Source organism: Bidens hawaiensis, unplaced genomic scaffold (assembly GCF_021521415.1).
Source record: "Bidens hawaiensis isolate Kalapana, Puna unplaced genomic scaffold, B.hawaiensis_p1.1 tig00049269_1, whole genome shotgun sequence".
Taxonomy (NCBI): domain Eukaryota; kingdom Viridiplantae; phylum Streptophyta; class Magnoliopsida; order Asterales; family Asteraceae; genus Bidens; species Bidens hawaiensis.
The window spans coordinates 38,029-110,117 of NW_027498831.1; the positions used below are offsets into that span (position 1 = coordinate 38,029).

A 72,089-nucleotide genomic window follows, 5' to 3' on the forward strand; every position below is an offset into this window, starting at 1 on the left:
CTTATTTTTTTACATTTCTAATCTTATAATTAAAAGAAACGAAAAAAAAATTTGACTGTTTTTTTCCATCCAAACTTCAGTTGTTTTTGGTTTGGTTGGTTAGGTGTATTGGAAGCCGACTTTGTTGAACCAGCTCATGACAAGCAAGGGTTTGAGCGGACCACAGTTCTTCAAAGACTTGAAGGACGCCTTATTCAAATGCAGAAGACATACAAGTATATGAGTTGTTGATTATAATAACAGTATCATTTTTATAAGTTAAAAAACATCAATATTTCTTGCTTCAGGTATGCAAACCGTCACAAAGTAGGCTACTATTCAAGATACCATGGGAAAAGTGTCGAGGACACAGGTATTTGCTATATTATTTTTAATAGTTTCTAGATAATGCATCAAAATCGGTTCTTTTAGGTGATATGCCTAGTAAAATCAAGGTAGTGTTTTAAGAAAGTAGGATACATTTTTTTTCAACTTGGCTAAACTGCTAAATTAGATTTATTAGAAAAGATTGAAAGATTAAATTCTGCGTAAATGGAGAGCCGATAGACGTCTCCAAGGCCAGTCAATCTCATTTTGTCTCATTATCGTCTTTTTTTCTTTGGTCAACAAACATAGTTAGACATTGTGAGTAAGAAGTATTATCTATGTATATTCGGTAACATAATCTCTTTAAAATATACCTTATGGTTATAATCTTAGGGGGTGTTTGGGATTCCTTATATTCATCAACTTATAACTTATAAAGTTTTTGAAAAGTTAATAAGGTATATAAGGTGTTTGGCAAACCATAAGGCCTTATGAGTTTTAACTTATGGGCAAGACAAAATAAAGGGGTTTTGAAAAGTTAGGAATCTCTAACTTATTAACTTATTGGGTTTGATTTACCTATTACACCCTTTTAACCCTCAAAACCCATTACACTTCTTTTAAAAAAGAGTGTCATTTTTAGTCATTTTGGTTTTCTCCAACACATAAGCTAATCCAAACATTTTTTTTAAAACTTCTTCTAAAAAATTCATAAGTTAATAAGGTCTTTTAACAAGAAGTCTTTTTTCACTTAAATAAGAAATACCAAACACACCCTTAATTTAGGTCTAGTTATTTTCCAAGAATAACTAGAAAATATTTCTTCTAATTATAATCATAATTTTGGTCTAGTGAGATTTTATCATTTTTACTTTGTATTAATAGTTTATAAAAGAGTCATGTAACTTTTATTAAATAATGTATAAGGTAGAGATAAAATTATACACCTTAATTTTATACACATGGTAGTGATCATTATAGAACACTATATTACTGTGAGAACATTTTATAATTAGTGGTTCGTATTTTTTAGAATTGTACTTACATACACAAATGTAATGTACATAAGAAACCGTCCAAAAGTTAATTCACATATTTCTTAATTTTATGTGTTTATCTTCACATGTGTAGTTAATATAATCGACACATGTACACCTTGAAGTCCAATACGATATTGAAGTTGGTTGTTAAAATATCGCGTTAAGTGTTACAACTTTATTTGTGTGACCTCGGTTAAGCGTGCCTCGGTGGAGTAGTAGCAAGATGAATGACCTCGTGGAAAGTCTCCACTGGGGTAACCAAAAACAAATCCGTGAGTTCCTTGCGGGCAAAACATACAATATTGATGGTACGATAGGCCAAATATTACATAGCTATTCCTACTCTTTTCTTGGCGCTTATCAGGAACTGCAATTTGTGTCTTTCGTATATGTTCTTTCTGGAGGTCTTAGTGGGAGCAACCTCTCTATACCTTGGTATAGAGGAAAATATGATCAATTTCATTACATTAGTTATTGTTGAAGTTTAAAGCAGAAACAATTAAACAACTCCGAAGATTTAAACCAACAAGATTGAGAAGAAAGAATATAACTAACAATTTAATTAGTCACTAGTTAACGGCTAATTAACAAACTTATTAGCCCCATTTTTTCATCATTAAATTTCTTTCAGTTCCAGCCAACCAAACATGCCCAAATGCCAAAGGCATTCGATTTAATTATATAAGAGATGAATATATAATATATGTAACCTTTTTCTGGTTGCTGTAGAACCTTCTCCTGATAACACAGCTGAAGCTTCTATAAGGAGAAGTTCCAGGACGAGAGCCGCTCCTAAACGACACAATATTTATTCTCGTAAACCGCAGAACAAGGCAGTTATAACTAAACCAAACAGGAGTCCTGCTGCAGCCACCAATGGTAATACTAATAATATTAATGTAGGAGAAAAAAGGGGTAAATCAAATAGGCTTTCTGGTGTAACTGCAAGCTCTTCGGAGTCAACATCACCTTTGACCGAAAACAACCAAACTACGATGAATATAGGACATGCAAATGGTAGGAGAACCCGTCTACTTTCAGATTTAGATCCTGATTATTCTCCAACTGTAAAAGCCGTACAAGCTGTCGGACCACCTCACTTAGGGGTAACTTTCAACCTAATTTTAACTGATTTTACTCATTTTAACTTACAGTTAATTACCAGTTTTACCACCACATTACTAATGTGGCAGTTTAAGTATTTAATCCCTGCAAGTAAGGCTACACTGACTTTGAAAACTTGTATTTATGATAACTGATAAGGGTAACATGGGACATAATATTTGTATTTTAAAATAGTTACTAAATATAACATTATTGGGCACTTAGCATATGCCATGTCACCAGTTCTTGCAAAATCACCAAAAATATGACGCTGCGGTTGAACATGCCATATGTCACCACAAGGTGTAATTTAAATGTAACTTAGTTCTAAATCTGGTGAAATTTGAAGTTGGTTGTTAAAATATCGCGTTAAGTGTTACAACTTTATTTGTGTGCTCAATTTATTTATTTTTGCTTTAAACTGTTAAGTCTCCTGATGTTGATGGGAACGAGACGGATCCTTTAAATTCTAGTCCTCCCAGTTTAGAGTTGTTGATGGAAGAGAACCATGACTTGAAGGAAAGGTGCGCCTTATTTTTCTTCTTATTATTGTTGTTATAAATTCGGTTTCACATAATAATGACTTGTTTTATTACTCAGATTAAAAAGGAGAGAAGAAGATATATTAGGTGATCTGATGCAGGATCTAGAACATGAGAAAATACGCCGCAAAGAGCTTGAAGGTCAGGTAAATATTACATTTTCACTAGTGGTGAGAATTTCAATGGGTTAAATGGGTAAAGGCGTTAAGCTAGAGGATGCAACTAAAAATGGAACCTGGTATAAACGGGTTCAGTTCGAACTCGTGAAGACGTATAGCTATACAGGTCACGCTCCCATTTAACCAGTTTATGTAAAAATGTCTTATGTAACAAACTATTTAGATTGAGTATTTTATGTCAAAATTTAAAATTTTGCTTTTTTGGTTAAAAGTTGTAATATTGAAGTATTAATATGAAAAACTAAAAAAAATACAGGTTAAACCAGTTGTGTTTGTGTCAACTTGAGAATATTCGAGCTGTGTCCGATTTCATATGTATAAAAATTTCCATTATTTTGGTTCAAGTTCTTTTTCAGCCCACAAATTTCAAGCCAAATGGAAAAACCTAAAGATTCAAAACCCAACCGAATTTAAACAACTGATTTTCAAAAACTCAAAAGCTGAAGTTTTGGTTTTTGGTTTGGTTTGAGCACAAAACCAACCAACCATTTCATTAGCACCTCTAGTTAAACTGATTACAAAAATGTTATGGCGGCGTGCACAAAATGACATGTTGACCCGTTGCGGACACTAATAAATGGTACTTAAGATATCAATACTTTGTATGATCAGCTAGAGGAGGCGAAACATGAATATGAGGTTTTAAAAAAGGTGCATGAAAAATTTCAAGAGCAAAAAGACGCCGAGGAGCAAACTTTAAGAAAAAAGTTGAAGGTTTGTTTTGTTTAACATATTTATTTGTTGCTGTTTTTATAAAACAAATAATTGAATATATGGTTGTTTATTTGATCAATTATGTGCCGGAAGCAGAAACTACATCCAAAGACTTGATGGAAAAGGTAACACAGTTGCAGCTGAATAAAATGAAAAGGATGGGGCGCAAATGAGGTCACTAGGAGCAATTTATTAGTATGTGTTTGGAAAAATTATAAGAAATAGGTATATATATGTGGAAATGAATAAATCTAACTTTTATTATGTTACTTAGGTTTGATTGTTAATTAAATTAAAGACAGGAATGAAAAGTGTCACTCATGTGATTGAAGTTAGTTTCAGTTTGCTACTTTGTTTTTACCTTCTGTGGTTTTAAAAAAAGTTAGTATTTTAGGCTCACAGTTTATAAAGTAATAAGTTAAAATTTATTTTATGATTAAGTTATTCACATGCCAACTTGTGGGGTCTCCCCACTAGTATAAACGATGGTCTTATGGAGTGTAGGACGGGATAGTGTGCTATGGGGTGACTTTGTATAGTCTTTTCAATGATTACTCGAAAAATAATAATATCTATACTCAAAAATGTTAGGATGAGGGGTGTGGGGGCTCTAACGGGGGCGCGAGTGGGGCTCCAGCCAATAATATTGTGACGTGTGGCAGAGAGAGAAACTGGATAAGATGGGTGTTGGAGCCCCCGCTGGAGCCCCTGGCCCTGGTGTGGAGAGGCTCCAGCAGGGGCTCCAGCGGATTTTTTTTTATTTTTTTTTAAATATATTCAAAAAACGTATTATTAAAAAAACTCATAAATTATTAAAAAAAACACACTTTAAAAAAAAACACATTAATATCTAAAAATAAAAAAAAATTAAAGTACTAAAAAAACATTATTCTTATTCTTCGGCTTGGTCTTCTTCGATCAACCTCTTTCGGATACGTTCCTTTTGCTTTTCCATCAGCATTTGATCTACCGGATTTAGGTTACTGAAGTCTCTTGTAAGGAAGTCCAAATCTCTCATTCGACTTTTTTCCTTTTTGTCATTAGAGACCACCTCCATGGTTTTGTTGAATTTATTGAGGGATTCAACAAGATCGACGATGTTTACGGCTCCCCCCTCAGCCGGTTTTTTCCCCTTGGCGTCCCGTCCCAATGGCCGCCTCCTCGGCGGTGAAGACGTTTCCTCCCCCGCAATGTTTAGGTCGAATCCAACGCGGCAATCCGACCCGGCAGAAGTGCTATACGCTCCAGACGAACTAGTTTTAGTCCGTTTCGGCCCTACTTCCGCATCATGGTCCGGCGCCACCAGCTCAACCCACTTGGAACACTTTTTCAACCTCTCCCACAACTTTACATCGTCCCACGTCTTCACCGTCCCATACCTCCGCAAACACTCCTGCTTCCACTCTTCGACAGTGAAATTGTAAACCGCCAAATCATCACTGCCACTTGGTCTCATACGACCGGCGTTCCTGTTGAAAAGATTAGTAAACAAGCCGACAAATTTTCTGATTTCGGACCACCGACCCGAAATCATATCGGCGTTTCGCTCTGTACTCCCAACGAGCGTATAGAACGTCTCCCTAACCTTTGTCCAAAAAACCTTGTTTTTTTGGTAGTCGGCTGCAAAATGAATAATTAAATTAGATTTCCAGCTAACTTTTTTATTTAACTTTTTTATTAAAAATCATTTTTAAAAACGTTAAAACAATTACCGCAACGCCGATCCTCAGAAATGACTATCCAAGCCCGACACAAGGCTTCCTTCTCATCCGATGACCACGGAGTGGTTTTCCGTTTCATCCTCGGAGTCGAAACCGGTCCCGGCCCTTCCGTTGCAAGTTGTTTTTTTCCGGTCGACGCGTCTTCTTGCTCCCGTAGCATCACCGTGTGATTCTTGTGTCTCCGGAACAACAAAGTTAGGAGACGGTTGTATGTTGGATGGTTGAAAGCCGGATGTTTCTTGCGACCCCGAAAAAAACATCGATTGGTCTGGTGACGACCATAAATCGTCGTAACTATAACCTGAATCTAGGTTTGGGTACCAATTTCCAGACATGTTTTTAAAAAAAAGTTTGGAAGATGGGTTGATTTTGGGTTTTTTTTTTGAAGTTGTGGTAATTGTTTTATGTGATTTTGGGTGTGGTAATTGTTTTATGTGATCTTGGGTTTATATATAGGAAGAACACTTTTTTTTTTATTAAATTAAAGAGCCCAACGGCTCATTTCTCATGTCCCAACGGCTCTTTCACGTCTCCCAATGTCCCTTTACGCCTACAGGTCCCGCGAACCACCTTGCGCCTGCTTTGAATTCCGTGCTCGCGCCCCTCTCGCGCCCCTCTCGCGCCCCGGTGGTGTGGTGCTCGCGCCTGGGGGCGCGAGCGGAGGGGCTCTCGCGCCCCCGCTGAAGCCCCACACCCCTCAGCCTTATGGGTAGCATCTATTATGTTAAATGAATTGAACTAATCAACAGTTCATGATAATAGCAATACCAGGACTCGGGAATGAGATCATAGATGGAAATGAGAAAGAAAAGGTGATGAATGAAGGGTTTATACATGAAAGAATAGGTGATAGTACGTTGAAGGGTTTATAGAATTGGAAAAACTAAATACCGCAACTAAAAATTATACCCCAAGAATTTGAGGACGAATTTATTTTTAAGTGGAAAAACAAAACAAAACAATACAGCTAAAATTCTTCAGGACGGGCATGGGCGGACCCAAAGCCTAACAAAAGGGGACTGTCGGCCACCTTAAATTTTTTTAAGTATTATACATACGTGAAAAATTTGAGCTCCTCATAATATTTTGCAATCCTAACACCCCCCCCCCCCTCTCAAAAATAAATAAATATATAAATAAAATTTTAAAGCCATTGAAAAAAAGAAAAGACTAGTTCATTGAAAGGAAAAAGAAGATGTTGCAACTTGAACTTCGTGCATCTAGTTCTATGAAAGAGATGAAGAAAAAAAAAGAAACATATGTTTACACGGTCTTTTTTTTTGTTTAATACAAAAAATAGACAATATTTTATTACTACTTTGTTTGCTTCCCTAAGTTAGTCTAAAAAGTAGCCTTTATTTGCATTTGTCAATCATCATACCTTCATTAATTAAATTATCAAATAGATAAATATGAAAAAATCTAGAGTAAATTTAAGTTCATTTAACTATTTTTATTTTTCATTAGTTGATTTCTCGAGTTTAGAGGGGGTGAGGTGGTGCGTGAGGAGACCGGCATCACGCGTGAGGGCTCATTGCACACCGTCGCCGGTCCCCCATCATGCGTGATGGGGGTGGTGTGCGTGATGGGTGAGGGGTGGAAATTATCACGCAAGTGAGGGGTGGAAATTGAGGAAAATGGAACGTTGGAGGGGAGGGTGTGGTGGTTGGTTGGTTGGTGTTTGGCAGGAAAAAGGTGCGTTTCGGTGATTTTTTGCCGGAGCTCCGGTGATGAACGGATTTGGTGCGTGATGAACGGATCTGGTGGTTGGTAGTGTCGTCGGGTACGGATCTGGTGGTTGGTTGGTTGGTGTTTGGCCGGAAAAAGGTCCGGTGATATGGGGTGAAGGTGGATTTGGGGTTTTGAGGGTGTTTAGGAAGTGCGTTTTGGTTGGATTTGAGTGAAACCCAGTATTGATGAAGTTGTTCTTCAGGATGAGTGAGTTATTTTGGCCGGAAAAAGATACGGTGAAGATGGGATGAAGGTGGCCAAAAAATTGAAAATCCATAACACCACACCATCACCCCTACCAAATTCTATCAAAATGTGATGGGTTTAGGGTTGGTGATGTGGCACATCACCATTGGGTGTGGTGTGTGAGGAGATTTGCACCACCCCTTCCCCCTTAGAAATGTGTTTTTACAAGTATAATAATAATATTATCACTTTTAGTTAGTATGGCCCGACTCAAATCCGACCAAAAACTAATATTACATATTGATAACCTTACAAGCCATAAAAAAAATTCCTGTGTAGCCACTTTAAAATAATAAAATCAAATGGTATGTAGCTTTAAACTTGTATTTTTGCCCTTTTGTAATTACACAACAACGTGGAGTTGATGCGTATATTTAATTAACGCACCGTTCCATTGATTGACCACGTAGGGGATGTCCAGGCTAATACACACCGTTTTCCCATCCATCCACTGGATTTATAATCCATCTCTAAAACATATACTCCCATGGATCATGAAATTGTTGAAATGAACATGCAACTACTCAACAACACTAAAACAACAACACCAACAAAGGATGCTGCTTCAGATATTCCGTTGATCGATCTCGATAGTACGTACTTCAGACGATGATGATCATAATAATGTTAATGAAGGTCATAATAATAACAAGAGGAAGAAACTTTCTGAAGGAGTCATTCTTCCGGATGGTTTTCTGGATCCTTTGCCGCCAAAGACATTGCCACGTGTCACGAGTTGTAAACAGTTTTGGAAATCCGGTGATTTCGAAGGACGTCGTTCCGTCGGTGATTGGACTGCAGCTTCAGCTTCAGCTTCAGGTATATATGTATGTGGAAAGGCATTCAACTATTTAATATTAATATTTATTGTTTGTTTTTCAGAGGGTTAGTTAATTAAATTTGAAGTGTTTGGGTTTAACTGTTTAAGTATATATGAAACTGCGATTAATTATTATACTTTTAGGCCTAGTGACGTCCAAGGAGTTAATTAGCTAAAACTGATTTGATAAAGACTAACGAATGGACACCCGCTCCCTTTATGGGCTAAGGGCATTAAAGGCAAGCTGGGTTAAGCTGTTAACGGACTTTAACATTCTTTACATCACACGCAATAACTTAATTTAAGAATTGTTTTTAAATTAAACTGAGGGGTTAAGCAGGTTGTAGAAAGGGGTTAAAGTGAGTGATGTGGCCCCTACTTAGGGTTAAGAGCCATGGATATCCATGGATGCCATAGGGTGGTGGGGTGGAGCTCGGGTATCCAGGTATTCAGTTAACACCACCGCCACCCTCCCAAAAGTCGCCGGTGGGTATTGTTCATGGGTAGTATTTCACCGTTGAAGAGAAGAGGAAAGGGTGGTGTTGTGTGTCCAATGAATAGTCTCTTCTATTCCGTTAACACTATTCAGTTAACACCACGATCGTACAGAGCGCCAAGGGTGTTTGAAATGACAAAATATGGTGAGACAAATTGTGACATTCGTGACAAAACGAGGTATATTATATTCACTATGTAGCAAGTAAACGATAAATCGGTTAATTCGTAGTGCTTAAACGAGTAACCGAGCGATACTAATTATGACCCGTATACATACTGAGGGGTCATATACGAGTTATAGATATATTATAGAGGCTAACATATTGATATTTATGCCCCACTACGTTTAAAACTCTTTAAACGAAAAAGGTTTCGTTTATCGATACGCTATAAACTTAAACGCAATCGTTAATATCAAAACGAGCATTGTAGCATCCGTTAAGCCGAAAAAGATTTATAAAACACTTATATGACATGTTCTAAGCAATCCGTGAAAATATTTTGGAATTTTACAACGAGTCAGTACGTTTTTCTTATTTTACAAAAAGAAGCTGAAAAACACTCGTTTTCGCGCTGGTTTCGCACTCGAACTAGTTTTCTTATGAAAAACCGGACCCGAATTAAAATTTGAAACGACGTTTACGCGTGGCACGAAAACCGAGGCACCATTGGGCTAAAAGGAGGCCCAATGGGCCCTTATTAATTGCGGCCGCAAGTTGGGGGGATGGACTCCCTTTTTATAGCTTGTTAAATAAGCTATGCCTTAAACATATTAGTTATTCCAAATACATCCTAGAAACATCTCAGTTGTGTTCTTCAAGTTTTCAGCCAAGTTTTTGAGGTAAACCCCTTAATTTTCATTGATTTCATACTTAATTAACATAGTTTAAACATGAAAAATTAGTTATTGATTAGTTTTAAACATGTTTAACCATTCAAAAACCATAAAAATCAAGTAAAATTATGTTTTGATGTTAAACATGTTTACAAACCAGGAACATATACTATTTTGATCAAAAACTCGGATTAGAACATGCATACAACATTTTTACGGTTTGAAAGTTCGGTTTGAACCCAAAACCGAAACCCTAATTATTAAGGCTGTCACATGGATGATTTATGCTTGGTTTGATGTTATATGATATGTACATACACTGAGTTTGCAACCCGAGACCCGGAAAGTCGTTTAAGCTAGCAAAACTCATCGAAAACCGACAAGGTAAACCCGTAACACTCGTTTAAGGGCTGTTTAGTATTAGGTTGTGACGTGCTTGTTTTTTGTTTTTGAAAATTTTCAGGGACATTAGGGATCATTTAAATGAGTCCCTGTTCAAATTTGGTAATTTTTTGATAAACGGAGAATATTTGGTGAATTTATTTCCTTTTATGAGCGTTTATTTGGGAAAAATAGCTAAACATATTGAAAAATTATGAAATTTGGTTTTGGAGATTAATATGTGATGGTAAGATCACTGGTAAAGTTTGGGGATCATTGGAAATGCCTAAGTATGGTTTGTGCAATTATGATTTAACCGAATTTTAACAGCCGAAAAACGCACAAAAAGGCATTTTCTCAAAAGAGTTAGGTTCTGGAGATTTTGCAGAGGCTATTTAATAATATTGAGGCCATTTTTAAAAATTATTGGATTTTTCGGAGGTCGTTTGTTATAAACGAGCCATTTATTACACGATTATAACCTATTAAATGAATTTTTATAAATAAATAAATAATCATAAAATTTCTGAAAGTATTTTTATAAAATTTTCCATATTTTAATTTATTTTTAAAAATTTTTACATAATTTATATATAAGTACGTATTTAGTTATGATTAATCAAAGATTTAAATTATAATTGTTTTAACGAAACCGACAGTTTTGTGTTTAAAGGACTGACTGGTATGTCAAAATGTCAAAAGTCGTCAAATATCATATTTTTGAATGAAATTGATAAAAACGAACTTTTTACGAGAATTCCGGACAATTCGGGTGGATTGTACGCGTTTTGTATAATCAAACCCGTGTGAAAACGGAAACGAACCCTGCGATCAATCCAAATACCGAAACCTTAAAATTCTTTTATAAATTAAATCATTTTATCAATCAACATGTTTACTTAAGTTTTTGTGATCTTACCTAATCCCAAAACGCATAAACGATCAACTTGGCTAGGCTAGGGAAACGGTGAAACTGAGCCAAATCCAGTTGTTATCATTTCATAGTATACAACGTCACAATCTAAGACTATGGTCATGTTCTGGGCCTAACAGCTATACCCAGATTAGTTATACAGCCCGATTTAGCCTAAACACTGTACTAGTATTAATGATACGATACCGTTTATAGGAATCAGGCTATAAGCGAGGCACCTGACCTATTAATACATAATTTATGTGCGAACTACGATAAGGTGAGTTTCACGACCTCCACCTTCTAAACTGTGTTACGAACTTTTGGGGTGGAAAGTATGTTTACATATACTTATATACTTGAAAACGTGTGATGATGTGAATTATCTAAGTACTAACACTTGAAAGTCCCCACAAACACAAGTGATTAACTTCGTGCCGGTGACGTGTGGATAGTACTATCGGTTTGACAAACCCAACTGACAGGTCCGGTGGGGTATGCCGGGACATGTATGTAAGGCCCCGTTACCGGTAGCCCTACTTTCGTGTTGGATTTACTCATAAACGCAGTTCTAAATATCAGAGTTAATTAAAACATTCGCGTAATATAAAAGCTTTCATAAAACATTTCATAACAAAACACGTCTTGTCTTAAAACATCATTTTGTCTTTCAAAATAAACGAAACATTAAACTTAAACGTCTTGAGTCTTCCGATGCCAGCCTCTTATTCAGTGCCACGTGTCTCCTCAAGCGAGCTGCCTCATCCTACTCACCTGCGTGCATACTAAAAGTCAGCTACGCTGAGTGAGTTCTAGTTAATCATACATCATACAATACAAATAAACTTATATTCTTTCATTCATAATTTCATACTTTCTTACTTTCCTTTTTTGTATTAACTTGCTTTCATATCTTACGTTATAAAGAGCATTACGCCCTACATTCCTCGAGTATTATTAGGGCTCGGTACCCTCCTTCCTCGAGTATTATTAGGGCTCGGTACCCTCCTTCCTCGAGTATTATTAGGGCTCGGTACCCTCTTTCCTCGAATATTAGTAGGGTTCGGTTCCCTAGTTCTCGAATTTTAGTAGGGTTCGATTCCCTCTTCGTTACCATACAACCATACATCATACCTCGAGTATTATTAGGGCTCGGTACCCTCTTTCCTCGAATATTAGTAGGGTACGGTTCCCTAGTTCTCGAATATTAGTAGGGTTCGATTCCCTCTTCGTTACCATACAACCATACATCATACCTCGAGTATTATTAGGGCTCGGTACCCTCTTCGTAACCATACAACCATCCTTTCCTTCTGTTATTAACTTTATCACATTCATACACATAAGCATACATATCATACTTACCTTATACTTAGCGTTCCAACCTGACAGTACGTGCAATATCCGAAGATCGTTCACGTACCGTCAAGCCATCATTCATACATATCACATTATTCACATAAGGCATACACTTATCTCTTAGGATAAGCGTATTAACAAACATATCGAGTATGCACACAGCCCCGAAAACATAACACATAAATGGGGCTAGAAACTCACCTGAATCCTGTTACGCTCTCCGTTAATAGTTATTCCCTTATTCAGTTGTGCACGGCTGACTGTATAACAAGTATACGTATCAATTAACTACTACTACTCATGTTGTATTTCTATCTTTATATGACCCACAACGAACGGGGATCCGGGGGCAGCGCCCCTGGCAGCGGGGTCTAAGGGGCGGCAGCCCCTAGCAGGGTCCAAGGGGCAGAGCCCCTGGCTGGGGTCGAGCTGCCAGGTCAGCTTGGAAAAATTTTATTTCCATTAACTGTCTTAACACATTTTTCATTAGGTTTTTAATTTATTTTCTAAGCGAACTTAACTTTAGGCGAAGTTAAACCTTAAGCTAACTTAGCTTTAGGCGAAGTTATCAGTTAGGCGAACGTGGCCTTAGGTGAAGTTACCAGTTAGGCGAACCTGGCCTTAGGCGAAGTTACCAGTTAGCCGAACTTGGCCTTAAGCGAAGTTACCAGTTAGGCGAAGTTACCAGTTAGGCGAACTTGGCCGTAGGAGCTTTGAAGGCGAAGTTAAGCTTTGAAGGCGAAGTTGGCCAGTTCGCAGGCGAAGTTGCCCAGTTCAGCTACGGGTTTGGTTTTTATCAAGCATTTTGGCGATTTTAATACTCTTGTTTTGGTTCGACATCACCCACTAACGTTCCCTAACCATTTTCGGTCGTATATATATCCCGTATATACTATAAAGCTTGGATCTTTAAGCTTAAGGACATTCAAAAGGCTAAACGTTCAATAAAACGTAAACTTTAAAGGTCAAGAACATACCTTTAGCGCTCGTTCGATATTGGTTAGCTTGTTTATGCACTCTAGATCTCGTGTAATAAGATCTAATACCAACTAACGTTTACTCTCTCTCGGGTCTTGCTCGTTTATGGTGTGTGTGTGTGTTTGGAGTGTGTTAGAGAATAAGATGGAAATGAAATGAGGGTTTAGGGTTTTAGCTTGGTTTAGGGGATATTTATATCCCTTAAAGCCCATGGACCTAAGGCCCATTCTCATTTAATCCATCTCAATTAATCTAAGTCCATGATTCGTTCTTTACTCGATATTAATTAATTAATAACGCGAAATCACTAAACGTAACTTTCTTTATTCAACATTATAAATTTTAGGATGTTACAATGTAAACCCAGTTGCACATTGTCATTTATACTTATTACATTCTGCTATGTGGTGTTAGACATAGTACATACTTGGGGCAAAGTGGCTGTTAAATGCCAACGGGAATGCATGGGCAGGGGTGGCCATGTGTTTTAGCTCGTTTCGGTTTCGCTTGTGGCTTAGTATAATACATCATACACATACTTATATGTAACAATTTGGGGATTTCATGGCCACCAAACCAGTCACCCAAAAGAATCAACAACAAACTCATAAAAGTCTAGGCATCTCAACAAACAAATGTTGTACTGTGCAGCGAACACAACTCACCGACTCAGATACATATCATCATCGTCTTACCTCCGCCACCACCGCTGCCTAGGGTTCCGAAATGGAACCCGACAACAGTGGTAAGGTAATCGGAGCACGGCAGTGGACAACATCAACACTTACTTTTAACACAATCATAGACAACCAAAAGTCACCGGTCTCCGCCATCGCCGGGTTTACAAAATTAAACCCGACAACATGTTGAAGAATTGGAGCCATAATAAACGAAATCGGAGTAACAAAAGATGAATCAGAGCCATAACAGACAAAATCTGAACTGGCACAACATCACCCTCAGACTTCCGCCATCCGACACACCACCGGTGGCCGATGATCTCTAAAGCAATAGAGAGAAAGCAACCGATGATGGTGGTTCGTGGCTAACGGAGACCTGTTGCTTTGGTTCCATTCACATGGAATGAAGATAAGAGGCGGCAGTTACACGATGGTTTGTGCCTGAGGAGAGAGAGACACCAACCACAGCCACATCTGTTGGTAGCTGTATGGAAAGCATCAAGAAAATAAATAGAAAGGTGTGTGAGAGAGACGTGGAGCATTTTATGCATAACCCAAGAACACGTGTCCAAACCCAACCCAAAAGGCACAACAATAAGACCACGAAGTACAATTGATGATGCGCGAATAGCAATGAACAATCAGAAGTTCAAATTTAATATATATAACAATTAGTTATACTTCAATAAAAAATTAAATCTTTAGTGTAGTTCAAGGTTGCGCCGTTAGGCGTCATCCCTTATGATAGTTCTGGGTAGTTCAAAATAAAAATGGGATGACAATGCATAATTGGTTGGGTCGTAGTAAAGGTACCCTTACCTCTCACTAAAAAAAAAGGGGTTTTTTTTTTTTTTTGAATGTTCAAGCTTTCCTCCTACTATTTACATTATACCGCCAAAGCCAGGAATCGAACCCTGGACCTCTCACCCAAAGACCAAAGCCTTTACCATCCCACCAAAGTTGTAACCCTACCAGTGTTAATTAGTTAAATTTAGTATTTATGTTTCTTTTAAATTATTATTTTAGTTGATTTTGGGGTTGTTTTTAGAAAGCAAGTAGACAAACGCTAGAAAGTGAACAACATTAAAGAAGTTTGAGATGAAGGCACTATAATTGAGAAAATTATCAGGAGAAAAATGATAATATTATTGAATGGTCAAACCATTACATGATTAAACACCATTTTATAAGTAAATTGGGGTTTGGAATTTGGACTAGGGTTTAAACGAGCCTAGTCGAGCCTCTAAGCCTCTCGTTAGCTACTTGATACCAGCTCATTAGATAATCGAATCGAGCCGAACTTAAACGAGCTCAAGCCGGGCTTAACATATCCAGCCTAAACGAGCTGTTCATTTATATGATTTTTTTAATTTAATGTTTATTAATTGATATATTAGTTACTAGTCTATATACCCGTGTGACACACGGGTTGAACGATTATTTATTTATTTATAAATATAATCTATGAAATATTTTAAAAATCAAATAAATATATAAAGTAACTTAAATATGACATAAACGATAAAACAAAGGTGGATTGAAATGTTGATATAATAACTATAGTGAATTAAAGAGACAACCTAAAAGTAGTGATTAAATGACAAGAAATACTTACATTACAGCAACAATAAGGGTGGATTGAAAGAACGATTTGCCTAACGTTAGATCTTAAAATATCAAGAACAAATATAGTTTTTACTTTCTAGGGTTATAAGCTTCATTCATTGAAGAGCACGGACAAGATTTTGAAATTTGAAATTTGAAATCTGGATAGGATTAAACTTTCAAATGTACGAAGTTTCTGAATAATGAGTGAGAGAGAAAATGAGAGAGAAAGTAACTTTAAATATGATCCATATTTTGTTGGCTTAAAATTTAAAAACCATTTTTGATAAACTTGACCCGTGAGACATGTGCAGGTTCAAGGAAGCAACATATCACGACACGTCAATAAATTGCTTGTAAGTTTGACACGTGTTTAAAAGACATGTGTCACCAAACTTGATCTTCTTTTATTATACAGGGAGATTATTACATATAAAATTATGATATAATTAAAGTAGTTTATATTATGTGTAAATATATATATGCAAAAATTATATATTAAAAAAAGCTATAAAAAAATAATCAAAACAATTATTAAGTAATAAACGAGCTGAGCTCAAGCTTGAAAAACTACTCATGAGACAAACTCGAGCTTTTGAAATCAACCTCTAAACGATATGTCCTAGAATTTGGTTTGATCTCTATCTTTGTAATAACATGCAACCTTAGGCTAGTGTGAATATAATTGTTATTTGCACAATTTTGTACGGTCACATATGTACTAAATTGGAAAAGGGAGCCAACGTGGGCCGTCAGGTTAGTGCACTTGGTAGAGGCGCGTGCCACTTAGAGGGGAGATCCCAAGTTTGAACCTTTATAGTTTAAGATTGGCAAGAGCAAGTTATAAAACTCATTTGTTTCATATTTGTAGGTGGTATCGATCATTTAAGGGTTAGTCATAAATGGGTTCTCGGCGGTAATATTAATTCAAATATTCATAATTCCTTAAGTTGGTTATTTATCTATAGTTTTTTTTGTCCTAATTATAATCACTAATTATTTTGGTAACATACGTGTGTATATGTACTCATGCAGCTTTTGCCGAGCTTTTGGACAATTCACTAGATGAAGTACTTTTCCAGTCTATACACACATACACAACAATAACAATAATGTTATTATCATTATGTTATATATTTTGATGTTTCACTTATTTGCTACTTTGTTAAGAGTTGCAGTGGCGCAACATATGTGAAAATTGATATGCTTACAAATAAGAAAGATAATGAGAGAATGCTTTTGATTGAAGGTATGGGTTATTTTTCAATTCGGGTATACGAAATATAAAATCATTTCTTTAAACAATTTTCACCTACTTACTATTGTAGATGATGGTGGCGGGATGAGCCCAGAAAAAATGAGATATTGCATGTCTCTTGGGTATTCTTTGAAAAGCAAGGTTAAGGATACAATTGGACAATGTAAGTGCAATTTTGACCCATTTACTTATTAGGGTAATTTTGATTTATTTTCTTATTTATTTGCCCTTGTAATTTTGAATAAATGGAAATGGATTCAAGACAAGTACTATGAGGCTTGGAGCGGATGTTATTGTCTTCACTCGGTGCTCTGGAAAATATGGGAAAACGTTTGTGGTCTATTTATATTACGAACCACGTATTCTTTTTAATAATAATAACAATGATTTTAAAAATACTAAATACTAATAAGATTTGATTTGATGTTGCCTTGAAGGCCTACACAGAGCATTGGTCTATTGTCCTACACTTTTCTAACGAGAACAGGGAAAGACGATATAATAGTTCCCATGGTAATTAAATTAACTCATGCTTAAATTATTTTCTAAGTATTTGAATCCTAAAAGCTAAAAAGTTATTGAAATTTCATGTCAAACCATTTAGCTGGTTGCAACGTGTATTTGAAATTTGTTTATGAATCTTTTCATAGCAAGTAACTCGTGGCTCGATTTAAAAAAAAAACTTGCTAGAAATCTGCTCTTTTACAAGAGCCAAGCCAAGCCAAGCCGAGCCGAGCAGACTCAATTTGTTTAAGAAATGACCCAAGCCGACTCGATTTGTAAACGAGCTGAGCCAAGGTAATCTCGTTCGTTTCCTGCTCATTAGGTTTGTTTAGCTGGCTCGTTGGCTCGCTCGTTAGGTTTGGTTAGCTGGCTCATTGGCTCTTTTAAATTAAAGCCCAAATTTTAATAATAAGCTGTAGCCCAAAAGTGTAAGGCAAATTTTAATATTTATATAAATAGAAAGTATGTTGGTTTTTTTATGGTATTTGCCCTATTTAAATAAGAGGTAGCCCAAATAATAATATATATGTATAATTTATAATTTTTGTAGGTTATTAATTATGCGTTGTGTACGTGCATGCTAAAAATAACTTTTTCTTTATATATAACAGTTTTTGTAAAAATTAAAATTATATTTATAATAAAATAAGCGTGCTGGCTCGATGAGCCATGAGCCAACTCGACCGTTTTACATGTCGACCTCGATCTCAATACCAACTTGGCTCACTCGGCCTGTCTCATCTCTTTTACAGCCCTAGAAGTAACTTATTGTGGGCTGTTTTGTTTATTTTTGGTGGTTGACTCGTCGACTACAACAAAAAGCTTGATTATGAGAAAAGTGGGCAAGAATGGAGAAAGATAAAGCGATCATCAGCCGGTGACTGGAATACAAACGTTGAGACAATGGTCTCCATTTTCAAGTGAAGCAGATCTCTTGAAACAAGTGATACTTCTTTTATTAATTAATCACATTGCTTTTACATGTTGATAATGGATTCTTTTATTGCCTAAAAGCACATATAGTATTTTTATATTGATATCTTTTTTCTTTTAACCTTGTAGTTTGATCATATGAAGGATCAGGGTACGCGCATAATCATTTATAATCTATGGGAGGATGATCAAGGGAAATTAGAGCTCGATTTTGATGCTGATGATGATGTTTGTTTATGTTATTCTTGATATTCAAGTAACTCCTTTACGGTCATATTTTACAAGTTTAATAGACATTATTTATTTTCTCTTTCAGGACATTCAAATTCGAGGTGTTAATCGAGACGAGAAAAAAATAGAAATGGCACAACAATATCCAAACTCTAGACACTACTTGACATACCGTCACTCACTCAGGGTAAACCTTAGTTTTGAATTTTTAAAACAAAAACATGAACAGGCATAACCTGTTAAAAATGGACCGTGTTTGAATTTTTAAAACAAAAACTTGGTTTAAATGGGTAGTGTTCGGGTTGACACAAACTTATGTGTATGTGGGTTAGGTTGAAATCTTTGACACCAACAAAAATGCGAGTCGTGTTTGGGTTTCCTAATTCAACCATCAGCCTATAACCCACCTCAACCCGACACGATTGAGATCCAATATTTTATAATTTTGTTCTTTCTTTTTTTGTCAGAGTTATGCATCGATTTTATATCTAAGAGTCCCTCATAATTTCCGGATGATTCTTCGTGGGAGAGATGTGGAGTATCATAGTATAATAAATGATATGATGATGACAAATGTGGTCATGTATCGCCCACATCCCGGTCTTGAAGGGATCCCCAAGGATTCAAATGTAATAACAGTTAAAAAGTAGACATATTTTGACTAGACATATTTTGACCCGTTCTCCAATCCACCCATTTTTCCACCTGTATAATACTTGTGTTCTGTTTGTGCAATTAACAAACAGATTGTTGTTTTTGCTACTGTGGGGTTTGTAAAGGATGCAAAAGCTCATATTGATGTTCAGGGATTCAATGTTTATCATAAAAACAGACTCATCAAGGTAGATTTATTGTTGACTTTTATGACACTGCAATTGTTCTAAGCAACATTTCTCATATTGCAAAATGAATCTTGTTTTACAGCCATTTTGGAGACTCTGGCATGTTGCAGGAAGTCGTGGTCGCGGGATCATAGGTATGTGTGTGTGTACGTACATATGAAAAAGATCATGAGAAAACTAATATGATATGAGAAAACCTAGAAACTACAACTAACCAATCGTTTTTTTTTCATTTTTTTATTGTAAGGTTATAAACGTAAAATATATAAAAGAAACAAAAAAGTATGTATTCTATAGTCCACGAAGCGACACATATATAACTTGTACGGTACATATACGAATTCGTATAAGACACATATATGTAGCTTCGCTAGCTACATATTTGTAACTTCATGAGCCACAACTTTTTTCTTATCTTTTTTTCCATTTTTAACCTTATAATTAAAGGATGAAAGAAAATAGAATTTGATTGGTTGGTGGTAGCTTTTTCGGTTTTATTATATCTTTATGGTTTTTCATGGCCCCTTTTATATATACTCCTCTTGAGAGAACTAATAAAGAACCCGCGTAAAAAATCATTTTTAATTTCTTTTTTCTTTTTTCTTTCTTATATATTGTTATTCTTTATCAAAAGGTAATTTAGAAAAAAACATAAAATAATATCGATCATGAAATTTCATATATTTTGTATATGTAAGTGTGCGTGTCAGCGTATGTCATATTGTTTTATGACATATAATATAACAATATTGTTGTATTGCATATATGTATTACAACAATATTGTTATATAATATATATGTAATACAACAACATTACATACATGTAATATGTCTAATATCGCAATAGAGTTTTTCTTTTAGAAAGGTAAACCTTATAAGAAAAGAAATGAGATAAGTTTGGGTCCGTGAGTTTTTATTGGTTCTCTAGATCAAAACTTTCGTTGTTTTTGGTTTGGTTGGTTAGGTGTATTGGAAGCTGATTTTGTTGAACCAGCTCATGATAAGCAAGGGTTTGAGCGGACCACGGTTCTTCAAAGACTTGAAGGACGCCTTCTTTAAATGCAGAAGACATACTGGTATATGTGTCGTTGATAGTAATAATAATGTTATATTTATATGTTAAAACATAAATATTTCTTGATTCAGGTATGCAAACTGTCACAAAGTTGGCTACACTGATGGGAAAAGTGCCGAGGACACAGGTATTTGCTATACTATTTTGGTAGTTTCTTGATATTGCGTCAAAAATCAAAATCGGTACTTTTAGGTGATATGCCTAGTAAAATATTTTGCTTACTGCTAAATTCGATTATTTAGAAAAGACTGAAAAATTATTTTTTGCGTAATTGGAGAGCCGACAGACGTCTCCTTGATTTAAAAAAGCGTTAGGCGAGGCGAGGCGTTTTGGTCCAAAAAACCGAAGCGCAAAGTGCTAGGCGTGAGGCGAGAGCTTCGCGTACGTGAGGCGCTCAGTACAAAAAAATACTAAAAATTAATTATACATGACATATTCTACTTGTTAATCAATAATAAAATAAAACATATTTATAAAACTAAACATGATCAATACTTTATATGTAGTTTAAACATTATAAAAACATACTTAAAAGTTGCAAAACACTTGTACATTCTTGAAAAACGAGCTGATTAAATATAAAAAATGTATTACACAAGCGTTTAATAATAAAAGAAAGTATAAGTGTATAGTCATATATATGACTACACACTTATACTTTCTTTTATTATTAAACACTTAAAGTATCTATAATATATATAAACGAAAACATAAAAATCATACGTGTCGTGATGTGGTCGTTCCCCCTTTTTTTGGAGTCGTCAGATTTGCTTGATTTTTAAATGGAGGCTTCTCATGCATTTGACCCGAATTCATGGGTATGGGTCTTACCAAACCCATATATTTCTTAAACGGGTTATAACATCTCATTAAATAAAAAATTATTCTCACCAAATTATTAATGTGAAAATCCTATAAAATAGGATATACTAAAAATTAATCTTATTTATTTTAAAAAAGATATATATATATATATATATATATATATATATATTATAAATTTAAAAAACCAATTTTATAGTAAAAAAAATAAACGGATCTTGGGTCTCATCAAACCATAAGTATATTATTAACTTTCATAAATATTATTTATAATTAAAAAGCACTATTTCAAACTAAGTTTTACACCAATCGACTCGTATCCTCCTAACGATCAAAAGCCAAATTTAAAAAAAAACTCTAACGCCGTTAAGTCAATTTTAACGGGGGACCATTGGGGGCCAACTTTTTTGAATTTGAGACCGCCAGTGGTGATAAAACGAATAGGGATTATTATTGGCCAATACCATTTAATAGGGATTATTAAAATCCAATATTCCAAAAAAATAAACGGGTCCCGGGTCTCATCAAAACCATATAGTTTTTAAACCGGGTTATAACATCTCATTTATTTGTGAAACAATTTATCATCAAACCATAAGTATATTATTAACTTTCATACAATAAAAAAATATAAATTCAAAAATAAATAAATATTAGAACAAACAATATAAAACAACCCCCGTAACACGGGGGGATAAAAACTAGAAGTGTATATAGTAAAAAGGAACAATGAAGAAAACATACCTTGAGTCATAAAAAGATGTGTAATAATTAGGAGAAGATAAGTTTGAAGTAATTAAAAAAGATGGGAGTAATAATCGAGGAGCAAATAAACTTTGAATATAAAAATTAAAGAGTGATTTGAGTTGAAGATAGAATGATATATATATATATAGCTGGTAATGTTCCCAACGTGAATATTTTAAGCAAATGGTCCCAAATAGTTACGTTTTTTTATTTAATTCAGACTGCATCACATGAAGCGCTGCCTCAAGCGCCTCACGCCTCACCCGCTAATGCATCGCCTCATGGCGCCTCATGTAATTTATCGCCTTACGTTAAATAAGGCGTTTTAAAAAACTCCTCGAGCGCCTCACGCCTGAGGCGCGCCTTTTTAAACCAAGGACGTCTCAAAGTCAGTTATAGTGTTTCGTTATTGTCTATTTTTTGTCAATAATCATAGTAGGATGTTTTGAGCAGGAAGTATTATGTTTGTATATTCGGTAACATAATCTGTTTGAAACCGTTGACAAAATTTATTAGTTATTTTCCAAGAATAAATGGAAGTCCTACCTTTTAATTATAATCCAACCGGAAGTCCTACCTTTAAATTCTAATCTTAATTTAGGTCAAATGAGATTTTATCATGGTTAATTTGTATTAATAGTTTGTAAAAAACAGTATAAGTTTCATTAAATAACGTATGGTCTTATACACCTTGTCTTTATATACATGGTAAGGACCATTACAGAACACTCATTTATTTCGAGAACAAAAAAAAACAAGTTCAAATCATTTAACTTTTTAATTACTGGTTCATATTTTTAAAATTTTGTACTTCTTACCTACACGTATGTAGGTAATGTACATAAAAATCTAACACAAAAATTCATATATTTATTAATTTATACATTATCTTCACAACGAAGACAACCATACCCAATAAAATATCACGCATAGCATAGCTATTAGCAGGGTCTGGTTTTGGCGGTATGTAAATGTACCTCTGTCCCAGTGGATCAGAACATGTAGGTAACATACACCCTTGATATTGCTAGGCTAGAAGCCCTTTAGTGAGTTTTTTTACATAGCTAGTGATATGTTGTGTGTTTTGGTTTTTACGTACCTACACGTGCATTTTCAGGAAAAACGTTTTCCGCTATATGCACATGTACATGTAACAGAAAGCATGTGTATTCACATGTGTTGGAAACAAAAATCTCATGGTATGCGTGTGTTTAGATAATAAAAATATATGTTTACAGATGTGTAGGTACAAGATATATATTTGCACATATTTAGGTAAAAAATACATGGTATGTATATGTGTAGGCAACAATAACAAAAATAGATGTGTAGTAATAACCTACATTAGTAGTGAGTGCTACTAGATCTGATCCAACTGAATAGGGGACTTGGATATGCTCTTTCTCCTCTACGAATACATTATCTAGTTAATAAGAAACCTCATGTATTTTAATCATCAAAGAGATAAATACTCACACAAGAAATATAACTCAAAACCCTTATTACATAACTCGTGCTCTCTCATCTTGCTTATGAATCCATATATGGGTTAATCTCATACATAAGTTAACATAACTTAGTTGACATGTAATCTCAGTAAATCTTGACTTGGTCACTAAGAAACTCATTAAACACAATAAACACCCCTTAAGCCCACAACCCCCTTGTTGCTACATGCGCCCGGCTCCCCATCTCACTGATTTGTGAGTGGGCTTCCCGGTGATTGGAAATTACCAATACCACTAAAGATCAATTTCATTACATTGGTTATTGCTGAAGATTAAAGCGGAAACAATTAACACCACCAAAGTGTTAAACCAACGAGATTGACAACTAAGAATGAATTAAAAGCGATACCGAATTAGGACTTGGAAAAGAATTACAGAGAGCAGTTTACAAAGAAGAAAGACAGTTAAATTAGTCTCTAATTAACGGCTAACTATCGATTTTAACTAACCACAAACTAAATAACAAACTTATTAGCCAAAGTTATAGAAACTATCCTCAAACTTTTATTAGTTGTCAGAAGCTAGTAACTTTCTTTGAGCCGTATTGACTTTCACATGTAACTTTAATTTGACATGTTAGACTTGGCATAACATCATAAAATATATTCTATCATCCCATTTTTCATTATTAAATTTCTTTTCGTTCCAGCCAACCAAACATGCCCGAAAGCCAAAGGCATTGGAATTAATTATAAAAGACATGAATGTATAATTTATGAAACCTTTTTTTGTAACACCCCGATCAAAGACGGCGGAACATGTCGGGGTAAAACGGATTGCCCAAGAACACAAGACACTATTAAAGTGACAACATTTAATCAACTCAGTAATTCCATTCAATCACCAAAGTAACACATATTGTTCATACAAATAACATTAAAAACGTAAGAAATAAATATTGTTCATTCTTCTAATAACCTAGCGGTATCAAAATAGAATGATGTCTTCAAACTCTAACTCAAGTAATAACCAAACACGTAACATGCATAAAATAACATTTGTCAACACGTATGTTGGTAAGCAATTTCATAGTTTTGAGTATATATAATATGAGCGAAATCCACAAACGTATATGAGACTATAAATAAAAGCATCAATCGTGGTATATAAAAACATATGTAATGAGGATCCTTTCTACTCGGTAACAACCGACATACTCGGATAATGAGGCCCTATTCTACTAGCACAAGGCTAAGTAGTTAGGGGAGCGTATGATCATACTTAATGAGGCTCAACAACAACATAAAAATAAACACTCGTGCACGTAAAGCATATGAGGCATATAACACACAAAAGAGCAAGTATTCCAAATATCATATACCCTAAAGTTTGTGGTTTGAGAAAAGTGTATAATAAATCATTCTTGTTTTGAATAAGTATGCATGTTACCCCAAAACATAAAAGGGAAAACGGGGATGAAATGTACTCACGTTAACTAAGTAACTTGAAAGATTGATTCGTGAATAATCGGAGATCGGGTTTAACGAGCAAGACCTAGATTAAACGGGTCTTAAGTTAGTAGGTAGTCTTGGAAGGGTTTAAAATAAAATATGACAAGTAAAGTAAATAAATGAAGTTTATGGTTTAAAAATGTAAATACTTGGGAAATTAAAGACATGTTATAAAAAGTAAGTTTACTCGAAACCGGGTCTTGGTCTTTCATTCATAATTATTACTCAACCTATGTTAAGTAACTTATGTGGGTTATAATGCACTAATGCAAGACCCTTTGGGTATATGAACACCAAAACAAGGTTTTAATCCAGTGTTCAGATTTGATAACTTGGGTCTAGATAATTAACTAAACTCAAAGTTAACTTTCCAAAATGTTTTGAGATAACTCAATAAAATCGAAAGACTTAACCAAGTATATAGTTCTATTATGAAGAACCTTAACGTCCGTTAAGTGTGTATTTGGTATCACCGGTCCAAGCTTGTTATAAGATCAAGTTGGATACCGACACACCAAGTAAGTTGATAAAATACTTAAAATTAGTTTAAAATACATTCTTGAATAAAAGATGAGTTTCGATGGCCAAAAATACACTTGTGTGCCTTAGGCAAGTGAACTCGGCTTAGTTCGGTTTTGGTTCGGTCCTTAACTCGGAATGATACCGAGGATGGTTGCCACATACCCAAATACCATAGAACTATCAAAATGGTTTTAGAAGTTACAAGGTTCAAATCTTTCATAAACATGTTTATTTAACTATTTTAAACAAAACTAGTAAACAAAACTATTTAAAACAAAAGCTAGTAAACAAGAGTTCGGTCTTGGTTCGGTCTTGATTCAGGTCTAATCTCGGGATGAAACTGAGACTAGTGACTTCATACCCAACACCATGGAACTCTTTAAACATGAATTAAAACTAAACTACTTACAATATAAACAAAAGCATTAAAGGGAAATAGTATAAACAAGACTAGTAAACAAGAGTTTGGTCTTGGTTCGGTCTTGATTCGGGTCTAATCTCGGGATAAAACCGAGACTGGTGACTTTATAACCAATACCATGAAACTCTTTAAACATGAATTAAAACTAAACTACTTACAATATAAACAAAAGCATTAAAGGGAAATAGTATAAACAAGACTAGTAAACAAGAGTTTGGTCTTGGTTCGGTCTTGATTCGGGTCTAATCTCGGGATAAAACCGAGACTAGTGACTTCATAACCAATACCATGAAACTCTTTAAACATGAATTAAAAGCTAAACTATTTACAATATGAACAATACTAGGAAAACATTAAAGGAAAATAGTATAAACAAGAACTACAAAGAGTTCTCCATGTAGCCTTGCCTTGTAGCACATCACCTCCCGAAGAAGATGAAAGCCGAAGGAAACAAGGGGTGCATATTATATATATGTTGTGCCACAAGATATGAATTAATAAGTAACAAACAAGAATTAAAGAAGGTTATTGCTTGATTATTAAGAACCTTAGAGGTTAGAGATATGAACTTTATTTGGGAGAGAAAGAAGATGAATGAGCAAAGAAAAATGAAGAGGATGGGGTTGTTTATATAGGTAAGGAGTCAAACTTGTTTTCCTTGTTTTATATCAATACTTGCATGTGTTTTTTTTCAAAAAAAAGGTTTAAATAATACAATGTAGTAACAAATCCAAAAGGTAAGAGATGATTATGAAACATAAAAATCCAACATTTTATATTAGTGAAAGATTTGGTTTACAAATCGGGTCGGGTTTTGATACAAATACAAATACAAACAGATCGAAAATGACGAATGTTACAGTCTTCCCTACTTTAGGAAATTTCGTCCCGAAATTAAGAAGAATCCGTAATAAATAAGTGCGGGTACTTTTCCTTCATCTCGTCTTCTCGTTCCAAAGTAAATTCAGCGCCACACCGTGATTCCCAACGGACGTTAACTAAACGGATGCGGCTACGTTTGGTTCGTTTCTCATTGCGGTTCACGGTTTCAACGGGTTTTTCGATCATTTGCAAGGTTTCATAGATACGTACTTCGTCGAGAGGTATATGGAGGTTATCTTAGGCTAAGCACTTTTTGAGGTTTTAGACATGAAAGGTGGGATGAACACCGGCAAGTTCTTGCGGTAAATCTAGCTTATAAGCCACTTTTCCAATCCTTTCGAGGATTTTGAATGGGCTTACAAAACGGGAAGCTAGTTTTCCTTTCTTTCCAAAACGGACTACCCCCTTCCAAGGGGATACTTTGAGAAGGACAAAGTCGCCAACATTAAACTCGAGAGGTTTTCGCCGTTTGTTGGCATAGCTCTTTTGGCGACTTCTAGCAGTAAGGAGATTTTTGCGGATTTGATCGATACGATCGGTAGTGTCTTGAACCATCTCGGGACCGGTGATTTGGGCTTCACCAATCTCGTTCCAACAAATCGGAGAATGACACTTACGACCATAAAGAGCTTGGAAAGGAGCCATCTCAATGCTAGAATGATAGCTATTATTGTATGAGAATTCAATAAGCGGGAGATGAGTATCCCAATTTCCACCAAAATCAAGATCACAAGATCGAATCATATCCTCGAGAGTTTGGATTGTGCGTTCGGATTGGCCATCAGTTTGAGGATGGTAAGCAGTGCTAAGATCTAGGCGAGTGCCCAAGGCTTCTTGAAGCGATTTCCAAAAACGGGATGTGAAACGAGCGTCACGATCAGAAATGATTGTCAAAGGAATACCATGGCGGCATACAATCTCACGAACATAGATTTGAGCGAGTTGTTCAACGGAGTACTTCTCGCGGATCGGGATGTAGTGAGCCGATTTGGTTAATCGATCAACAATGACCCAAATGCTATCATTTTGCTTTTGAGTAGGAGGCAATTTGGTGATAAAGTCCATAGTAACGCCTTCCCATTTCCAAACGGGGATAGAAGGTTGCTCGAGTAAACCAAAAGGTTTTTGGTGTTCGGTTTTAACCTTTGAGCAAGTAAGACATTTCGAGACATAAAGTGCTACGTCCTTTTTCATACCCGGCCACCAATAAATAGATCGAAGTTCGAAGTACATTTTATCCGCACCGGGATGTACGGAATATCGCGACATATGAGCTTTATCGAGAATGAAAGTACTAAGTTCATCACGATCGGGAACCCACAAACGATTTAAAAAAAAAGCAATCCATCGGGTTTGGTTTCAAGTTGAAGTTCGGCTCCACATGACATTTCATAATACATATTGCCTTCATCAATGGAGGTGCATTGGGCTCGATAGATGCGGTCTTGGAGATCGGTTTGAATGATGATGCTATGAAGCAGAACAGATTTGACATTAACTTTACGACTAAGGGCGTCGGCTACAACATTCGCCTTACCGGGGTGGTAGCGAATTTCGCAATCGTAATCACTAAGTAATTCGGCTCATCGACGTTGTCTCATGTTGAGATCTTTTTGGTTAAAGATGTGTTGTAGACTTTTGTGATCGGTGAATACAACACACTTTGTGCCATAAAGATAATGTCTCCAGATTTTTGAGAGCGAAAACGACGGCACCAAGTTCGAGATCATGAGTCGTATAATTCTTTTCGTGATCCTTGAGTTGCCTTGAGGCATATGCGATAACTTGAACTCGTTGCATGAGAACGCAACCGAGACCTTGGTTGGATGCATCGCAAAATACCACAAAGTCGTCGTTTCCATCGGGAAGGGTTAGGACGGGAGCGTTGCAAAGTATATGCTTTAGAGTTTGGAAAGCTTCTTCTTGTTTCGGTCCCCATTTGTAAGGTTCTCCTTTATGAGTTAGTGCGGTGAGGGGTAACGCGATTTTAGAGAAGTTTAGAATGAATCGCCGATAATACCCGGCCAAACCAAGGAAAGATCGGATTTCCGTGGGTGTGGATGGAGTTTTCCAATCTTTTACGGCCTCGATTTTCGCGGGATCAACATGAATACCTTTATCTTTGACGACGTGACCCAAAAATTGAACTTCTTTTAACCAAAATTCGCATTTGGAGAATTTGGCATAAAGTTGTTCTTTTCGTAGGAGGTAGAGAATGGAACGTAAATGATGTTCATGTTCGGCTTGGGTCTTGGAGAAGATAAGAATGTCATCGATAAAAACAATTACGAATTTGTCCAAGAATGGTTTGCAAACACGGTTCATGAGATCCATGAATACCGCAGGTGCATTGGTTAATCCGAAAGGCATAACAAAGAATTCGTAATGTCCATACCGAGTACGAAAAGCGGTTTTAGGAATGTCATCTTCATAAACACGCAATTGATGATAACCCGATCGAAGATCGATTTTGGAAAAACAAGTTGCGCCTTGAAGTTGATCAAAGAGATCGTCGATGCGAGACAGGGGGTAACGATTTTTAATGGTGAGTTTATTGAGTTCACGGTAATCGATACACATGCGAAACGAGCCATCTTTCTTTTTCACAAAGAGGACGGGAGCGCCCCAAGGAGAAGAGCTTGGACGGATAAAGCCCTTATCGGAGAGTTCTTGAAGTTGGTTCGATAACTCTTGCAATTCCGAAGGAGCTAAGCGGTAAGGAGCCTTGGCTACGGGAGTCGTGCCGGGCACAAGGTCGATTCGAAATTCAACAGGACGAACGGGTGGAAGACCAAAGACGTCTTCGGAAAAAACGCCGGAAAATTCACAAACAACGGGAATGTCTTGAATTTTCTTTTCTTTTGGATCTTTCACCACCGCTTAGGCTAGGAATGGAACGTACTTTTGGCGTAAGTACTTACGAGATTGAGAGCAAGACATGAGGTTGAGTTTCTTGGGGATCGTTTTGCCAAAGACTTTGAGAATTTTGCCATTGACGAGCGGCATACGAATGAATTTGTCATAACAAACGACTTCGGCACGGTGCAAAGCTAACCAATCCATGCCTACTATGATGTCAAAGCTTCCCATTTGCATCGGGATGAGGTCGATCGAGAACTCGTGCTTGCAAAGAGTGAGGATACAATCGCGAATGACCGAATCGATGATGATGGAATTTCCATTGGCGAGTTCGACAAAAAAAGGGGCGAGAAAGTTTAGTGCGGGATACGCCAAGAATAGATTCAAATTTAAAAGAAACAAAACTCCTATCAGCTCCGGTATCAAATAAAATTGAAGCTAAATGCTCATTTACTAAAAACGTACCGTTCACCACATCGTTGGCAACTTGAGCTTGGTTGGCGTTCATCATAAAGGCACGCCCTTGGTTTCCGTGGTTGACTTGTTGAGCTGGAGGAGGAGGGAGAGCTTGCATGGCTTGCAGGTGTGGTGGGGGAGGAAGGGCTTGCATGGCTTGGATCGGTTGAGCGGGAGGAGCCAAGAGTTGCGGGATTTGGGGTTGGTAAGTTTGAACTTGGTAGGCTTGGGTTTGGTAGTAGGGTGCGGGTATGATTTGGGCTTGGTTAACAAGAGCAAGTCGAGGACAAGCATTGCGGAAGTGATTCGGGTCTCCACAATTGAAACAAGCCCTAGGTTGGGATGGAGGGTTTTGAGCAACAGGAGCGGGACGATTTTGGTTGGATGGGGCAAACCTCGGTGGAGCGGGTTGCCCTCGAGAGGCTTCTCGACACACGTTGTTAGTGTGACCATAGCGGTTACAGTTGGTGCAGTGGCGACAAGCAGAGTAGGAGGGATGATGACGTTGACAAGTGTTACATAATGGGTGCGGTCGGAATACGGTTTTCGGTTTTGGAGTGCTTGGGATTGGGATTGAGGTTGTGATGGGTGGGTGACAACATAGTTTCGGTAATTTGGTTTGGCTTTCTTTTTGGTGTGGTGGGTGGAGTTGGAGCAGTTGATGGCTTGAGGTTGTGGGTCGACTTTAGCTTGAGGGGTTGGTTCGGGCTTACTCTTGTCACTCGTTTTCTTGATGGAGAGGGTATCGTCTTTGACATGGTTTTCAGAAAGAGCACCGGCGAAGGTAATAGCATCATGAAGGATTTGCGAGTTGCGACTCATCACCGAGTCGTGAATTTGCATAGGCAAACAGCCGACATACTTGTCAATAGCCCTTTCGAGGGGAGTGACCAAGTGAGGAACCAAGAGACTAAGCTCGTGAAAGCGGTTGGAGTAGGTGGAGTTGTCACCACTCTCTTGCTTGAGTTCCCAAAATTCGGATTCGAGTTTTTGAAGTTCATGTTTTGGGCAAAACTTTTTCATCATGACTTCTTTGAGCTTGGTCCATGAGTAGGCCATAGCTACTTCCGCTCCATGGGTGAAAATCTCGCTATTCCACCAAGTGCGGGCGGTATTCTCAAACATGCTAGAGGCATACGTGGTCTTTTTGAGTTCGGGGCACTCACAAAGAGTAAACACACTTTCCATTTTCTCGAACCATTGTAACAAAGTGGTGGCACAGTTCGTACCAAAGAATTGGGATGGGTTGGCACTAGTGAAGTTTTTCAAAGCGAAAGGTATGGGGTTGGGTGTGGTTTGAGTAAGGTGGGTTGGGTGGCTTGGATTTGAGTTATGAGTCCGGGAATCACAGCGGCGATTTCTTTTGCTACCATTGCGGCCATCCGACGACCGGAGCTCGGCTTGCGTAGTTGGCGACGGATTGGAGGCATTCTAAAATAATAAAAGAGAAATGGTATAAGTTTGGGGTAATTGATATAAGTATGAGGGAAAAAGAGTAAATGTAGGGTTTAATAATTGTGAATCCTAGAGTTATGAGAATGAGAATGTTAGTAAAAACCAATTTATACTTGCATCAAAAGATAAAAATGTATATATATTTATAAGTTTCAAACTTTTGCCATTCAAAAATTGGAGGTTTTGAGATTTTGAAATTTATATATATAGTCGGGAAAATCGTACATGAAATCACCAGGGTTTGATATCCCGACAAATAAAGTTGTATAAAATAATAGGTGGATTCGAACATGTGCACGTACCACCGCGTCTTAATTATGTTGTTGTGACTCAAATAACGATAATAACATATAACAAAAACGGAAAGATACAACGAGATGTTAAAAACAACTTGTATTTTTAACACCAAAAAAATATAAGGAGGCAACCGGAACGCTTGCATTCGACAACTTAAAGTATTGACATATATAACACGATTTGTAGGCTTAGAAAACGCACACTATAATTCAACCATTCTAGGTAAGTATATCACCTTCGATTCTTGGAATCTTTTTGTCAAATGGTCGTTTCATAGTGTTTCGCTTTCCATGATGACTACAAACCCGATATAAATGCAACCTTTAAGGAGATATTAAATAACGGGATCCAAATTAAGTTTGTGATCCATAAAACACTATATAAAATTAATGTTTTGCGTTTTAAGGTAAGGATACCTTGGAATACTATGAGAATGTGTGCATGTGTATATTTTGTAGATTAAATGAAATGAATAAGCAATTAAATGTATAAGTGTAATGAACAATCAAGTAGGGTAACACGTATAAGGACCCTAAAGCAAACTATACTAGGCCGTTACGTCTAACCACCTATCTTATAGTCTTGGCTCTGATACCAATCTGTAACACCCCGACCAAAGGCGGCGGAACATGCCGGGGTGAAACGGATTGCCCAAGAACACAAGACACTATTAAAGTGACAATATTTAATCAACTCAGTAATTTCATTCAATCACCAAAGTAACACATATTGTTCATACAAATAACATAAAAAACGTAAGAAATAAATATTGTCCATTCTTCTAATAACCTAGCGGTATCAAAATAGAATGACGTCTTCAAACTCTAACTCAAGTAATAATCAAACATGTAACATGCATAAAATAACATTTGTCAACACGTATGTTGGTGAGCAATTTCATAGTTTTGAGTATATATAATATGAGCGAAATCCACAAACGTATATGAGACTATAAATAAAAGCATCAATCGTGGTATATAAAAACATATGTAATGAGGATCCTTTCTACTCGGTAACAACTGACATACTCGGATAATGAGGCCCTATTCTACTAGCACAAGGCTAAGTAGTTAGGGGAGCGTATGATCATACTTAATGAGGCTCAACAACAACATAAAAATAAACACTCGTGCACGTAAAGCATATGAGGCATATAACACACAAAAGAGCAAGTATTCCAAGTATCATATACCTTAAAGTTTGTGGTTTGAGAAAAGTGTATAATAAATCATTCTTGTTTTGAATAAGTATGCATGTTACCCTCAAAACATAAAAGGGAAAACGGGGGATGAAATGTACTCACGTTAACTAAGTAACTTGAACAATTGATTCGTGAATAATCGGAGATCGGGTTTAACGAGCAAGACCTAGATTAAACGGGTCTTAATTAGTAGGTAGTCTTGGAAGGGTTTAAAATAAAATATGACAAGTAAAGTAAATAAATGAAGTTTATGGTTTAAAAATGTAAATACTTGGGAAATTAAAGACATGTTATAAAAAGTAGGTTTACTCGAAACCGGGTCTTGGTATTTTATTCATAATTATTACTCAACCTATGTTAAGTAACTTATGTGGGTTATAATGCACTAATGCAAGACCCTTTGGGTATATGAACACCAAAACAAGGTTTTAATCGAGTGTTCGGATTTGATAACTTGGGTCTAGATAATTAACTAAACTCAAAGTTAACTTTCTAAATGTTTTGAGATAACTAAATAAAATCGAAAGACTTAACCAAGTATATAGTTCTATTATGAAGAACCTTAACGTCCGTTAAGTGTGTATTTGGTATCACCGGTCCAAGCTTGTTATAAGATCAAGTTGGATACCGACACACCAAGTAAGTTGATAAAATACTTAAAATTAGTTTAAAATACATTCTTGAATAAAAGATGAGTTTCGATGGCCAAAAATACACTTGTGTGCCTTAGGCAAGTGAACTCGGCTTAGTTCGGTTTTGGTTCGGTCCTTGACTCGGAATGATACCGAGGATGGTTGCCACATACCCAAATACCATAGAACTATCAAAATGGTTTTAGAAGTTACAAGGTTCAAATCTTTCATAAACATGTTTATTTAACTATTTTAAACAAAACTAGTAAACAAAACTATTTAAAACAAAAGCTAGTAAACAAGAGTTCGGTCTTGATTCGGGTCTAATCTCGGGATGAAACCAAGACTAGTGACTTCATACCCAACACCATGGAACTCTTTAAACATGAATTAAAACTAAACTACTTACAATATAAACAGAAGCATTAAAGGGAAATAGTATAAACAAGACTAGTAAACAAGAGTTTGGTCTTGGTTCGGTCTTGATTCAGGTCTAATCTCGGGATAAAACCGAGACTGGTGACTTTATAACCAATACCATGAAACTCTTTAAACATGAATTAAAACTAAACTACTTACAATATAAACAAAAGCATTAAAGGGAAATAGTATAAACAAGACTAGTAAACAAGAGTTTGGTCTTGGTTCGGTCTTGATTCGGGTCTAATCTCGGGATAAATCCGAGACTAGTGACTTCATAACCAATACCATGAAACTCTTTAAACATGAATTAAAAGCTAAACTATTTACAATATGAACAAAACTAGGAAAACATTAAAGGAAAATAGTATAAACAAGAACTACAAAGAGTTCTCCATGTAGCCTTGCCTTATAGCATATTACCTCCCGAAGAAGATGAAAGCCGAATGAAACAAGGGGTGCATATTATATATATGTTGTGCCACAAGATAGGAATTAATAAGTAACAAACAAGAATTAAAGAAGGTTATTGCTTGATTATTAAGAACCTTAGAGGTTAGAGATATGAACTTTATTTGGGAGAGAAAGAAGATAAATGAGCAAAGAAAAATGAAGAGGATGAGGTTGTTTATATAGGGAATGAGTCAAACTTGTTTTCCTTGTTTTATATCAATACTTGCATGTGTTTTTTTTTTTTTTAAAAAGGTTTAAATAATACAATCTAGTAACAAATCCTAAAGGTAAAAGATGATTATGAAACATAAAAATCCAACATTTTATATTAGTGAAAGATTTGGTTTACAAATCGGGTCGGGTTTTGATACAAATACAAATACAAATACAAAAAGATCGAAAATGACGAATGTTACATTTCTGGTTATTGTATAGAGCCTTCTCCTGATCAAACAGCTGAAGCTACTATAAGGAGAAGTTCCAGGACGAGACACGCTCCAAAACTAGACAATATTCATTCACAACCACACAAAGAAGCAGTTATAACTAAACCTAACAGGCGTCCTTCTGCAGCCACTAACCGTAATAATAATAATAATAATAATAATAATAATAATAATAATAATAATAATAATAATAGTAGTAGTGGTAGTAGTATTATTATTCTTAATATTGGAGAAAAAAGGGGTACATCAAATGGGTTTTCTGGTGTAACTGCAAGCTCGTCTGAGTCAACATTACCTTTGACCGAAAACAACCAAATTACGCAGAATAAACGTCATGCAAATGGTCGGAGAGCCCGTCTACTTTCAGCGTTAGAGGTCAGTCTTCCTGATTATTCTCCAACTGTAAAGCGGTAAAAGCTGTCGCACCACCTCACTTAGGGGTACTTTTAACTGATTTTACTCATTTTAACTTACAGTTAATTACCATTTTTAGCACATTACTGATGTGGCAGTCTCACTACAGTTGCTGCAATTTGTAGTTATTAGAATGCCAATTTAAGTATTTAATCCTTGCAATTAAGGATCCATTAACTTGGAAAACTTGTATTTACGATAATTTATAAGGGGTAAAATGGGAATTTTGAAATTATGTTTATCTATCGCTAAAGTTTATGATAAGAGGTGAAAAGGGACACTTAGCATATTCCCTGCCAGCGGCTTTTAAAAAAAATCACCAATAATATGACGCAGCGGTTGAACATGTCATTTGTCACCAATCACCATAAGCTGTAAGTTAAATGTAACTTAGTTTCTAAATGTGGTAAAATTTAAAGTTGGTTTGTTATTGCTTCAAGTGTTACAACTTTATTTGTGTGCTCAACTTGTTCTTTTAAATTGTCAAGTCTCTTCATGTTGATGGGAACGGAACCGACTAGTACTCCCAGCGTAGAGCTGTTGATGGAACAAAACTGTGACTTGAAGGAAAGGTGCGTGGTATTCTTCTTATTGTTTTTGTTATTGTAATTATTATTATTATTATTATTATTATTATTATTATTATAAATTTTGGTTTCACAAAATAATGAATGTTTTATTATAGATTAAAAAGAAGAGAAGAAGAGGTATTAGGTGATCTGATGCAAGATCTAAAATATGAGAAAAACCGCAGAAATGAACTTGAAGCTCAGGTAAATACTACATTTTTTACTAAAGGTTACAATTTCAACGGGTCAAATGGGTTAAGCTAAAGGATGCAACAAAAAACGGAACCTGGTATAAATGGGTTTAGTTCAAGCTCGTGATCACATATAGCTATACAGGACCTGTGTAACCAGTTTATATTTCTATTTTCAAAAACGTTGTTCTCTGTCAGAAACTATTAAAACTTGAGTATTTTACGTCAAAATTCGAAAATTAAAACAGAAATTGATCTAATAAAAATACTTTTTTTAGATTTGCATATTTGGTTAAATGTTGTTATATTTAACTATTAATATGTTAAAACTCAAAGAAAAGTCTGGGTTGAACGGGTTATGTTTGTGTCAACTCGCAAATATTTGTTTTGTGTCTTGGTTCATGTGTCTAAAAATTTGCATTATTTTGGGTCATTTTTTTTCCAGCCTGAAAATTTCAAGTCCAAATGGCAAAACTGAAAATACCGAAACCGTACGGTTTTGAGCCCAAACCTCTATTAAGTGCCACAAAATGTCATGTTTGACCAGTTACCGGCACTAATAAGTGGCACTTAAATTATTAATGCTTTGTATAATCAGCGAGAGGAGGCGAAACAAAAATACGGGGTTTTAAAAAAGGAGCATGATAGTTTAATCGCAATAAAAGAGCGTAAAGAGGCGGAGGAGCAGACTTTAAGAAAAAAGTTGAAGGTTTGTTTATTCGTTTACTTATTTAACGTTTATTTGTTGCTATTTTTATAAAACAAATGATTGAATATATGGTGGTTTATTTACTAAAATATGTGCAGGAAGCAGAAACTACAACCAAAGATTTGATGGAAAAAGTGACACAGTTGCAGTTGGAAAAAATGAAAAGGATGGGGTCACTAGGAGCAATTTGATTATATTTTTAATAGGTATATGTATGTAGAAATGAATTAATCTAACTTTTATTTTGTTCCTTAGGTTTAATCAAGTTTAATATGATTCCATATAAAGCCTATAGTTAATGTGGTTACTTTGGCCGTACTTAATGTTCAGGTTACTTTAGCTGAAGTTGACGCTTCAATATATCTGGCAAAACGGGCAGGGTATCAGGCTAAGATGGTTTTTTTTTTTTTTTTTTTTTTTGTTTTTTGATAAAAGTGGATTTGAGGTGATGCGAGTTGTTTTAAAAATGGCCAGTTTGAAAAGAACACGAGAAACAATCTTGCTAAGGACACTAGAAACGGAAATTAAACGCCTTAGGAGATCAACAACAGTTTTTAGTTTATGGGTATATAGTCTTTAGAAAAAAACTTAACAATAAAAACAAATGTTCATCCACTACATTACACCAAGGACCAAACTTGCTATGGGTCGACATATATATGAGCTAAACTTATAATTTCTAATAAAATGAGGATATAAAAGAAGAAAAAATGAAGTTTTACCACTATAGCATGTGTATAGTTTACTACTTTCTCATTTTTTTTTCAGATGCTAGCTAAAGCATAACAAAAGTAGACATCCAGATTTGGGATATGGGCATATGGCATAATAGCATATGAGTCACGTAGTCTTCAACAAGGTTCAGGGCCTTTAGACAGTCTTTTAAGTACCGGTAACTATATTTCTTATATGCTAATATTAATGCTACAACCAAAAATAGAGAGAGTACTTTTAGGTTTTAACAGTTTAGATTGTGCTAGCTATTTTGGGCTGATATTATTTGGTGGCAAATCTAGAAGTAAAGTTGAGGGTACCACGGGCTAAAAAGTTTTTTGTCCACTATAGCCAATGAATAAAACGAATAAGAAAACAAAAATTTTGCACTACAAATGTACTTCACCAAGAAAGTTCAGGGGTAGCGTTAGCTCTCAACCTATACTAAATATGCCATGACGTACATTCTCTAAAGGGAAGCGTTGTTATATATATACGACATTTGCAAATTGGTTTATTTTAGTCACCTTCTGTTGATCATAGCATCTAATTTGTATGTAACATTTTCATATTCATTACTTATTGCTCTAAATGTTTAATGATATGGTGTTTATCCTTTCATAAATATATATATATGATAGTGGGTTTAAATTCTTATAAATACTAGACATTATAGATTTAAAATAGACAAAGTTGGCGTTTAAAATTATCCCTTTCTTGATATAAACGCAATCATATATAGCGCATTTGATACTACAGGTATGAATATATTGTGATTTAATTATTCTTTTAATGCCAAAAATGTATTTATTGACTTTATGTTTTATTTTGAACGGCATTGAGGCTTTTTTATTTTTTTAATTGACTTTATGTTTGTGTGCTTTTACATTTTTTAAGTTTTTATCAAGTCAAATTGGTGTAAACCGTGTAATTTAAGTCACTTTGGGTTAATCACATAGAACTTGAAGGGACAAACCATCATATTACTAGAAAATTAGATCATAAATAATGTTTTTTTGAGTGGCAAAAAGGAAAATACTCTCTTCGTCCCATTATAAGTGTCATAGTTTGATTTTTCAAGTCTTTCTTGTTTAACTTTGACCGACAATATTTTTATTTGTGGTATATAATACTTGTTGTAAAATATATGAATGAATTGGGTTTTAAATGTATTTTACATTGATATAATTTTCATCAAGTATTATATGACACGAACAAAAATATTTACGGTCAATATTCCAAAAGAAAGACTCGAAAAATCAAATTATGACACTTATAATGGGACGGAGGGAGTATATTTTTTTTGATTGATATAGCGCATTTAATACCAAGTATTTATTGTGGTTTAATGATTCTTTTATTATTTTCAAAATATATTTATTAAATATGTGTCACGTGTGCATCCATATTTTTTCAATATAAATATAGAATGCTTGAACCAAATGATAGGATAGCCATCCATATCCATAATCTCAGAGATTATATAATTAAGAAATTATAATTTATAAGGCATGGCACCTTTGAAGTTTTTTCTTACGCTATTGCTCATAATCACAATTGTTGGTAAGCTAAATATTTTGTAATACTCATGGATCTTTTATGCTCTTAACTCTTGTTGATATGACCTTTATACATGTTTTATATCATTTCTTTTTGAACGACATCTAAAATAAAAACTAGCAAAACGTTATAAAAGAAACAACTTTTAATTACATGATAAGAAGAGGATTTGAAATAATTCATTACTTAATTGTCCATTAGTCAAAATGCATTTTATGTCTAATTTAGGGACAGAGGTGATCATTGGCGAAGCATGTGAAGACTCTTGGTCATATGCTCATGGTCGGTGTGATGGGGTTGTTTGCAACAATGAATGCAAAGAGAGAAAAGGGGGTTATGCTAAGGGTCGATGCATGATGATCGATACTTGTGTATGTGTTTATCCATGTAAAAACTCCTAGATTTTCTTACCAAGTAGACATAAAAAGGCCTTTGCCTATGAATTTAACATTTTATGGCATTGTGATATCGTGCATATTAACAAAAAAGTATGTTATATATAATTTTTCAAATTATGCTCGTTTTATCATCTTTTTCATTGCAATTTAACACGAAATATCTAGCCAGAAAGAGTAATCCCGTGTATCCAAACCTAATAAAAAAATAAATTGTTTTTAATACATTTTATAAAAAAAACAATAAAAAAATAAAAAAACTAGCTAGAAAAAACATACAAAACTTTTTAATACATATAAAAAATAAACAAACTTTTAATAAGATTTTAAAGAAATAAATTAATAAAATCAACAACAAAAATATAAAAAAAAACTATAAAACAAATAAAAACTTAATAGTTTTTTATTTGATATTTTGAGATAATTTTAAAATAAAATAAGAGAGACTAACATGTCAATTACAAATGTTAATGAAAGTTTAGAAAAATGAGAGGGGGGGGGGGGGGGAGAAATTAAAACTTACTAAGTAATGGGCGTGTCGGTTGTCTGACTGGAATACATATCATAGTACCGGATTGATCATTTACGTTTCTTTTGAAAGTAAACATATTCAACATAGATGTTGATTTAAGCTAAAAAACAATGAGGGGGGGCTGTATAATTAGTAAGGACCTGACCATAATGTTATTGGTAATGACAAAAACCTAGTCATTATTAATGTATATGGAATAATTTAATGGCCATCAATTAATGGTATTATAATGATATTAGCCGGGCCAAAAAATGTAGATTCGTATGGGCCATATATGCTTAACTAATGACAGGCGTTAGCTACTCAAGTAAAAGAGAAGGATTAGACTTTGGGCCAGACAAGGAAAAGAAAAGTGGAAAAATGGGCCATCAAATTAATTAATTGGGTTGGGCTGGATTGAAGCAAAATGGGGGTTGAACACTTGGACAATTCACAATCACAAGGATAGGTGATGTAAAGAGAATTTAAAACATAAAATTTTATGTTTCTTCACGAAAGCCTAAACGATTGTTTCTTCTGTTTTTATGGTTGAGTATTACGTTCCCATGATCATGACCAGGACATGCATAATGTTTGTATTTAACGCTTGAATGGTTATTATTGAATTGTAACACTTGGATTCGTATGTGTTCTTGTATTTTTTTGGCTGCATTAATTGTGACTTGTTATGCAGTTTCCAAAGAAATTGTCGGGCGGGTTATAGCACGTTATGCGTATAACCATACGTAAGTGCGACTAGTTAACTAATATATCTAAAATGATACTCCGTATTACTTAGTACACCTGCAAGAAAAATATAGTTCAAACCCAACACTTAGCCACTGAATTGGAATAAAACACATATTTTGTTATATTGCTGGACACGAGACTTATGCTACTTCTAAAAGAAAGTTGATAAGTATCATCTTCTTGGGTATGCTTATGATGAGTGTTTATTAGATCCACGTAAATTTGTTATAGCAACAAACTAAACAATTACCACACTATCCCTCCACCACACCGATCTAGCCAACAAACACGATACCAACGCATGGTTCGCTAAATCTTGCGATATACCACATTAATTGGAACATTTATCATTAAAAGAAAATATACCTCTTTTCAATAAAGCGTCTTTTGTTGGAATCCTACCCACCTCAATCTCTATACGAAATAATATACTTTTCAAAGGAACCCAATCGTTGAACGGAAACTTTCTAGCATTCTGAATCTCCTAATCGTAAAATTTCGCTATTTTCTAATGAAATTCACATAACTTAAGACAGCTAGTAAAGCGTTTGTTACGATTTAATGCTCTCATTCTTTAAACTCTAATTTAACTTAATTGTGTTTTAAAATTCTGTTTATAATCTCTGACATGCATTTGCACCAACCTACAAAATTTTCACTTTGTTAGGGTTCAATGTAATTACATTTACCCGTACATTTCAATGATAAAAATTACATTACCATATTCGCACTTGAACCATATTCTTCTGTTGAAGCTTTACACTTTTTTTATATAATTCTTCTCTTAGTTACGCTTTACACTTTGGTATGGTTACCAACATCAATTTCTATATTAGTTATCAATAATAGCATTTCATTGTCAGCTTTCTTATCATTCTTTCCTTAGATCACAAAAGCTTGGAGCATAACTTTTCATAATTTCGTTATTTCACAGTCGTTGGCTCCTGCAACTTTTTATCCCATTTCAACAACTCTACTATCTTTCTATCAAGTTTGTCTCTCTATTTGTTAAAGGAAATGGTTTTGTAATGATGGGATTTGCAGTATTATCAAATTTCTAGAAAACAAATTTTCACCAAAAGAATTAAAGTAAAAAAACAAGAAACCAAAAAATGGCTTAGATGCTACACAAATATGACACGATAACTAATCGTGTCGTTTTTTTCCAAACACAAACATGATTATTATGTTTAAAAAACACGAGCTGTTTGTTTAAGAACACGATAGACAAACAATGTGTAAGTTAACTAAACATATACATACATATGCATGTTTACATTTACACATACTAGTGTGCGTTCCTTGTCAAATTAACCATCAATAAACAAAATGATGCACATTGTTTCCATATGGCCATAAATATATATACATAAATACCGTTTTTTTAACCTTATGTCCATTCCCATGATGTTTGTGAATCGCTCATGTATTACCTCAAACCTCAAGGTCGATTAAGCTCACAGTTGGAGTATATATAGTGAATTGTGGTTCGTGAACTGATAATTTGATGAAGACTGAAGATGAAGATGACTAGGGTTAAGGTTTAGGAAAGCCTCAAACTCTGAAGATTGAATCATGGTTCGTGGGTTGCCGTTTGCCAAAGTCGAAGAATGAAAAACAAATGTGTGTGTCACACGGCTATTTTATTCTACTTTTTATTTAAAACTATATGCAAGTATAAACAAATTATCATTAACATGTATTAACAAGTTTATTCGTGTCTTAAACATTTAAATCATGAAACTTGTTTATAAGCTCAAACGTACCAAACTTGTTTAACTTCGTGTCGTTTCATGTCGTGTTAATAGGTTTGTATCATAAATAGTCAGCCCTTGTTCGCATCTGCTCAATTGTACATTGGTCCATTGGTGATCAATTAATTAATGTTCAAAACGGTTTCAGTTTTAAAACATTATTTTATTCCTAATACATTTATATCACAAGTATATTGTGTCAATATGATCTCGTCGAAATACAGTGAATTATTGAACACGTTATGGTCCAAGCACCGTTTATGTAAATGTGTTATTATTAACTATTTATTATCTTAAAAGAATCAGGTTTTAGAAAAGTAATGATAGTTTCTTAGAATGAACCAAACTTAAGACTTACATTAATTTTATTCTTTGAACAAACGTAGAAATGGGATGTAACACTTGAACACGTTCGAATTTGAAGTGGACTTTAGTGGGGTTCCCAATCATATACTCTGCTGGAACGCAGATATGATTTCTTTACAAAAAAAAACATAAAAACCATATCTTAATTATTAAAGTTTAGGGACGTTTCTTATTCACTGATATATGTTAATAATCGTTTTTTTTTTCAAATATTGTAAATAATATTCTGTCATAAATGAGAAAAAAATAGGAAAAATTGAACAAATTTTCTACAGATTTTCAAGAAAGTTTCAACTAAGAAACAACCGTAAATTTTCCGACAAATTTACTACAACTTAGCAACCGAAAAAGATGCATATGAAAAAATATTCGTATGAAATTAACACCGCTAATTGCAATGATTATGGCCCTTTACTTACTAGGGAGAGAAGATCAGCTTGTTGAATGTTATCGACTAGCTAGCGGTCGATGGGGAAAACCCCAAAATACCCTTAATATTGTAATTTGGGTAAATTATGACTTTGTATTAGTGTATAGGAAATAAAACAAAGGTGGAATGTACATATATGGTGAGTTGATGGTGGTCGTTTTGCATGGTAACTGGCCTACAAGTCTCATACTTCTATCATCAAAATGGCATAGGAACCTACTTAAAATTTCGTAAAATAATGATCACCAATTCCTTAAAAGCCTCGAATAATTATAAGTGGAGAATCTTTGCTACAAGAAACAACACAGATCCCTTTCACTTTACACTTTCCATGGTTTTTGACTTTACTTTGTTTTTATCATACATTATAATTAATACACATACACACGTGTGTGTATATATATATATATATAGCTCCGTGGGTAAGCACTAGTTCTTGCATAAATCATAGTGTGGGTATAACGGGTTGAAACTGATTAGTATTAAACAATTTATGTAACCATAAATGGATTTACTGTCAATTATATATTTTTATTTCTTTTCGTTACTTTTTAAATGAGTTGACATGTCTATATGATTAATTTAATTTAGGGCAATTCGAACACATCACAAACCGTGTGGACGTAGCACGCATGATCATAGTATCAATCGCATCGTGTTAACGGATTGTTACTTTTAAATTTTCGGGTTGGCGGGTAATTTGCGCCAAAGACGTCAACCTTAACCAAAAACACTTTAAAATATTAAAACCATGTTGTGTTAATTTTGGGTGTGCTCATATAATGTTCACTTGCAAATATGAGTAACACCTGACGACTTACTAACAATTAAAATAAATAATGGTTTCGGCTCAAATGTTGTCCAACTCTAACGTATGGCTAAACATAAGAGGCTTATGTAAGAGATATTATTTCAATTTAATTTTTTGTTTCGTTTAATCATTGTATGAGCACGAGACCATTTTGGCTGTAACAAGCCCAAAGGGGAATCTACATCTAGCCAGACTAAGTTGTTTTAACCGGTTTTTGACTAGAATTGACACGTTTACAATATATGATTATATGATCCAACTTATCAAACATAAGTGATTTTAGTTTCATCCATATAATTATTTGATTAAAAATTAAACGAAAAGAAAAGAAAAGGATCCATTAAGTTTTAACTTTTGAGAACCCACATACATACAAACAAGTTGCACATTACTCTCCACATATGACAAGTGATGTGTAAAGATAGTTTTTGTTTCCTTCCGATTTAATGAAGTTGAATCCCCACCCCACTCCTACATTTAACCACACACGTATATCAATCCATCCTAATAACCTTAAAAGACATGCGTTCACTACTTTTATATAACACAATACAGTAATAATAAAACTTTTAAAGACACACATTCACATTATAAACCTTTTTAATCACATTTTTTGACTCGGGGTAATCATAAAGCTTTCAAAACTCGTTTTCGGATCTACTTTGGTGTAAACTAAGGTTATATCATCTGTGAACCAACGTGCTCTGGCTATCTTCTTTTGAAGTTAGATCTAGCTCTACAATGGTTCAGTATTATATATAAGAGGAATTTAATAATTGTAGTTTAGAAGATAGGACTTTAATGATTGTAGTTTAGAAGCAAAACATTCATTGAGTCATTTAAACGTGATTTTTGGTCATGAAACTAGAATTTGGTGAATCAAATTAGACTCTTTAAACCTATAACTTTCCTTAGTTCTTGTAAACTAGTAAAATACATGACTGGTTCATATGTTTGACGTAATTTTTTCGAGTTCATGTTTGAGTCAACGAGCCTGAAAATTTTGTTTGATATAAGTTGCACAAAAACGTAATAGCAAAGTAAATGACACTCGTAAATTTTATTAATCATAATCATTTTATCATCTAGTATTGTTTTACTTCTATTATTAAATAATAAATATCGATCGAGATTAAAAATTAGAAAAAAATAATATAGTTATTTTAGTTTTTTCAGAAGATTATATTCTATAATTTACCAGTAAACAAGAAAGAATATTTGGACACACAACGAAAGTGGGATTCGTCACCTTACGTCGATTTATCATAAACTTTCCTTTTCTTTTGCTATACCTTTTTCATAAATCCTTTTTATCTCCATCAGAATATATTTGGTGTGCAAATAAAATATTGTCGTCATTTTTCTTATGTAAGATGCCTCTTGTTGTCTTCACAAAATGAAATAAAACTTTGATGTTTAATTGCCAATGGATTATTATTAATCATTAAATATTGAATGAATTAAATGCTAGAATATTTATTTGATAGATATCATATGAAATAAAATTATTACTGTTACTTTTAATTATCTTATAATGCGAGAAAAATATAAAGACTCGTAAAAAAGCACGAAAAATATCTTAATATATATATATCCAGAATCAAATTCATACATATAGAGAACACATCAAATACCGAAACAATCTGAGGGTTAATTAGCTAGTTGGTAGGATATTTTATACTCCAATCAAGGTACAAACTTGTAATCAAGCTAGTGTACAGTTATTTATGGAGATGATATACTAGGTAGTCAAGCAAAAAATTAAACCATTAATTAAGATCAAGTTATCAAGCTCGGGCTTCAATTGTGTGATTAGCCACAACTGGACCCGGAACAACAGCCACACCATGCACATTTGGAGCGTTCATAAACGCGTTCACCTTCACCATATCGATTTCGTGTTGATCTTTTTCTTCCACGACTCTTGGTTCATCAATTTCATTCATTTTCTCGTTGAATTCCATGATCTTGTCGTTGATAACTGGCTTCCTATTCTTATACACAAAGTAAAGTATGATCTAAAAGATACCAATGGCGAATCCGAGCGTATTTGGTATCTTTAAAAAAGAAAGCTCGTGTTAGAAAATATTTGACGAATATAAAAATATACTTGATTAAGTTGAGCGTACCGCAATGTTAATGTCCCCAAGAAACAAACCATAAAAGAACCACATAACCGCACTGAGTGTGAGTGCTAGTGACAACATAATTGGCATGTATTCAACACTTTTTGTCCTTATCACTTGTCTCTGTTGAAATAAATCAAGCATGTTTAATAAATGAATAGTTTTTCCCAAAGGTTATTATTGTTATGTTACACATGTACATATTATATACTTCTATAAATTAAATAAATTCTCACAATATATCATAGTAACTCAATTTTGAGTTTTCAACTTTTTTTCAATTATGTTTTTATAAGAGTATAGTATCTATACTTTCTAAATCCGCCACCAGCCATTATTGTTTTTTATATCGTTTGTATGTACGTACCAGAACACCTAATGGTGCAACAAACACGCACAAAGCAAATACAAGGCACACCCATCCAACAATCACACCACGTTGAGCGCCTTTCGTAAGGAATTGAGTTAGGAGAACAATCAATCCGAATCCAATAACTATGAACAACATGATTAGCTTCAAAGTATCCATCTACACATGAAATAGTTCTTCGAATCAGATCTAATGAAGAAACTAACAATAATATAAACAGATGATTGTAATATAAGAATATGCATACCCTGGCTTTCTTTGGGGCATAGATGACATAAACACATAGATAAAAAGTTTGTATGAGAATGCCAACTGAGTTGATGGTGATCAGAAGCATGGCATTGCCCTTAAGCAACGCGTAATAGATCCAAAGCATGGCACTAAACAATCCCACCACATAAGGTATGGACTGAAACCCCTCTGTTGATTTCTTTTTGTAAACTTTGTAGAACGTCGGCCTAACGTTATTCATTTCAAAATCATTTAATCCATCAAGAAACAACACATATATATGTAATTACAAAAATATACACAAACTTATATATACTGATTTGTGTTGAAACTTGAATAGAATCAAGTGGATAGAAAAACTTACAAAGGGGAAAGAAACACCATGAATGAGACAATATTGCCTGCAAATAAATAATATTACAAGCATTTGTTAGCAAGGGTTTTGAGTGTGTTACGTGCATGGAAAGTAACTTTTATATTTTTACATGCATGCATTAAGTTGTATGTATTAATATTATTCATAGTATGTGATCCTTCAATACATTACATAACTGTTAGCCGGTTATCGATCGGAACATCTATTGTAAGTGGTGATTAGAGAAAGAGAAAGAGAGAGATAGAGTACCCATAAGACCAAATGCAAAAGAGAGGTGAGGGAAATGACCAGCAATCACCATTGTCCCTGCAGCTTTTGATATCAAATTGCAGTGAACTGCTGGCTGCTGCTGGCGGTGTGAATATTGGTGCATAAGTAACGGTGGAAGAGATGGTATATATAGGGAGATTGTAGTGGATGGTGGGTCAGCTAGCCATTAACATATACGGTTTATAAGTTTTAGATTTCAATTATACCATAAAGTTTTTTAAAGAAGATCCAAGTTGTATTAAAGACTATGCATCTCTGCTTTCTCTTTTTTAAATTTTCATTTTAATTAGGCCTCACATACCACTTTTCCGATTATTTCGTGAAATATCATAAGAAAGTGTAACAACTGACCAAATATCTTGTTAGAGGTTTTTATATGTATATTAAGTTTTAAACTTCAAGACATTAAAAAAAAATTAAAAGTTGTTTTCTGTAGATTTAGTTAACTAATTACTTTTTTATTATTTAGAGCAACCTTCTTTCCATAAGGTTTTAAATTCATTTTTTAGTAATCAAACTTTAACTAAATCTTGCCGACATATAAAGATATAATCCATCTTTATTAGTCCAAAAATATTGTGTTGTATATATAATAAAAATAATAATAATAATAATAACTTTTATTAATTAAGGTTTTATAAATAGTAATCAAACTTTAGGTTGGAGAGAGCTTAATAGTCAGTGAAGTTACTAATTGGCTAACTTAGTTAATTCGCGAGGTCTATAAACAACGAACTTGATGAGCTTATAAGTCAAGTTCAATTTTAAGTTTTCAGTTGTTCCTCTAGTTGTTTTGCATTGAGTTTTCCCTGGTGTTAATTGTTATCGAGCTAATCAATCAATAGAAGAGTATTTTGAAGTAATTACTTTGTGTTTTTCTCGTTCTTATTCTAGTGTTTTTCTCGTACGTATTAACCAAAGGGTGTCTGCACCTTTGGTCGATCATAATAGTCTCGTCAAGATCTGGTTAGGGACCTCTAATTATCGATATTTGTAATAATTAACATTTGATTATTCTTTTTCTTTTGTGTATGTATACCAATTGGTATCATAGGCAAGGTGTGGCTCAATTCAAACATTCGATCGTAAGCAATTGAAGATCAATATGGTGTCAAAGAAGGAAAAATTATTATAAATAGGAAAAATAAAAATGGTGTAATGGTTTATAGGAGAGAGAAATTTTTTTTAGGTTTCTAGGTGTTCCACCATTTGAAATGGCGGAACCCACCATGATTGCAGAACGTGTCAGAAACGGTCTAGTGACCTCAAGGTTATTTAGGTGTTCCGACATTTGAAATGGCGGAAGTGACATATTAACCACATGTTCCGCCATTTGAAATGGCGGAACACAATTTTGACCCCTTATAGGCTGCCCCTATTCATTTTTCTCACTTCCGCCATTTGAAATGGCGTAAGTGAATAGTATAATACCTGACACATCTGACGATGGCTGGTTGACCAAACTATTCACTTCCGCCATTTGAAATGGCGGAAGTGAACAGTACCGACAATTTATGACATGACATGACTTTTCTGGTACCTTTTTGACCACACAATTCACTTCCGCCATTTCAAATGGCGGAAGTGACGGAAGTGAACAGTGACATAAATTTTTATGACACTTTTCTGCTTACTTTTTTACCACACATTAAACACATTTGACAAGACTTTTTTGTTTTTTACCATACTATTCACTCATGCCATTTGAAATGGCGGAAGTGAATAGTGTGGTCAAAAAGGTACCAGAAAAGTCATGTCATAAATTGTTGGTACTATTCACTTCCGTCATTTCAAATGGCGGAAGTGAGAAAAATGAATAGGGGCAGCCTATAAGGGGTAAAAATTGTGTCCCGCCATTTTAAATGACGGAACATGTGGTTAATATGTCACTTCCGCCATTTCAAATGGCGGAACACCAAGATAACCTCCAGGTCACCAGACCATTTCTGACACGTTCTGCAATCATGATGAGTTCCGCCATTTCAAATGGCGGAACACCTAGAAACCCAAAAAAAATTTATCTCACCTATAAACCATTACATCCATTTCATTTTTCCTATTTATAAAATTTTTTCGTCAAAGAAGTTTGAATTGAAGAAATTTAATGGGAGAAACGATTTCAATCTCCAGAGAGTTAAGATGTGGGCATTGTTAGTTCGTAGGCATGGATGCTCTGTTGGGTGAAGCTAACATGTTAGAGGCTTTCATCCATAAGGGATATACTTGAGAAGGCAGAGTGCAATCACCTTGAGTCTTTGTGATCGAGTTCTTTATAAAGTGTCAAATGAAACATATGCAGCCAGTGTTTGGTTGAAGTTGGAGTCCGTGTACATGACTAAGTCGTTGTTCAATCAGTTTTACTTGAGGAAAGATTATGCATGTTGCATATGGCTTATTATTGGTCTCAAGAAGATCACACCGATAATTTCAATAAGTTGGTGTTGGATCTTGAAAACATAGAAGTGGAGTTAGATGAAAAATATAAGGCGGTTATATTTCTCACTTCATTAACACACAAAAAAATCTTTCTGTTATAACTTAACAAGAATATTTGAAGAAACACTAAGTGAACCCTGGACAGATTATAGATAATCTGGGGGTTAAGTAATGTTTCCCACGAGGATGAGGTCCAGCAGAGAGTTGTTCTTCAGGGGACCTGCAAAACAGACACCGTAAGCTCGTCACTAAGAAGGGGGGGTTCCTCCTTGTGACCACCCTCCGGCGTGAGAATCAGACTAGATTGCTCTGAATATAAGTGTATATTAAGAGATTGCTAGAACAGATATCAGGTATAATATGATGATAATATGATAAGATGAGATGGTCATACCATTTGTGGTATTTATAGCCGAAGGTAGGTTTCCAAGGAGGTGTGGCCGGCTGCAACAGTATTCCTGTTCCACCAACAGTGGCCTACGCACGTGCCCTGCTGGTAGTTGGTGGGTAGGCAGCGGCTGATAGTGACCAGGCCTGCTGTATACTATTCCTTTTCCACCAACTGCCGGCTACGCACGTGGTATGACAAGAGTTGGTGAGTAGGCAGCGGCTAATAGTGACATACAGTGCAGGAGCATGCTGCTCGCCATACTGTTGTCAATAAGCTGTCGTATCTTTAGTCAGATCTTTTTCCCATACCTCGTCAGGTACAGTACAGAAGATCTTCCCGTATCGTACGGACTGGCTTATTTGGGCGGGAGTATTCCCCCTCCCGCCCTTGTGCGGGATTGCTCCCGGCTTCGCTCATTCCTTCAGGTGACACAGAGTGATTGAGAGCTAAGTGCCTTGTGCGTGTAGCCTTGCTGCGCGGGTGGCCTTCCCTGATGGCTTGTATCCGAGGTTGCGGGGACAGGCGGAGTCCTTCACCATTGGGAGGCATTTCCTGCGGGAACAGCTTGCGTACTGCGCGTAAGGACGTCACGTCTCTGAGCATGGTTGGTCCTGCGGATCCAGTTGGTTTCTGCGCAGACGTCCCTGTTCAAGGTGAGTCTTGCGGGTCCAACTGGGCTCTGCTGGGACCTACCTCTTCAAGTCCCCCAGTCCAATGTTCTTCTCATGCGTGTTTAATAAAGTGAGGTGAACTTTTGGACTTAAGCAAAGGGTTTTGAAAAGGGTTTTTTAAGGTTTTCCATGGGGATTCTTCCCGCGGAAGTCCTTGTCACTTGCAGAAATTCCCGAGTTTCCTGCTTGGTCTTTGGGTATGATGCGGGTAGGTCTGTAACCTCCTCGCAAGTCAGGAGCGTTGAGTCCCACTTGTGTGGATTCTCCATGAGGTTTTGGTAGTTTTGAACATAGTGATCAATTATGTTAAAACCACCAATTCCATCCTGGAGCTTCAAACAACGTAGTTCTCGACGTTCCCGCTATGCGGGGATGTTATTTCCGTTTCCGCAAGCATTGCCCAGAAGATCCTTCTTGGTTTCAATTCCCAGCGGAGCGCTAGGTATGTGAAAGGTTTTGCCTTAACACTGTACCAGCGCTCGTCTTACGGTTACTTTACTTCCAAGGTATTCCTGGCGTCAATTCCCTGCGGGTGCTAGGTATGTGAAGGGTTTTGCCTTTACACTGTACCCGCACCCGTCTTATAGTTACTTGGTTGCCGAGGTATACTTTGCTTCAATTCCCTGCGGGTGCTAGGTATGTGAAGGGTTTTGCTTTAACACTGTACCTGCATCCGTCTTACGGTTACTTGTTCGCCCAGGTAAGGGGTATTTTCCCGCTTACTTTTGAATCTTTTTGAATTTTGAATTTTGAAATTCGAAAGGTTGGTGGAAAGATAAGAACAGTCCAAACCTCTGAAACGTCGTGCGACGGTTTCTTCTGACTGTGTCAGGACGTGCAGGAAGTTATGGTGACGTGACAGTACATGGTCATTCCAGACGCTTTTTCAGGCGCGTGGGCGCGATTTTTCGGGCGCGTGGCCACGAAATTAATGGTACGCGTCCTGTCAACAGCTGTTGCCAGCTTGCTTTTTGCCACGTGTCATAGTTTCATTGCACCTTTGATTTCTCTCTCTTCCGCTTTAAATGCATCGCATTAATTGCGATTAGTATATAAAGGGGGAGAGGGTTCTTTGTAATCCACACTTTCACTCTTCTCTTCATCTTTTAAGCGATTTCCGGTGAATACTCCCCTTTTCAGGCAAGCATTCTCTCGAAATCGCTTTCTTCTTTCATTCACAAGATGTCGTCTCGTGATGTTGAATCCACAGCCGAAGACAAGAGTACTGCTGGCGAGTGCCAGTGTGCTCTGCCTGGCGATCTGTATCGGTATGTTGTCAGGAAGTTCATGCTCGAGTCTCTCGAGCCTGAGTTTCCTGAACCCCATCAGACCGTGTACGATGCCCCCAGAGGCAAGATCGGGGTTTATGCAGCATTCTTTGTTTATGGGAATCTTAGGTTCCCATTGACAAAGTTTGTTTACCGTGTCCTTGAGAGGCACGGTGTTCATTTGACCGAGTTGCACCCCATGGCGATCGCCAAGATTCGCCACTTCGAGTGGGTGTGCCGGATTTTGGGCATCGAGCCCCATGTTGACCGCCTGATGACCTTCTACACTTGGAGGTGCATCCAGGGGTGGTACACGTTGATAACCCGGATAAAGGGTTTGAAGAGTTGCGCGACCGAGCGCAGTCTTCGCGCGTGGAAGCGGGAGTTCTTCTTTATATCCGCTCGCGCCATCCCCCTTGCCATGAAGTTCAAAAATGGGCAAGCTCTTCCCAGCCTTCACGCCTCCAACTACGAGGAGGCGGAATGGTTTTCGAGGATTTGCCGGGTCCAATCTCCGGTTTACCGGTTTGCGGAATCCGGGATGGTGATGTTGGGGATGAGCCGGGTGTGGAAGGCGGCGGATGCGCAAAAGGTTCCGATCGTCCTCGAATACGGTTCGAACTCTGTTCCTTACGGTATGCTTTCTTTCCTTTTGTTGATTTTGAATTTCTTCTAACTTCTTTCCAGTTTATCTCAGAGGGGAACGACCTGCAGTCGCTCCTTAACCCGCGGGAGGCTGACGGTCCCGCTAGGATGGGTACTCGCGCTCTAGACGAGAACGAGTTGCCCATCCTCGAACAAACTGCGGATCGGTTCGTGGATGTCTATCCGCTAGGCCATGAGATCCTTAGCGCCCGTCGGCCAGGTAAGGCGCTATTCGACCCTCGACCCCTCAATGTTGAAACCTCTGCTGGAATTCCTTTAATCGTATGCTCTGATGAGGAATCCGCAGATGGTCCTCCGTTGGTGCGGAAGAAAAAGGCTGCCGGCGGGAAGGGGAAGGAGAAGGCCTCCACTGCCGATCCAGCGCCTCGGTCTGAGTCGGAGACCGAGAGCGAAGAGGTGGCGGGGAATCCCGGTGGTGATAAGATCATTCCGGAGGCTGTGACAACTGTCACCGAAGAGCCCAGGATGACGACAGTGACCGGCGTGAAGAGGCCGGCTCCATCGGGTTCGTCCCCGCCCGTCCGTACTTTCAGGCTCAAGAAAACCCGTAAGTACAACTTCCTTTAGCTTTTAACTTCATAGCTTAATATCATTTAACACTTTCCTTCTTTACGCAGGCGTGGATGTTGACGCATTCCAGGGTGGAGCGCAGAGGAGTACCTCTCCGCCAATGACGGTAGGCTTGGTCAGCCTACCTGAGGCGTCGACCCAGGCGCCTGCGCCTGCTTCCGCTGGTTCAGTTGCTCACTCCTTTGAGCCGACTGTTCCAGCTGAGATGACGTCACCGCCGGCTGTGAGTGCGATTTTTACAGCATCCTTCACCGAGCCGGCGGTTACTATTTCTGCGGATTCCGCGGCGGCGACCGCGGCGACGACCGCGACGGCTGCTACCATGCCCCCGCCATCGGCAACGACGGCCGGTCCATCAGGTACGCATGGGGCTTCTCGCCAATCTTTGCCACCTTCCCATCTGCCTGACCTCTTGGATGGATTTCCTTTGGGTTCAGGTGATGGGTTCGGCGGCTATCGGCCTGTTATTGACCCTACAGGTGCGTAGGGTTCCTTTGGCCCTATTTTTTTTTTTTTTTTTATATATATTTTTTATCATCTTTTCCTAACTGCTTTTTGTTTTTTACAGTGTCGGATTCCAATGAAGTGTATGTTCCACGATGGAACATACGCCGAGGAACAACCCTTCGCACCCCTGTGGAGTGCGTGGAATGGGCTCGTCACGCTGCTCCCAGTGGTGCGTTGGGGGAAGCCATGGCTAGCTACCAGGAGGGTAGGCTAAGCAATGAGCTTCGGGTTCTCCTGGCCCAAATGCAGCCGCGCGTCGAGCTGCTTTGTCGTGAAAACGACAAGTTAAAAGCAGCTCGCGCTAAAGAAGTAGCTCAGGCGCGGGCTGTCCGGGAGGAGAACCAAAAACTTACCGCAGTAGCTGCGGAGAAGGAGAAGGCCTTCAAGGCCCTCGAGGTTGAAGTTCAGGCTCGACTCGAGGTCCGTTCCAAGGCTGCCCAAGCTGTTAATGAACAGCTTCGGCTGGCTAAGGAAACTGCGAGGAACGCAACCGAGAGGGCCACCAAGGCTGAAGCTGTTGCTGAGCCTCTACGCGTGGAGAATGAAGAGCTTAAAGCCAAATTAGAGGCTCTCCAGCAGGCTCATGATGCCTTGGCGATGGAGGACGCTAAGAAGCTTCAAGAAATCCTGGACCAGAGGGGGGTGCTTGACCATACCGAGCGTAAGCTAAAGGGCGTCGAAGAGGCTGCGGCTAAAGAAGTGTTGCTTGCCAACCTCAACAAGAGTGAAGCCGAACGCGCCCGTAACGAAGCTCAAGCTGCCCTCCAAGAAGCTCTGGCTGCCAAGGAATGGCTTCTTCGAGAAGCGTTGTCTCAGGTATGTTTTCATGTCTTCACGCTTTTCTTTGTAAAAAGATTTGACACTTGTATATTTTCTTTTGTAGGTTGTGCATCGGGTCTTCTCAGAGACATCTTACGACGATGCTATGAGCGCAGCCCTCAACGCTTCTCACGAGGATGGGGAAAAGGCCGGCTTCCTGCTTGGTCTAGGGTTCGTTGAGAAAGGCATCCCGCCTTCCAACTTCCCTTTATTCGATGTAGATACCGAAGCTGTATACGACCAAGCAGTAAATCAATACGCCGCCTTCCCGCATCCGGTGGTGGAGAAGGTGAATGAAGTTGCTGCTGCTGATGATGGGCTAGCTATCCTCAAAGCTTTCATTGAACTGCCACGCTCTACTGATGGGGCTGGTCAAAGTGGAAGTGGCCCTGAAGCCTGATCCTGAAGATCCCTTCCCACTGCTAGGATAGATTTAGCTTGTATAGATTTATTTTCTTGTATGCGGGTAGTTACCCGGCCATTCTTGTAATGAATATTTATGAAATATAAATCTTTGTGCGGGTAAGACCGTTTCTTTTATTGGATTCCTTGCTTTATAAACGTTATATGACTTGCATACTTTAGTTTAAATTAGCAATTTTCCAAGTGTTTAGAATAAGTTAACCTTTGAACGTGGTAGATAATAGGTGTGAAGTTTTGCTTCCTCTTTCGTGATTGTGCGGGTAGGACCGTCACTTGCACTTAGTAGGATGGCTAAACTTTACCTGCGTCTAACCTGCGTGTAGGTTTTCCTCATCTTTTCTGAGGATAAGTTAACCTTTGAACGTGGTAGATAATAGGTGTGAAGTTTTGCTTCCTCTTTCGTGATTGTGCGGGTAGGACCGTCACTTGCACTTAGTAGGATGGCTAAACTTTACCCATATCTGACCTGCGTGTAGGTTTTCCTCATCCTTTTCTGAGGATAAGTTAACCTTTGAACGTGGTAGATAATAGGTGTGAAGTTTTGCTTCCTCTTTCGTGATTGTGCGGGTAGGACCGTCACTTGCACTTAGTAGGATGGCTAAACTTTACCCATATCTGACCTGCGTGTAGGTTTTCCTCATCCTTTTTTAGGAATTTTGTTTTGAACCGTTCGACGCGCGGTTGTCAATAGGTTAGTGTTCAGTTTCCTTTCATGATTCATGCGGATAGACCGGCACTTTCATTTAATGGGATAACTGAACTTTTCCCCTTCAACTGACCTGCGTGAAGGTTTGTCGTTTTTTGGGTTTATGCGGGTTTTGCCGCCTTCCCCAGCCAACGTCTTTTCACGTAATTATGCGGTGAAAACCGGCATATTAGTGTTTAATAAATTAACCGTTCGACGCACGGTTGTTGATAGGTTAGTGTTCAGTTTCCTCTCATGATTCATGCGGATAGACCGGCACTTTCATTTAGTGGGATGACTGAACTTTTCCCCTTCAACTGACCTGCGTGAAGGTTTGTCGTTTTTTGGGTTTATGCGGGTTTTGCCGCCTTCCCCAGCCAACGTCTTTTCACGTAATTATGCGGTGAAAACCGGCATATTAGTGTTTAATAAATTAACCGTTCGACGCACGGTTGTTGATAGGTTAGTGTTCAGTTTCCTCTCATGATTCATGCGGATAGACCGGCACTTTCATTTAGTGGGATGACTGAACTTTTCCCCTTCAACTGACCTGCGTGAAGGTTTGTCGTTTTTTGGGTTTATGCGGGTTTTGCCGCCTTCCCCATGCAACGACTTTCCACGTAATTATGCGGTGAAAACCGGCATATTAGTGTTGAATAAATCATAAAGTATAAATGTAAAATCATCAGCATCGATGAGAATCATTTCCATTAGAAGTGGCTCTTGGCCTTTTCTTTACAAATTTGGAATTGATTTACATGCAAACTGTGTAAATGAGCTCCCTTCCATGCTGTTGGGATGGGAGTGCCATCGAGCCGATACGCACCTGGTTCGGGATCTCGTTCTTTACGCAGCATGTAGTCTCCATATCGAAGCTGGAATTTTATTCGTGTTTTCCCCAGCTGGGTTCTACACGCATCAGGCTGCTCAGCGTTCATTGCGCCACGAGGTGCGCCAGCGTCCCATCTCTGACAAATGCTTCGACAATGTCCTCTACGTCTATGCATTCTTCGGTGTTGTGGCCTTTTGTCCTGTGAAAGTCACAGTATTTACTCCGATCAGCATTGTGACGATGTCGGATTATTTGAGGCTTTGGCCATGGGAGCTCCTCGGTGGCGAATATATCGGTGACGCTTTTGGTGAGCGGCGTCCATCTGGAGTTCTGGGTCGATCGTACGTTATCCCTTCCGCCTAACCTATGTTGCAAGCCGGATGAGGTGTTAAAGTTTACCCTTGACTGCCAAATGCCTAGCTTTCGCTTTTTGTTTAATCGGGCGGTAAGGACGTTGTCTTCCCTTGTCTTCTGGGTGTAGAGGTTCGTGCTCTGTAGGAGATCTCTACCCAGTTGCTTCTCAGTTTCCGCAAAGCGTTTAGCTGCTGTCATGATGGCATCCCATGTGGATGGCATGCCATCTTTACCCGTTAAGGTGCGGATGAGCTCTGGGTCGTTCGCGCCCTGGATGAAAGCAGCGCGAACAAGATCTTCGCTAATGTTACCCAGACTAAGCTTCTTCGAGTTGAAGCGAGTGATGAAGTCCAGCAAAGATTCATCTTTCTCTCGAATGCATTTGAGGATTGTCCATTGCTCCTCGGTATACTTTCTTTGCTGGCTGAAGTGCTGGCTAAACTTCTGTTGGAAGTCCGCCCAGTCGTAGATGTGGTTGACCGGTAGACGATCGAACCACGCTCTAGCAGCCCCCACAAGCGTCATTTGGAACATGTAACACCACGTAGGTTCCGTCCAACTACTGACGGTTGCCCCCGCTATGAATCTGTTCAAATGATCATCGGGGTCAGATATACCATCATATGTGCCTATGCTTGACATTTGTTTGGCACTTTTTGGGGCGATTGCTTCCGCAATGTCCCTTGCAAATTTGGACGTTCCCGCATTTGCAACGTTTGGTCTGAATGCTTTGGAGAAGTCCCGTGGACTTCCACCTGTGCTTTTTGGTTTGAAGGCTTGTCCAAAATGCCTTCTCGGTTGGGAGTCCGTTTCCTTACGCTTCCCTTTTGCCCTATGGCGAGGGTTCGCGTCGGAGTCGGATTCCTCCGAGTCATCCTCCAAGTATTCGAATTCGTCGGCCTGTTGTACGGAACGCAAGCGTTCGTCCAACTCAGCCTGGAATTCCTTTTGTCGTGCCTCCGCCCATGCCTTAACTTCATCGAGAGTTTGGTGGGGGAGTCTTCGTTTCTCAAACTGGGTATCGGTGAATCCCAGTGAGCGATTATTTACTGCACTTGCCCCCGCTTGGGTAACTGGGGTAGTGTTCGTAAAATTTACTTCACTTGCCCCGGCTTGGGTAACCGGGGTAGTGTTTGTAAAAACTGTGTTGCCGGTATTCCCCCCAGTAGCTGCTGGGGTTGTGGTTACCGGAGTTTCTTTAACCATCTTTGTAGAAGTTTGAAAAAACTGGAGAAAAATAAAGTTCTAGCTTTATGCACGGATGGCGCCAATGAAGAAACACTAAGTGAACCCTGGACAGATTATAGATAATCTGGGGGTTAAGTAATGTTTCCCACGAGGATGAGGTCCAGCAGAGAGTTGTTCTTCAGGGGACCTGCAAAACAGACACCGTAAGCTCGTCACTGAGAAGGGGGGGGGTTCCTCCTTGTGACCACCCTCCGGCGTGAGAATCAGACTAGATTGCTCTGAATATAAGTGTATATTAAGAGATTGCTAGAACAGATATCAGGTATAATATGATGATAATATGATAAGATGAGATGGTCATACCATTTGTGGTATTTATAGCCGAAGGTAGGTTTCCAAGGAGGTGTGGCCGGCTGCAACAGTATTCCTGTTCCACCAACAGTGGCCTACGCACGTGCCCTGCTGGTAGTTGGTGGGTAGGCAGCGGCTGATAGTGACCAGGCCTGCTGTATACTATTCCTTTTCCACCAACTGCCGGCTACGCACGTGGTATGACAAGAGTTGGTGAGTAGGCAGCGGCTAATAGTGACATACAGTGCAGGAGCATGCTGCTCGCCATACTGTTGTCAATAAGCTGTCAGATCTTTTTCCCATACCTCGTCAGGTACAGTACAGAAGATCTTCCCGTATCGTACGGACTGGCTTATTTGGGCGGGAGTATTCCCCCTCCCGCCCTTGTGCGGGATTGCTCCCGGCTTCGCTCATTCCTTCAGGTGACACTGAGTGATTGAGAGCTAAGTGCCTTGTGCGTGTAGCCTTGCTGCGCGGGTGGCCTTCCCTGATGGCTTGTATCCGAGGCTGCGGGGACAGGCGGAGTCCTTCACCATTGGGAGGCATTTCCTGCGGGAACAGCTTGCGTACTGCGCGTAAGGACGTCACGTCTCTGAGCATGGTTGGTCCTGCGGATCCAGTTGGTTTCTGCGCAGACGTCCCTGTTCAAGGTGAGTCTTGCGGGTCCAACTGGGCTCTGCTGGGACCTACCTCTTCAATATTATATTAGAATAGTTGTTTATTGAGCATAGCTAAATTGTTTAAAAGTTAACAATAAAAGTAACAAAATACGTAATTTTATACAACATTTAATAAAAATTAGTAAACTTTTTGTGTTGTATTTGACACATAATTAGTTGTTGGAAGCTTGGTTCGTATCCTACTTGGTTTAGTAAAAAGAATAGGGGATTGCATGCTGGGTCCGAGACGAATACAGAGAGAATATTGAGTCCATCTAAATAAAGGTAGAGCTAATGAATGACAACGATGGGTGGTTCTACTCCTTAAATGATTCCAGTGAGTATTAAGGATGATAATAGATCGGGTTTAGGTATTTCCAAACCCATACCCGATTATCATAACCCATCGTATTTTTAGAAGGTAATTATCTGTTGGGTTTCGGGTTTTGACAAAAAAGAAATCGTATGGTATACCTGGCCAAACTAAATTTGGAAATTAGAATATAATTTTAATTAAGGCATTTGCTTATTTATTCACAAAGACTCACCTTGATATGAATGGATGTCACCTATCCTAATATTTGAATTTGATGTGTGAATAACTAATAATATCAAGGCTAATGATAATAATTGCTATACCTAATAACTTTACTAAAATTTTACGGACACATTTATAAAGTCTACCGTTAACCAAGTTATATAAATATATATTTAAAATACATATATAAAAACTTTTGTCGAGTATATAATTGGATAAATGCTATCAGTAATCGAGTATTTTAGAAATCCTAAAACCGTACCAAACTCACGAAAATTTTCAATATAAATCCCAAACCATAATGGGATGGGTTTACCCGTCCTAATTATGTCGGGTTTTGAATTTTTCCATCGTATTCGTGTTTCACTGTCATCCATTGTGAGTATTGGGTTTTAATTGAAACAAATTAACATGTTCACACCATTTGATGTTGATTAACAACTGAAACAATTCGGTGCCCATTAAAGCCAACCTTTTTCGTATGGCGCGCACTACTAAATCACCTTCCTACTTCGGATTTGCTAGAGAAAAGAATAGTTGTTCGTTCTTTAAACTTATATTATTTTTGTAAGAGCGTCTTTTAAACCATAGAACGTATCTTACCCTGGTGTGGTTTGTCTAATTAAGTACACTAGAAAGCTACTAATTTCGTCCATATGCATTGTTGATTTGTTATCAAACCCGCCCGACAAGCCAAACTTGCCAACCCTAGGAATATGTATATATAACCCTACTAAATTATTTCCTAGGTGTTCTTCTATCAAAGTTATTTTCATTTTTACACATAATCAGTTATAATGATTACTTTTCGTCTTTCTAAAGCGCACCTAATGTTCTTAACTTCAACTCTTAACAATTATTGAATACATTTGTATAGACTGTATCCCAATATGACATGTTGATAACATTATAGGTTTTGGTATATGTGAAATCAATTATTCATTAAAATGTGTCATCTCAAGTCCCAAATTGGATGGTTTCTTAGGACTATGATCCACTTGACCCACACAAACACTTGCTCATACTTCCCATTTTAGGGTACATGACCCTTTGTTAGTGGGTCCTCTAATTGCCACTTTCTGACGTGTCACCCACATCCAATTTGGTTTAAGGAATACAACCCATATTTTTCCCAATCTTCCACCATAATTTTAGCTTTATTACTATGAAGCCAATCCACATCGCTAAAATTCCACCAATAACTTTTGCCATGTCAGCATGAATGATCTGTAGTGGGTACCTTGGACATACCCTCCTGGTGCGTTGTGATTAAACCTAAAAAAGATGTGCTTTAGTAAGCTTATCTAGCTTTGAGACGTGTGCTATGTATGGATTAATAAAATATCATATCATAAGTTTCAATTCAACTGTATGTTTTAGTGTTTGAGTGTGGTACCGGCAAGGGAGGAGAGTCAGGGTGTTTCGGGACCCATGGAAACACTCATCTGCTCTCTCAGTATCAACTATCAAGTCATTTCATTCCCAACTAGCCTGAATCTTTTTTCACGGAAACATCAGTCCGCTCTCTCAATATCGAGTCATTTCTTCCCGATGGTAGCTCTCTCTCTCGAGTTTCTTTAATTTCAACCGTTTAATTTAATTTTATATATTATTATTATTATTACTATTAATGTTTATGATAACTTTTTATTAAACTAACAAAACTCCATTTTATTTAATAGTTTTGTATGTTTAAACTACTCTTATATTTTATACTAGATTTTATTTCATCTATCACGTAGGTTGTTTTATATTATTCGTTTCTAATATTTATATTTTTTGGAATTTTAATTTATTTATTTTAAGGATGTTAATAATACTTAAAGTTTGATGATGAAAATGTTTCACAAGTAAATGAGATGTTATAACCCGATTTAAAAGTTATATGAGTTTGGTGAAACTCATGACCCACTTATTTATTTAATATGAATTTTTTTATTAATTATAAATAATATCTTTTTTAATCAGATTTTAATTTTTAATATATTCTTATTTTATATTTTATAAGATTTTCATATCAAATATTTGTTGAGGTTAAAATTTTAATTTAATGAGATATTATAACCCGTTTAAGGGCTATATGGGTTTGGTGAGACTCATACACGTGAATTCGGGTCAAATGCATTAAAAGCCTCTATTTAAAAATAAAGCAATTTTATGACTTAAGAAGATGTATGAAAAGTTTCGTTATATATATATTTGAGATCACTTTTATATTTTTTAAATTAGTTTTAACTTTTTATATTAGTATTTATCTTATGTTTTTCTGACATGATGGTTTAGAGATGATTGAGAAGTTCTTTCCAAACGATTAGGCTTTGCACTTTGATCCACCCCTTTAACATGTTCATAAAAATACAAAATCATCTAGCAACCATAAATAATATAATAAATATTCCTAAGTATGAAAACGAAAAAGTTAACGATAAAAAGAAACGTGTAGCATCCGTTGTCATTAGAGGTTAGTCGCACAACATTTCTCGTTTTCTACTTGATTTTGTTTATTTAGAGTTTTATTTATAAGAAAGATGACGTGGTGGTGTGAGACTCACAAGTTTTTTAAAAACGTCACATAAGCATGTCACATCATTACATAAATGCATTCTTAACAAAAAGAAACTAACATAGTTAGAGCTTGTTATTTTCGGGAGTGGTGGAAAACATTCCGTTAGTTGAGAGTGTTCCCGAATCCCAACCCCAATTGAAAATTGAGAGTATTTAAATTCAATAACTCTAAATAAAAGGTCACAAAAATGGTGCCAAAGGTTTCTAAAAAAGGTAATAAAAAGGCCAATCGTAAAACCCGTTGCATGTAGGTATGGTCAATAGTGTTGATCACAAAATTTGGTGACTAATTTGAGGCGAAACTTTCGACGCTAAGTTTAGTCATAAAAATATTCAGGTAAAAGAATAATTGCAAAAACCAGTTGCAACGATGATTTAAGCCCAATAACTTAATTACAATATATAATTAAAGAGTTTGGTGCCGCAAGTGGCCTACTAGGCTACTTGGCGGCACCGTATTAGTCGGTGATTTTCTTAGTTCAGTTCCAAAATAAACGTAATCGAAACCGACGAAACGTTATTTTTTTTTGTTTTAGTTATGGTACCAAAATAAATTGGAAAGAAACCGACCGAGTTCGCGCAGACTCGCCGCCTTATATAAAGCCAATGACCGACAGCGCTACCGACCCCCCCCCCCAAATTGGTTGTTGGTTCACCTCAAGTTTTATATTTTTTTCGTATTTTAGTTCCGGTACCGTACGGTACGTAATCAAAACCGATCGAATTCGTGTCAAGTTACCGCCTCAATGCTCAAGACCGACAACGCTTGAGTTTACCACCGCCCAGGTTTGCCAAACAAATAAACATCGTCTTAATTATTTTATTTTCTTATATGTTAATGTTTTTATATGTTAATTTGAGAATTAGTTTTTTGGGTTATAACCCTCAAATTTTACCAATGGTGTCTACATTATAACAAACGCAACAACGACCGAATTCATGTTAACTCATCGTCATAACGCTCGGGTTTCAACGATGGGGTTTTGCTAGCTGCCCGGCGCAACACTCCGGGTAGAAAAACTCGTTAAAATATATAGATGATCGTTTTTTACTAATTAAGTAGTGGTTACAAGAGCCTAAATGATAGACGTCGGCCATGTACACAACAAAATTATAGTGAGATGGCATTGAAGTCTATTTCTAAGCATGATTTGATGGAAGCAAAAGATAAAATGCAAATGATAAGGTGTGAAAGCAAAACACTACACTTTATTTTGATGATTTGTTACTTGATTTTGTGCTTTTAAACAAATTTCGAATATGAGGTCTCAAATGAAGCCAGCTCTAGATATAAAGTTTATGTGATGTGCATGCATACACCATTCTCGTCATTGTGACCTCCATAAAAAGATTATTTTTTGGATTATTGTGCTTAACATATGACACTTGGATCAAATGGCTTTAAAACCGATATGGCAAATTGGGGATATGATGTATATATTTATGTGTTCGTGCAGGTCTAGTTTTGAATGACATAAAATATTTTCTTTTTCATATATGTTGATTAACTAATCGTATTATATAAATACACAATATAAATGAAAACATAACATAGGGATGCCAGTCTTCAACCACGTAGTTCCGCCTCAACGGCAGTCATGCCCTTAAGCGATCAGTATTTGCTAACTTGATGTGCATATTAGTGAGTTTTAGCTTTTAAAATATTCATACATTCATTATATTTAACAATCATTATATAAAATAACCACTCATGCTTATTACGAGTCACAAGAGCGCCTTATGTTATAAAGTCAAAAGGTTTAGTTGTAGAGATTTAACCATTTTGGGTTGACTAACACGACCCGTTTAAAAAGCAAGTCGGGTTTGGCTTAGCTAACAAAGTATTAAAAAAAAACTTTTGTAAATATAATTTTTATTTTTTCCGTTTTCCAATTTTCTGAATATACTTTCGCAATTTCCAATCCAATTTCAAAAATTTTAACATTCTAAAAAATATAATTGTATTACTTATTTGCTCTAGTTATATAAAATTTATTTTTAAAAAATTCTTTTAATTTTTAAACGAACCGTTTTTGGGTCGACCCGAACTTGTTTGTGTACATTTCAATATGCCAATCCACCAACCCGACATGATTGACACCTTAAGCAGATCTAAATCATGCATTAACTAATAACAACATACTTAAAAACGTACATGCAATTAAGAAAACACACGGGTTCAACCTATGACTTTGTTAGTAAATGTACACAACGTCATAACAAACAAAATTCGTAAAAGTGTGGGTTGCTTGATTCCGGTCCTCCGTTATACATATCCATTTTAACACACTAAAAAATATACGTGGACAATCGTCGGTAAGTCGCCGTTGAAGTTGTTACCTACGGGCTACGAGCCAGTTTCTCACGGACCTTCACCGACGAATTACCAACATTCGCTAAATAGTTTCTGGCCGATGAGTCATCACTAAAATCCACTTTTTTTAGTAAATGTGATTGCTTTATACATTTATTAAAAGTTTTCTTCTCAAAACCACATAGATGTATTTAATGTGATATTATTTTTTTCTCTTTCATAGTTTCTTTGAATAAAGTTTTTTTTTTCCTCTTAGGCAATTGATTGGAATGGGTTCTAAAGGCCAAAAGAGCTTTCGGAATGCATAAAATTAATAGAATAAAATTCATATATGGCAATTTCTTGAGAGCTCCCTAATCATAAAGGGTGTTGTGTAGGGGCTAAATTGACTAATATATAATTTAGAAAGAATCCATTTTGGCCGTCTTGTACTCTTGATTAGTAATAATTTTTTATTCACCAGTTAAAAACAACAATAATATTAATAATAATAATAATAATAATTGTATTATTATTATTATTATTATTATATCGATCATCACTATTTAGGTAATGTTATTTATAGTTGTTGGTTTTGATTGACAAGTTCAAGTTGTTTTTTTATTTTTGAACGGCTTATGAGTGTTGAAATAAATTAATTGAAATCAGTGGCTAATGTTTTTTCCCTTACTCTTATTTTACTCCATGTCTCGAGTGATCGAAACAATCTACAACCTTTTAGTTGAATCTCATATACCTTTGCCGTTATACCTTTATAGTTTAGGTTAAATACATGAATCTACTCCGATGTTAATGTACGAATACGGGGATTAAGTTAGTAAACTTTCTAAATGTTGGCATATTGAATTTTGTTAATGTTAATGCATTGAAGATATTAAATTTGATTCATACTTTTGTTTTATATTTACTAGATGATATTTTAGTTACCAAATAATTAAACTTTAAAATGTAAACTTTTAAAAAATTTGTTGGCCGACAATAAATTCGATGGGCGGCGATCTAATTGCTTGGGATGAATGAATCAGCCCAAATGTGACCTTGTTTACGTTCTCCACTTAATTTAGGATGCATACCTTTTAAATAAAAATACTTTTATAAAAAAATAATAATAATAAAGCAAAGAAGATAAAACAATAAAAACTGGTACAAATTTCAAATCAATCAACTCAAAAATGCAACTTGCAAAAACATCCTACGTCTTTTGAAAAATGTCTTCTTCTTTATGTATGGTGGGTAAAAAGAACTATTATCAACAATGGATGGTCACCTTCAAGAAACACAAGTTAGTAATGATATCAAACACCCAACTTATCTTTGTCACGACCCAACCAACGGTTTTTTCGGGGCCGATCATGGTTTCATATCCGAATACGATCCATATATATAATATTAGCTTTTATTCCCTGTATTACAGGTTGTTTTTATATTATTCGTTTATAAGATTTATATATTTTCTTGAATTTTAATTTTTTGTGCGTAAGTTAATAATATACTTAAGGTTTGATAATGAAGGGGTTTCACAATTAAATGAAATGTTATAACCCGGTTTAAAAACTATCTGGGTTTGGTGAGGCCCATTACCCGCTAATTTTTTTTACTACAAAATTTTTTCTTAATTATAAATAATATTTTTTTAAAATCGAATATTAACTTTTGGGCTCGTTTGTTCTTGGCGGCCTCTTTACGAACCTCTTGTGTCTCCAAAACAAAAAAGTTGGGAGACGGTGATGGCATTTGACTCAAGTTATTCTCCATCTCGGTGGTTCCAAGCGCGTTGTCGTCGTCTTGACCAAAAGGCATTTCCGGTCGGTAACACCCACCCTATTGATCCATACTTTTTAAGAAGGTAGATGAGTAATATAGCAAAAATAAAATAAAAATTGAAGTAGTGTAGAGAGAATTGAGAGTGTTCGTATTTTTTTAAAGTTAGGAGGGATGTTATATAGGTAAAACAAATTAAAGTTATTTATTTATTTATTCCAAGCCCAATGGTCAAAATTCGCCCCCTAGGTCCAACGATCACTTTAGCCGACGCAAGCTAACTCGTGACCACTCGATCATGAGGCCAGTCGAGGCTGTGCGTTGCGGTGTTTTAGGCCGACTTGGATCGTGCCAATTAGGGCGGGGGGTGTTATATAGGTAAAACTTATTGCTTTTATCATCTATAATAATATAAACAAGGTCTTTGACCCCCGTGTTGCCGGGGAGGTCAATTCGAGTACACAGTGAAAGACTAAAATTGGCAAAGCCATCAGAATTCCAACGCTACGTGGCTAAGATGCATTATCATCATAGCCTTTATCAACCAAACCAACTCGAAGCTATCTCTACAAACAAAAAGATTAAAATGTGTAGAAACATTACAAAGGATTTAAACAACAAACGAAATCTCTTTGTTGTAGACTTTTCCGAACTTTCTTAATTTCTTGTTGCTGATCATCCTTCTGCATAAACAAAATTAATCCACAAAGCCAAATCAAAACATCAAAATTTAAGAAACTCCAGTACGTACTCCACATCATAAATCCAAAAAATAGGAAAATTAGGGCTCAACAATTAACATAAAACTCAATATAGGGCTAAAAAAAATATAAATCAGGGCTAAATTGAGTGAAAAAAAAACTCGACATAGGGCTAAATTAAAAATTAACACAAGTTCATTCTTACCCTCAACTCTATTCAACCGTCCTTTTAACATGCAATTATAATCCTTCATAATTTGTTGGGCCTTACAACTCTTGAATTGGGCTGCCTAATCGGGTCCATAATGGTTTCATGCATGCAAATTGGGCTCGAACCCATAATGCTCATAACATTACTCCCTCCTTTAAAATTCACCTTGTCCTCAAGGTGAAAGAAATTTCCGAATGGGTCGGTTTGAATGAAACATTGGAATCCATGAAAACCATGAGCTATTGCGTGGTTGGTGGTCCGATCGCTCCTTGTCTCATATAAACCAATATGACAGCTAGTTTCTTGACCTGATGTAGAAACTTGGATGATAATAAGGGGGTGTTTGGTAAATGGATTTGATTGGGGAGAAATGGAATTAGAAATATTTCTTTTGTTTGTTTTCCACTTTTCATTTCTATTTCTCTTTCTATTTCTCTAAAAGTAGAGAATTCCATTTCTCTTTAAAACAAAGAGAAATCCATTTCTCAGCAGCCTCCTCATAGCATGTTACCACCTCGTCTCCGGCCGCCACCTCGTCTCCAAGTCTGCAACCGCCACCTCGTCTCTAAGTCTGCAACCACCACCCCGTCTCCGCCGTTCGCAGTGGTGAACACAGAGATGGTAACCGGTTGTAGGTTGCAGGTGGTACGGGTGAACGGAGATTAGGGTTTCAAGTGGTGGTTCGTGGTAGGTTAGGGTTTTCAGATGGTCGGGTGATTGTGGTCGCAGGTGGGTGACAGTGGTGGTGGAAATCGGCGGTGGTTGCAGGTGGCTTCTGATTATCATCATCATCATCGCCACCACAACCACCACCACAAAATCTCCAAAGAGGCAGTGATGACAGATCTGAGCCTCCTTTTTCTATATTTTATGTTCCAAAAATTTGAATCTTTTTAATTTCTTGTGTACTGTGGTTGAAGAAGGGGGTTTGGTGGCGACAGCCGGTGGTGGTGGGCTGTGGTTGAAGAAAGGGCTGTGGTGGTGTGGGGCTGTGGTGGTGGGGCTGGTGGTGGTGGTGGGGCTGTGGTGGTGGTGCTGGTGGTGGTGGGGTTGCGGTGGTGAGTGGTGTCAGGTTGGGTGGAGGTGGGGTTGGGTATGGTAGAGTTCTCTGTTTATTTTCTCGTGTACCAAACAAGAGAAATGATTCTCATTCTCCATACCAATTCTCTTTCTCTACAATTCCATTTCCATTTCTATTTTCTCTCCATTTCCATTCTCTGTACCAAACACCCCCTAAGGTCATTAGTAGGATATTTGTTCCAATCAATGTGCCATGGTGTGTTGAATGGCATGAGTAAATAAATTGTTTTTAGCAATTGCATCACAAATTGATTGCTCAAATGAGCACACCCTCCACCCAGAATGTTGCCACACACAAATTGATTGCGTCATTAGCGTCCATGTCACCTTCATCAATGTGTTTTATATTGTGCAACTTTTCCTCATTTGAATGAAACCAAACAGTAGCAATGCTATAGGAGCTTGTGTTTGCAATACGTAGCAATACCAATGTTACTACAGTAAATAGGAATATTAATATTGCTGGACAGTTGGACTGTATCTTTATCTCCAAAAACACCTTTCCGTTTCCACTTAACTAACCATTTTCTCACACCTTTTCTATAATTAATTAGCCAATAAGTAACAGATCTCTTGCTAAGAAGGCTCAAAATTTTGACTTTGAGTTGACTTTTGAAAACACTATACGGTTTTCCGCGTGATGCGGCATGAAACAAAAATTCTAGTAATTATGTAACAGTTATGGATGTTCAAGATTCGTTTCAAACCTAATTGAAAACGTTTATACCAATAATCACTTTTGGTCAGCCAGTTTCTGAATGTTCAAACCATAACAAACGGTTTGGTTTACCGTCAATACCAAAAATCGGCCAAATAAAATTGAACCCGACGACAAGCTTATTATTGAAGCTTAATGCATGAAACTAAATCATTAGTAACGATTCAGTTTAAATTTTCAATTGTTCAGTTTTGTTTTTAATGACAAAAAATCGAACCAACGGTTTTGCTCACAGTTTAACTTAGATACCATTAAAACCGAATGTGAACACACATGTGTAACATTTTATTTTTTTTAATTGAAAAAACTATAGCAATACCATACCGAAATTAAAGACAATAAAATGCTCATTTTTATGGTGCAACTTTTTTTAAAAAGTATTAACGTATGAAAAAGTTACGGTCATTAGAAAATCGTTAGTAGTAAGTTGGCTTACAATTAAAATTAAAAAGAATATATGGGTAAATACGAAGGTTCAAACCCATAATTATTTTTGAAACTTACAAAAGTTAGTTGAATAGATTGAGGGGTTCAAACCCATAATTATTTTTAAAACTTACAAAAGTTAGTTGAATAGATTGAGGGGCATATTTTCTAACGGGCAAATTTGCCACTATTTTACATGCTATTTTAGGTGTACCTTATACATTAAAAGTTATAAATTACTTAAAAAATATATATAAAGTATATATGGCCAAGTTATTCTATAAAGGCTGACAAAAATAATAAGGATTTATAATAAAAAAAATTTTTAAAAAATCATAACTCAAAATTTAATAAAAAAACAAAAAAATGTTTCCGCCGTCTTCCTCATTAGAAAAAACACAAAGTGCTGGAAAAAAAAGATCATTGTGTTTTTTTGTTTATTATTATGTTTTGTGTTTGTTTTCGCTATTTATTGTGTTTTTCTTATTGACATTGTGTCTCTTTTCTCTTGATATTATGATATGTTAATCGAATTGTGTTATATTTTGTTTTACATTTTGTTATATTTTGCGATTTATTTTGTCTTTTGTTCATTTTCGTCATTGTGTCTTTTATCTCAGCGTCGTGTTTTTTGCCAATTTTTTTTTAAAACGGGAATGATGGGGGAATATTTTGATTTTTAAAATTTTTTTGTTTCTTATGTATATTTTAATTTATGATTTTTTAATTATTTTTTTAAATTTTTGTTAAATGTTTTTTATCTGTCCACGAAGTTTTCTGACACTTCTTATTTTTGTCCTTATTCACTTACCTAGTATAGATAACATATCCATGAAGTAAATCCATCTTTAATTTATTAGAACTTAAATGATTATTTTAAGAAGAAACCGTAGAATTATTATAAAAAAAATAACAAATATACAGAAACAAGTATGATCGGTAATATATAAAATTTTAAGAAAACGTACTACTTTTAATTCTAAATATTTAATGAGTAAATCACTAAATCCCGAAATAAATTCAAAACGTACGTTCCACCTTGATTTTCTATGAAATCCACTGATGTAAAACTAGGTATCTGCCGACTACCTTTCTGGTCGCAAATCAGCCGCAACGGCCCTTCTGCGACAATTGGACCTAAAATATGGCTGTGATCGACCGGTTCTGCGACTGAAGTTTTGGTTGCAAATTTAGCAACCGGGTTTGCGACTGACTCCGAAACTATTAGCGGCCTAAATTGCGGTTTCAAACTTAAACGCCATTTTGTGGTTCAAAAATTTTTGAAGAAATTAGATTATTTTTCATTTTCTAAGTTTCTAGTCCGTTTAATTTCGAAACACAAACTAGGGCCATAACCTTGCTCAGATTTGAATGCCAATAGAGCGATATAATAAACTAATTAACTATATGAAATAAGATACATTTATAAAAAAAAATACAGCAAGATTAGGAACTGAAAAATGTAACAATGTGAAAGCAGGCATGATAAGAGAATTAGTACGTACTATATATTCCCATAAATTGGATTTGGCTAAATGATAGAGCACTCACTATACTAGTGAGAGGTAGGGGGTTCAAACCTCACTATCACCAATTTATATGGGAGATATGAGGGATGACCCTAGCTTGCCAGGGTTCGAGTCCTGATCTCACCCGGTTTTACCGGCTCCTCGCTGTCGTGCCATTTGGCGGGCATGGGGGTCGGGTTTTATCCGGTGAATCCCTCAATAGGTGGACCGCTAGGGGCTCCGTCCGTCCGGACTAGTGGCCGGCTCGGGCTACCTTTAGCCAATGGGGACCGCGTACAGAGTACCCGGCGTTAATTAGTTGTTCGTTAAAAAAAACGTACTATATATTCTTAAAGTCAGTGTTTTAGACTTTACTTGTCTTTTTTATAAGATGACGTAAGGGCTGCCGGGTTTTAAAAGCTCATGGAACTAAGTCCAAACTTATCTATTCGAGTCATTTATAAGCGGTGAGATAAAATCCATCATAAACGTGCATAGAAGTTTTTATATAAAGTCCTAGGTTAATTATAGGAAACAAATGGCTATCTTTTATAAGTGAAATGTACGCCATACGTCTATATATATTTACAAGTGTACACTTATTTATAAATATGCATGCATGGTAACAGTTACTATATAAAAACAATTACAGTATCAATTAATTTCAAGCTGGGCCTTCAATATTGGCGTGATTAACCGCAACTGAACTAGGAGCAACCACCTCATAGTGCGGGTTTGCAACGTTGTCGGAGCCTGTAAACACATTTAGCTTGATCACCATATCGGGTTTGTTAGGATCTTTAACTTTTTGCTCTTTGTTAATTTCTGTGATA

At 36.5% G+C, this 72,089-nt stretch overlaps 3 protein-coding genes and 2 pseudogenes across 5 annotated transcripts in view; 3 read left to right on the forward strand and 2 right to left on the reverse strand.

Moving 5' to 3' along the window:
• LOC143597946 (protein MICRORCHIDIA 7-like) overlaps positions 1-2,605 on the forward strand; it is a 15,529-nt pseudogene extending 12,924 nt beyond the window's left edge. Inside the window, exons 14-16 of the transcript XR_013147016.1 lie at positions 104-215; positions 288-352; positions 2,076-2,605. The product of XR_013147016.1 is annotated as a protein MICRORCHIDIA 7-like (transcript). The remainder of the gene's footprint in view (positions 1-103; positions 216-287; positions 353-2,075) is intronic.
• A 5,465-nt stretch (positions 2,606-8,070) lies between these two features.
• LOC143597948 (protein MICRORCHIDIA 7-like) lies at positions 8,071-35,481 on the forward strand (annotated as a pseudogene). Its single transcript, XR_013147017.1, has 17 exons — positions 8,071-8,176; positions 8,220-8,402; positions 16,524-16,568; positions 16,688-16,722; positions 16,823-16,901; positions 16,981-17,073; positions 17,156-17,240; positions 17,348-17,423; positions 18,237-18,357; positions 18,477-18,575; positions 18,664-18,765; positions 19,046-19,207; positions 19,325-19,420; positions 19,503-19,554; positions 20,385-20,496; positions 20,567-20,622; positions 35,057-35,481. The product of XR_013147017.1 is annotated as a protein MICRORCHIDIA 7-like (transcript).
• A 539-nt stretch (positions 35,482-36,020) lies between these two features.
• Positions 36,021-37,161, forward strand: LOC143597954 (protein MICRORCHIDIA 7-like). Its single transcript, XM_077076316.1, has 4 exons — positions 36,021-36,053; positions 36,167-36,254; positions 36,840-36,950; positions 37,049-37,161. The coding sequence occupies exons 1-4, from the start codon at positions 36,025-36,027 to the stop codon at positions 37,139-37,141; spliced, it is 321 nt and encodes a 106-aa protein (XP_076932431.1). The 5' UTR covers positions 36,021-36,024; the 3' UTR covers positions 37,142-37,161.
• An 8,711-nt stretch (positions 37,162-45,872) lies between these two features.
• On the reverse strand, positions 45,873-47,682 carry LOC143597950 (bidirectional sugar transporter SWEET14-like). The gene is made up of 6 exons (XM_077076311.1): positions 47,594-47,682; positions 47,333-47,369; positions 46,985-47,195; positions 46,735-46,896; positions 46,371-46,490; positions 45,873-46,298 (listed from the first exon to the last, which is right to left on the reverse strand). Exons 1-6 carry the CDS (start codon positions 47,643-47,645, stop codon positions 46,260-46,262), a joined length of 621 nt encoding a protein of 206 aa, XP_076932426.1. The 5' UTR covers positions 47,646-47,682; the 3' UTR covers positions 45,873-46,259.
• Positions 47,683-71,920: 24,238 nt separating this feature from the next.
• LOC143597949 (bidirectional sugar transporter SWEET14-like) overlaps positions 71,921-72,089 on the reverse strand; it is a 1,861-nt gene continuing 1,692 nt past the window's right edge. Inside the window, exon 5 of the mRNA XM_077076310.1 lies at positions 71,921-72,089. This exon is cut by the window's right edge and continues 89 nt beyond it. Coding sequence (XP_076932425.1) covers positions 71,921-72,089 — 169 coding nt within the window.

Excerpts from the sequence above, each read along its gene's own strand:
- LOC143597954 (XM_077076316.1), top strand. The coding sequence starts at position 36,025 with ATGGAACAAAACTGTGACTTGAAGGAAAG. Across the intron at positions 36,255-36,839 it reads GAAATGAACTTGAAGCTCAG|CGAGAGGAGGCGAAACAAAA; the intron begins GTAAATACTACA and ends TTGTATAATCAG. Across the intron at positions 36,951-37,048 it reads CTTTAAGAAAAAAGTTGAAG|GAAGCAGAAACTACAACCAA; the intron begins GTTTGTTTATTC and ends AAATATGTGCAG.
- LOC143597950 (XM_077076311.1), bottom strand. The coding sequence starts at position 47,645 with ATGGTGATTGCTGGTCATTTCCCTCACCTCTCTTTTGCATTTGGTCTT. Across the intron at positions 47,196-47,332 it reads ATGGTGTTTCTTTCCCCTTT|GCCGACGTTCTACAAAGTTT; the intron begins GTAAGTTTTTCT and ends GAATAACGTTAG. Across the intron at positions 46,897-46,984 it reads ATGCCCCAAAGAAAGCCAGG|ATGGATACTTTGAAGCTAAT; the intron begins GTATGCATATTC and ends TTTCATGTGTAG.